Genomic DNA, 72089 nt, shown 5'->3' with positions numbered 1-72089 from the left:
GCTTAACTTCTGGGTTGCTGTTTGTCCCTTTGAAAAATTAGGGATAAAATCCAATAAGAATTATACTTGAGAGTGAGGAGCAGGGGTATATGAATACATTAAATTAAATGATCATCAAGCCCAATTTTTGGCAGACTGAGGAGGGCCAGAGGAAATGTAACTACAAGAGTTCTAATATGCTCTGTGCTGAACCAACATAGAAGGATGATTTTATATTCATAGTAGCACTTTTTTGTGGTCACAGAGGACTAGGAACAAAACAGGTGCTCATCATTTGGGGAATGGCTAAGTAAACAGTGGCACATGGATATAATGGAATGTTCCTGCATTTCCAGAAATGATGAAGAATTCAGAGAAGCATGAGAAGGTTTATATAAACTGTTGTACCAGAAGTGAGCGAGACACACCACAGAGTATAAGTTTTAAGTGGAGAATTTATTAGCCGGCGGCCATTGGGGTACGGCACCACAAATCAATGGCAAATGTGTTGGGGTGACGGCTTGGCTTATATAGGATATGGGGGTACAGGGTGGGGGGGGGAAAACAGGAACAAAGGTCCTGGCTGATCAAAAGATTCAGTCAGGTTATCGTACTCGTGGGATAATCTCATTTACATTCCTTGGTGGAGTCACAGAGCCCCAGGGATATCTGCTAGACAGGGTCTGCCAGGTTATCCTTCAGTGGGATGGTCCTATCTACTGACATTCCTTGGTGGAGTCATGGAGTCCCAGGGGGTTTGCTAAATGCCAAAGATATCTGAGTCCATTCTTTCTGGGGGTGCTTGTCAGTAGCTAGGGGTTTCTCAGGGGTTCCTAATTTTCCTTGTATTACAAAACAAATGAAGAATGAAATAAGCAGAACCAGAAAGCAATATATACTACAATGACTACAACAAGGTAAATAGACAGAAAAACACCAACAAAAACTAAAGCAAATGCTGCTTAATGACGATGCTAAGATTGTCAAGGAAGAAATGAGAAAATGTACCTCTCTTCCTTCTTTCGAGGGTGTGGGGGGTACTATGGGTTTGGAACATTACACATACAGTCAGATTCATTAGTTGGTTTTGCTGAAGTGTTTTTTATTCTCTTCCTTTTTTATTCTTTGTTACAAGGGATGGTCCACTGGATATGAAGTAGGCAGGGATATATTTGAAAACAAAGGTGATGTTAAAAACAAAGACAACAATAAATTTTTTTTAATTTTATAAAGTGTGATTTTGAATACATTTCAAGAAATTTCTTGAAATGATTTAAAGCATTCTAAGATCACAAGACTATAGACTGAAGACTTTGTTGTTTTCATAGATTTGGTCATACTGAATTGGTCAAGAATAGAAGACTACTCAGTACCATCACTTCTATTTAAAATGTGCACAAACCTATGATCTCCCATGACAAAGTCTTCCAGGTTAATTTAATGTCAATCTAGCCTGGTTGTCAGACCAGCCCAGAAAAAAGACAACATCCTTTAAGGGATGCAGTTTGATGTATACCAGCTATGACAGTTAGAACACTAAAAAAGAGAAAGAAGGAAGAGGGAGCAACACCCTGCCAAAACTCCCAACGAATTGTGGGGATTAGTGGAGAAAAAGAGGTCTGCAAATTAAAATTCATGAAGAAATACAATTTAAGAGCCATGAATAACAAGCCTGCAATTATGCAGGATCAGGATTTTTTCCCCCTTTCATCATTATAGAAAGAAGCAAAGTCATTATCATGACGTTAATGTGGGCTTGCCATGTGCTTTTCTTTTGTTATTGGATGCTTGGACAGACCTATTTAGGGTTCTGAGTTACCCAGGGGGAATGGTAATAGTGGGGAGTAATGGTAGCCAGGGTGCAGAGAGCCTACAAAGGATGTGGCAGTATGGATGCAGAGGAAAATAGCTGGGTGGGTGTGTTCTTGCATTACAAACAGCTGAGTCCAGCCTGAACCTTAATGACCCTTTATTAACAGTTACACCTTCTATTTCCAGTAGAAAAGGCCACTATTTGCATGCCGGCCCCCTTCGTTGATCTAATGGACCCTCCAATTCATTTTTAAAAGAGTAAAAGCAGATCAAGTACAGGGATTAAGCTGGGCAGAATCAAATTATCTGGGAAAAGAAATGAGCGGTATTTTTGTGTGTGATAATAATAGCTAGTGCTTATATGGTGCTTCAGAATTTGCAATGCACTTTACAAATATCATCTCATTTGGTCTTCATGACCACTCTGTTTTGTTCTTACTGGGTCATTTCAGTCATGTCTGAATCTTTGGGAGCCCATTTGGGGTTTTCTTGGCAATAATACTAGAATGGTTTGCCATTTTCTTCTCCAGCTCATTTTACAAATGAGGAAATTGAGGCTAACAGGGTGAAGTGATCTGCCCAGGGTCACACAGCTAGTCAGTGTCTGAGGCCAGACTTGAGCTTCTCCAGCTCATTTTACAGATGAGGAAACTGAGGCAAACAGGGTAAAGTGATCTGCCCAGGGTCACACAGCTAGTCAGTGTCTGAGGCCAGATCTGAACTCAGGAAGATGAGTCTTGCTATTTTCTTCTCCAGCTCATTTTACAAATGAGGAAATTGAGGCTAACAGGGTGAAGTGATCTGCCCAGGGTCACACAGCTAGTCAGTGTCTGAGGCCAGACTTGAGCTTCTCCAGCTCATTTTACAGATGAGGAAACTGAGGCAAACAGGGTAAAATGATCTGCCCAGGGTCACACAGCTAGTCAGTGTCTGAGGCCAGATCTGAACTCAGGAAGATGAGTCTTCCTGACTCCAGCCTTGGCACTCTATCTACTGCACCAGCTAACTGCCCTCACAACCCTGTTGGGCAGGTGCTATTATGATCTTCATTTTATAGATGAGTAAACTGAGACCAACCAACAGAGGTTAAGTAATTTGCCCAGGGTCATGTATCTCGTAGGTATCTGAGGCCAGATTTGAACTAGGGTCTTTCTGACTTCAAGTCCAGCACTCTATAGCCTGAGCCCTCTTGCTGTCTGTGTAGTAGTGTCTAGTAATTCCCTAACTGTACATACTTGTGTGCCATCAATAAAGTATAGTAGAAAGAACGCTGGTGATGGAAAGAGACTGCCTCTGCTACTAACTACCCCTGTGACCTGAGAGGAGTCATTGACCCTTCTGAGAATCAGCTAACTGAAGCTGCCTTCCAGCTGTGATCCCAATGACTATATCAAGAATAGGCAGAAACATAGAATTTCAGCTCTGAATGGACCTCAAAACCCCCCTATCTCAGGGGTTCTTGACTTTTCTCTATCATAGCCCACTTTGGTAATCTGGGAATACCTGTGGACTTCTCAGAATCATATTTTTAAACAACTGAAAGAAATGCTAAATTTCAGTTAGAGGTAAATGAAAATAAAGGTGTAATTTTTTTTCCCATCTAAGTTCATGGATGTCCCTCCCATAGATCCTTTTTTTAAAAAAAAAAATTCACTTTTAATTAATTATGGGACATCAAAAATTAGCTAAGTGTTTATGTCTTTAAGAGTGTGAAGTAATTCTAGTTCAACCCCTCTACAATACCCACAAGAATAAAAAAAAGAGAGAAAAAAAAATAACACCTAGCCTCCCTAAGCCTTAGTTGTCGTATATCTAAAACATCCTGGGGTTTCAATTAGAGAATGAGGTGATTTCTTTAGGTCCCTTTCAGCTCCAACACTGTGATTCTTTTTGTCATTTCATAGCTGAGACTGGCCATTTAGGCCAGCATCCATGTAAATGAATCTCTCACAGAGTTTTTGCAAATGGCTCTCTCTTCCCTCTCCTTCTACCTCAGAGACACTGTCTCAACTTAGCTTAAAGTGTGACAGACTGAGAAGAGATGGCATTCCGGAGCTTATTTGAAGGGCTTTAATTCAATTTCTTCTGAGAGATTTAAAAATGCCCTTCCCAGCTGTTCAGCCCTTACTTTTCTCTTCTTTAGGGAAGGAAACCAAATTCATCTAATTCCTCTATTGATGAGATAAAAGGCCAATATGTGGCTCAGGACCCAACTGAAAAAGAAAAATGGCAAACTCCTCTGGGAGGAAAGGATCCCATATGCACACACACCTGCTATTTCAATTATTATTATGGTTCACCATTTGCAAAGGGTGTGATCTGAATGTTGCATAATATTTGTTGAAACACATGGTCCCTTCCCTCAGGGGCCTTCCATTTTCTCTGTCTTTCCATTCCCCACACTGCTCTCCAAGGATATCTTGGAGATAATTTGATGTGACATCTTGGCCTTCCCTCTAAGCTACTTCTTTAACCTTTTACAAGGCACATGAAAAAGATAAATCAGCCTCCCCCCTACCTTCTCATAAGCAGTGAGGCTGTATTTTTGTCTTTGTATAACTCCAGTGACTAGCCCAACACCTCAAATGTTTTCCAGACCTGTGAAATCACAGGTCTTGCACACAACAGGAACTTAAATTGAAATGATTATCAAATGATTTACTAAAATTGCTAAGTTTCAATGCCTGAGCCATTGAGAAATCAAGTAACTTGTCTAGTGTCACATGGGCATGATGGACCACAGTCAAGACCTGATTCTTGATTTTCCTGGCTCTCTGGACACTTTTCTATCCGCTGAACCGATCCTTTAAGACTGTAAGTGAGAGTTCAAGTACTGACTTGAAAGGATAGGAGGCGTTTCCTCACCTAGAATCCTTTGCGCCAATGAAATCACAGGACTGGTTTAAAAAAAAAAAGTTTAGTTACCAAACAAAACATTTTGGTGACATCACAATACCTGACACACTTGTTGTTGTTCAGTCGTGTCCAACTCTTCGTGACCCTGTGGACCACATCATGCCAATAATAACCATGGGGTTTTCTTGGCAAACATACTAAAGGGTTTTGCCATTTCCTTCTCCAGTAGATTAAGGCAGAGATTAAATGATTTGCCCAAGGTCTCACAGCTAATAAGTGCCTGAGACTGCATTTGAACACAGGTCATCCTGAATCCAGGCCTAGTGCTCTATCCACTGAGCCACCTAGTTGTCTTGCTTGGCACATAGCAGGTGCTTAATAAAATGCAATTTGACTGACAGTTTAAACTACAAAAGTGACCTCTAGATGTATGAACACAGGCATATTATCAGCTGATATCATTAATTGGTTCTGACTGGCCAGCTCCTCCATGGAGTTTTCCTTGACCCCTTTTCCTCATGGAAATGTTTTCTCTTTCCTAAAATTTCTCATAGAGTTTCGCCCAGCTCTCTCTTGCTGCTATCATATTCTCCTCTATGCATATATTTGTAATCCTGGCACGTCTGGGCATACCCAGCTTGCCTAATATAGAAGTGAGATGAGGGGCCTTTGAAGCATGTTCAGATTGTCTAATGTGGAGACCTCTGCATCCCCTACCACGTGGGTGAGGGTAACCTCCTTTGATTGGCTGTCTGTGTTTTTAAAACTGCTAAAACTAAGATGGGCCCTTTTCCCACCACTCTCTTTCCGCAGATCTCTTTCTACTGTCCTCTTTTGGAGTACTTTTATCTGAAGAGTACAAACAAAGATCCAGTTCAGCCAGAGTATGGGTGCCATTAACTGAACCAGTGAAAGGGAAAGGACTTTACTTTCTCTGCTTATCTCTTTCCAAGAAATGGGCCTGGGGTGTCTGTTTCTATTCTGTGTTGTTGTTCTCTGTTTTAGGTGCTGACCATAAGAATCGGACTTCAAGCTATGTTGGTCTAGGAGCCAGGAATCCTGGTGGGATGGTGCAGTCAGCCAATCCAGCAAAAAAGCTCGGAGAAGTGAGGCTGCCTAGGATTCCAACTGGAGGTTGGGTTTTTTGGACATGAAACTAAGACTGTGCTCTATAGGAACCTAGCTAAACTATGAACCTAATCCCCTTCCTCTCCCCAAAGATTAAGGTGATGAGAGGGTGGTGCTTGGGGAATTATGCTTCCCATGTGTTGGGGGGAGTAAGTTTGTCTATTTGTGATTACACCTGTTAAAATGGATATTTTTGTGTAAAAGTCAATCTGATTGTTAGTGGCTAAATGGAACTGGGGTACAGGAGGATACCACCTGTCTGCGTGGGGGCTAGAGCCATTGGGCAGAGAGCCTAGCCACCCCTCAATCCCTTTAAGTATATCAGAGAACCTTGGGGGAGTGGTGAATTGTAACACACCTAACTTTAAGTGGTGGTGATGATCAGGGTGACTTTGCTACATATTAGATTCCACACCCTGGCTTCCCCCTTCCTTGAGAGCAAGAGCTATGTTATTTTTCATCTCTGTATACACCTAGTGCCTAACACAGGAGCCCCACACAGAGGAGATGCAACATTAAGAGATGGTTAATGAACAGCTAGAAAAGGAAGTATTAATAACAAAGAGCCAAGATAGCTTCATCAAGAATGGGTCATGACAGTCTAACCCCATTCCATTTTTAGACAGGATTACTAAACTTGTGGACAAGGGAATTGCTGTGGATGTAATTTACCTAAATTTTAGCAAAACTTAAGATAAAGCATCTCATGATATTCTAGTGGATAATGTGGAGAAATATGGACACAATTATAATATGATTAAAAGGATTAATAACTTGTCAAAAGTCTGACCTCAAAGATGAGTTATTCATGGATCAATGTCACTGTGTCAGGAAGAATTCAGTGGAGCGAACCAGAGATCTCTGCCTGGCCCTGTTTTATTTAACAATTTTTTTCTATGACTTGGATAAAGGCCACAATGGCATGCTCATGAAATTTCCAGATGATATTGATCTGAGAGGGTTGGCTAACACACTGGATGACAGAACCCCAAAAGATTTTGATAGGCTAAAGCCGGGGTTAGCAAACTATGCCCCAAGGGCCAAATCTAACCTGCTCCCTGTTTTTGTATAGATCCTGGGTTTGATTTTTAAAAAGATTCTTAGCTCCCAGGCAGTAGAAAAACAGGTCAAGGACTGGATTTATCCCTCAAGGAGGCATAATCTGCTAACCTCTGAGCTAAAGCATCGGGCTGAAGCTAATAAAATGAAATTCAATAGGAATAACATATTCTTTACATATGCACTCTCCATCTGTATTCATTCATTCAATAAGCATTTATCCCCTAGTCATGCATTTTCTTTGCCTGTGTGCCCTTCCCCACCGGTGGTATGTTGGCAAGTTAACCCTACGTGTACATGGCAGGGGTCTCACGTTATTTGCTGTGCTTTTAGAGTTTACATCTTTTATTTTTAACTAATGTATCCCTTTAGTTAGGCTGTCTGGTAAAAGTAAACACATTAAAGGCATAAGCTATGGCTTTGTTAAAGAATGCCTCAAATTTGGGGTAACATTTCTGAGGGTCTGCCCAGGAAGATATGTTCCAGGCTGTTTCACAAGTCTTTCTCATTTCATAAAAAGTAATACTTGGATAGGAAAACGAAAAAACTAGAAAAGGAATTGTCCAGTCCCATCACAGATTTCAACTATAATATTTTTTTCAAATACTCATCAGCATCTTTGACATTAAATTCACATCCTTATTATCTGGTGGGTCAAAAGTGAAAATTTTTAATGGAGTGATTACGTACAACTGAAAACAAAATATCAAAATGGAATGCTTGTCTGGCCAACCTCTCTAACATTGAATATATCTTTATTCGTGCTCCTAAATACTTAGGGCAAGGAGTAGGCATGCTTTTTCCTCCTCACCAGGGATATGCTAATAAATATTTAATAACCACGCATGACAGCATTTTAAAGCTTAATTTGCATTATAACCATTATCTCCTTCAGTTTCTTAAACCAAGACCATCAACAAAACAATAAATCAAGTCCTGATCTGTGGTGTTTGCTGACTTCCAAGGTGTAAAGGCTCTCAATGACAGTTTAACAACTGACTCCTGTGCAAGCTGGCTCCAACACACCCCCACTTCTGGCTGACATTCCTAACCTTTTCCCCTGCAACTGAGAGGCAGCTTGGCATAGTGACTAGTAGTGGGTTCAAGTCCCCCATCAGCTATATGCTGGCTGGGTGACCCTAGCTGGGCTAGTCACTTAATTTCTCACTGTTCTAGGCCAATGGTGCCAAACTCAAATAGAAAGGGAGGCCACATATTGACTTAGACAACCACAAATTAACATTATCTATGTCGTATTGTATTTTTATTTGTTTTCTTAAACACTTTCCAATTACATTTTAATCTGTTCCACTTTTGTAGTCACTTGGGGAGCTTAACATCTCTGCTCTAGGCTACTTTCAAAAACCACAAATTATAGTGAAGTTGCCAACTTGCATTAGAGGAAGGAATTTCCTTATTTGGAATTATCCTATATCCTATGTCACTATAATAACAGGTCCAGTCTTTGTCCTCCTACCATTGTCATTCAGCTTCTCCACTAATAGACCCCACTATCAAGATCTTGGTAACTGTTACCTACCGGCCCCTTGCTTATTCTCAATCCTTTCTAAAAGAATTCGGTACCTGGCTCATAGGCTTCCTCTCTTTTCCACACACTGTCCTGTTAATTTCTCATTGTTCAGTCATTTTAGTCGTGTCCCATTTTTCGTGAACCCATCTGGAGTTTTCTTGGCAAAGATTCTGGAGTGGTTTGTCATTTCCTTCTCCAGCTCATTATACAGATGAGGAAACTGAGAAGATTAAGTGACTCACCCAGGGTCACACAGCTAATAAGTGTCTGAGGTCATATTTGAACTCAGGAAGATGAGTCTTCCTGACTCCAGGCCCAGCATTCTATCTGCTACACCACCTAGCTGTCCTTGTCCTTATAATTAGAGACTTCAATTCATATAGTTATATCTCCTTAAATACTTTTGCTTCCGAGTTCATCAAACTTCTTGACTGTCATGATTCACTTCATACATACATGGAGATGGCCATACCCTTGAACTCTTCCATAAGTGTCTCATCTCTGCTATCCAGTACTTTGATATTTTTCTAACTATATTGTAGATAATTTCTTGGGGCAGCTAGATGGCGCAGTGGATAGAGTGCTTGGCCTGGAATGAGGAAGACCTGAGTTTAAATCCAGTCTTAAATACTTGGCTGTGTGACCTTGGGCAAGTCACTTAACCCTATTTGCCTCAGTTCCTCATCTGTAAAATGAGCTGGAGAAGGAAATGGCAAACCACTGCAGTATCTTTGCCAAGAAAACCCCAAATGGATTCATGAAGAGTCAGATATGACAGAAACGACTGAACGATAACAATCTCCTGTTCTACCAAACCTCCTAGAGCCTCACCCCTCCTAAACCAATTCTCTAACCCTACCCTAACCTCCAGTCATTCCATCCTTCCTGGCTTTCTCAGGCCATCACACCTTCCATGACCTCACTTTCCATGAGAATACTATAGTCAGCCAATTCAACTGTCCTCTACCCTTTCCATCTGTCTTGCCTCTGAAAACTCATATATGTGTTCCACTTGTGTGTCCCCAGTGTGTAACATAGTGATTTGCATATAATAAGCTTTTAATAAATGCTTTTTCATTCATTTCCTAAAGAAGCACTTACAATACCTTTTTTCTTTCAGATGAGGCTGGTGCTGGAGTCTTACGCAAACCTAGCTTGCCACCTTCAGGCCACAAAAGGATTTACAGAGAACACTCTGCCCAAGATAAAAAATACATTCAACAGATTTTCCACTAATGTGGAAATCACAATTTATTGATGACCCCAGTAGGTCCCTTTGTTCATGTAGTTCCTTGCACCCGGAATACCATTCCCCACCATCAGAGATACCATCCAGTTTTTAAAGGTTCAGTTCACGTGCTCTTTCCTTCATGAACGTCTTTGTTGTCTTGCCCATTAGATTATGAGCTTCTTGAGGTCCAGGATTGTCTTTTGCCTCTTTTTGTATCCTCACAAAGTACAGTGCCTGGTACACAATAAAGATTCACTGACTCACTGATGGATCACCCCCAAACAGAAATGACCTCTCTTTTCTCTGATTCTTTTATTGCTTTACACCACGTGCCCTCATGACATAGTGCCTTGTGTTGTAATTACTGGTGTTCTTTTTCCCCCTCCTCTATATCAAGGTTCTATAGGATGAAGAATGCTTTTTATAAATCTTTGGATTCTCTACTGTCCCTGCAGAGCAAAAGCTTAACAAACATTTGCTGAAGGAAATGAACAAATATAGCAAGATCATCAGGGAAATTTCATGGAGAGGAAGATCTACTTCACTGACAGATCAGTGAAATTCCACATATATATATTCAAAAGTAAACAAGGAAGGCCTCCAGCACATTGGGTGGACCCCTTTGTGGGAAATATAGGAGGGTATGGATAAGAGTTGCACAGGCTGGAAAGGTTTGAATGAGCTGCTATCTGCATCATTAGCTAGAACAGCCAGACCAAAGAAGTCATAGATACATCAGAATATTTGATATCCTGATGCCACACCCCTCCCCCAGTAATCCTAGTGCCTACCCTCTTAAGATTACTTCCAATTTTTCATATATGCATCTATATATATGCATATATGTATCATCTATAACTACATACATGTAGGTATACATACATATGTGTGTATAATATATAATGTATATATATATGTATGTGTATGTATATGTGTGTATGTATATCTTGATTGTACACAGTTGTTTGCTCCCATTAGACTGTGAGGTCCTTGAAAATAAGGCCTATTTTTTTTATTTTCTTTGTATCCCCAGCTCTTAACATGGTGCCTGACACATAGTAGGCATTTAATAAATGTTTTTATCCTATATATATCTAGTTTGTACATAGTTGTCTACACGTTGTCTCTCCCATTAGACTGTCAGCTCCTTGAGAGCAGGGACTGCTTCTTGCCTTTCTTCGTATCCTATTCTTTGTAGTGCCTGGAACAGAGTAGGCACTAAATAAATGCTTGCTGACTGAATGACTGCTCTATAGCTGACTAACTGTTAAGTCAGTCATCAGATGTCATTGACAACAATAGCTACAAATATTTTACCCTCTGTGATCCTCTTGGGGATCCCCCCAGGTTCAAAGACTGCACTTAGAAACTAACACAATCCATTAGTATTTTTAAATGATTCCTTGGACCAAGTTCTCCAGTGCTAACTCTGGACCACTAAGGTATATGAAGGAGAATGGGCGTATAGATTATTTCATTTCAGGTCTGAAATTACTGTTCTCTCCAAGCATTATGATACAAGCACAGTTGTTACTCCTGTTGATCATTTTTCTTCTTTAATTTCTAACCTGTTTCTTTTTTGTTTAAAGGAACATATAAAGGACTACATTAACTACATACTCACTTGAGGGGGAAAAAAAGAGTATATCACGCTATTATCTTCATTCCCGTTTGTTCTTCCCATTAGAACTCTCTCTCTCAAAGGTTACAGTAACCTCCTAACTGCTAACTTTGATGTCATTTTCCCAATCTCCATCCTGACTTTTCGGCAGCTTTTGACACTGCTGACCGCCACTTCTTTCTAGTCTCTCCTTCCCTTGTTTCAATTACACAGCTCCATCATAATCTTCCACCTGCCTCTCTGACTCTTCTCAATCTCCTTTGCAGAATCATTATCCCCCAATGAATGAATGAATGAAAAACATTTATTAAGTGCTTACTGCATGCCAGGCACTTACTAAACACTGAGGTTACAAATACAAAAAGTTAAATAGTTCCTATCCTCAAGGAGCTCACATTTTAACAAGGGAAGCCAACACATAAATGGTAATGGTGGCCACAAAAGGCAATTTTAGTCTCAAGAGTCACAGGAATGGTGGGTTGATCCACAGGGTAGTCCAGTGGTGCTCAAACTTTTTGGTCTCAGGATTCGTTATGCTCTTAAAAATTATTGAGGACCCCAGAGATCTTTTGTTTATTTAGGTAATATCTGTCAATATTTACTCCTCTTAGAACTTAGCCTACTCCATGAGAGGTTTCGATCTCAATAAATGCTTATATTTGAGGAAAAAATAGAAAAGAAATTCAAACAGAGAGTTTTAAAATATTTATGGATTCATTAAAAATAACAATAATAAATCTATTATATGTTAACATAAAATAGCTATATTTCTCCCCCCCAAAAAAAAAATAAGAAGAAAGTCATTATTTTACATATTTTTGCAGATCCCTTTAATGTGAGGCATACTAGAATTCAACTAGATTCTTATATTTGCTTCTGCATTCAGTCTGTTGTGATTTGTTGTTTTGGTTCAAGAATATGAAGAAAATCCAGTTTCGCACAGATACGTAGTTGGAAAAGGGAGGTCAAATAACATCTTAGTATTATTATGAAAATAGTTTTGACCTTGAAGAGCTTCTGAAAGGCTCTCAGGGATCCCCACAGGTTCAAAGACCGCACTTAGAAAACCAATGGTATAATCATTTGACAGACCCTTTCCATAAGCAATGGCAATATTAATTTGATTGCTATGCCCAAAGCACGAAGTGCAAGAGAGTGAGGAGAAGAGGGATTCAGATAGCAAGATGGCCTGAGTGGACAAATGGATGGAATGTGAAGGTAAAACATGATCTGGTCTTGGATCTAGATAGAGTGGGTAAGATGAGTTTGAACTCATTCAATCACCAGAACGGGGCCCTGGGTAAGGTTTCCAAAAAGAATGGATTAACTTCCCAGGGCATCCCCCAAGGGGTCTATTCTGGGTTCTCTTCTCTTCTTTTCTTCACATTCTTTCTGTTGATGATCTCATTTGTACCCATGCATTCAATTATTATCTCTATGTAGATGACTCCAATCTAAAATACAGCCCTAATTTTTTGCCAGAATTTCAGTCCCACATCACCAAATGCCTCCTGTGTAACTTCAACGGACTGCCTAACAGCACCTCTAACTGAACATGTCCAAAGCAAACTTTATCATTCCTCAACAAACCTTCCTTTTCTCAAAGCTTCCTTATCTTTGTTGAAGGCACATAATTCAGTTTCATAAACTTGGGAGTCATCTTAACACCCACTTTGGGCTCAGTCTCCCAACCTCCATTTGAATTGGCAAGGTTGGGTCCTCAGAAGGTAGCTGACTACTGTTCCCTCAGGGTTCTAGGACTAATCCTGAGGGGTTGGGATTTTCTAGTACTGTTGCATGTGTACCCCTATTGATTATTAATTATCTAGCCAGAATTAATTAACTTGTAAAAGTAGGCATCTTCTAAAGTGTTATAATAAGAAAAGGTGGTACACAACATCCCTCCACACTGGGGGCATATTGTCCCCCTTTCAGACAAGGTCCCTAGGAAGAATGAACTCAAGCTTAGAGAGAGCATATTACACAGGGATAACTCACAGCCCCTGGATACTGGAAGTCTTTCTGTTTATTCAGGGAGTCCTCATGAAGTCTCCCTTAGGTGTAATAACTCTGCTAGGTTCCCAGGGTTGGTATCAGTGTGCCTTTCATTAGTGTCTCTCTCTAGATTTTCCTTCAAGTGTCTCAACTCCTGATTCAGATTCTGCCATCAGCCACCAGCGTTCTGGGGACACCGATTTCCCTTTTTTGTGAGTACTATTTGAATACTATAGCTAATTTTCTTTTAATATCAAATAGATTAATATTTTAATATTTATCATTAATATCAAATAGAATGATTAGAGGATAAAACAAATTGACAGAGTCAAAAGGATGGTACAGGCTACAAAGCAGAAGGGGAAGTGAAGTGGAATATGGTTGCAGAGATGTTGAAACTAAGGAAAGGAAGTTGAGTGGAGACTCAAGTTACTATTTTGAAAATTTATAATATAGCTATAAGTGCAGAGGTTGAGGTGGAACTCCCCTAAAGAAGTTTTAATTTTTTTTTTCAAAATCTGAACCAGTAAGGAGAACAAGGGGAAGTGTGCAGCGATTATATCAATGTGTGACATTTGTATTTCTGTTACAACCAGAGATGATTATCAGTGTTCCAAAAGTACACTGATCTTCTTGAAGAAGAAGATAGAAGGACTTTAGGAACCTCTCTCCATGCTCCAAGTTGTCAGGGACAATGAAGTCTTCCAAAGAAAATAGGAGTGAAAAATCAAAGAGACAAAAAGAGATCTGAGGAGGACAGATGTGACTCCTAGAGAGAGACTGGAGATTGGAAGAGTATTATCCAGAAGGGAAAGGAAAAGGAAAAAGAAAGGGACCACTATAAATTTAGAGCCTACAAATAAATCCGAAGCTCTCCCTGAAGAGGAAGCTGTATGCTCTGAGAAAGAAGCAGCTTCTTGTCTTTTAAAGAACCATGTAGTACGCAGTTCCCAAAATGTTGTTCAGGAACCCTCAGTGGACCCCAAGACCCTTTCAAGTCAAAACTGTTAAGAGCATAATGGGATCACAAGACAAAAAAAAAAAAGAACCACTGATATGGTAGAGCCACAGAAGACATCAGGTAAGAAATCATCCAGCAAAGAGGAGTAATAGTGATTCCCTACTGTGGGGTACTGAGGCAACTATTTGTCTACTGGAAAACAACAATCAATAACAATTATCTTCCTAGGATAAGTAACTGAGACATATACCAGAGAACTTCTCAAGACTCGTCAAAATGGACAACTACCTACTTCTGTGTGGACATAAATGATGCTGCCAAAAGGAACCTAAGAAACATTGTCGGAGATTATGAAGCCTTGAGCAAGAAACCGAAGACTATAAGGTCCCAGGTTGTGTTTCCTACACTGTCGTCCATTGAAGACAAAGGATGCAGAAAAGAAAACAAATTTGGGAAGTGAACATGCTGGCTAAGAAGGTGCTGTCTCAGAATGTGATTTGAACTTCTGGACCACAATTTGAAAAATAGTATTGACAGATTCCTGGTCAGAGATGGAGAACGCCTAAAGAAAGCCTGTAGGAATTTGTGTGTGTGTGTGTGTGTGTATGTGTGTGTGTGTGTGTTGTGTATCTTGCAGATCTAATGAGAAAAGGTTTAAACATAGATGTTATGGATATAGATATAGATATATAGATACAGATATGCCCTAGGCTAAATACCACAATGAGTAGTTGTCATAATAGAAGAAAAGCTCTTAAGATGCCATTAACAGGAGACTGAGGAAGGGAGGAATTCCAGCCCTTGTGTTCTGCCTCTTTTTGTACTCTAGAGATCAAAAAACTAGACTGGGGGCAGCTAGGTGGCACGGTGAGTAGAGCACCAGCCCTGGAGTCAGGAGGACCTGAGTTCAAATCCAGCCTCAGACACCTGACACATGTACTAGCTGCGTGACCTTGGGCAAGTCACTTAACCCCAATTGCCCTGCCAAACAAAACGAAAAAAAAGCTAGACTAGAGCCTTAGTCCCCTGAGCTAATTAAATTCAAGGACAGTTTCAATACCTTTTAAGGAAAAACTAACTTAACCTTCATGGGACAGGGGGTTTTAGGGTGTTGCTTCCACTACAAATGGAGCATCCTAGGGATTTGTGGTTCAGTCTCTATTATTTAATATTTTTCTTTTTTCTTTTTTTTGGCAGGGCAATTGGGGTTAAGTGACTTGCCCAAGGTCACACAGCTAGTACATGTGTCAAGTGTCTGAGGCTGGATTTGAACTCAGGTCCTCCTGACTCCAGGGCCAGTGCTCTACCGACTGCACCACCTAGCTGCCCCTATTTAATATTTTTCTTAATGACTGGAGTAAAATTATATGGGCAGCTAGGTGGCATGGTGGATAGAGCGCCAAGCCTGGAGTCAGGAAGACCTGTATTCAAATCTGACCTCAAATGCTTACTAGATCTGTTTGCCTCAGTTTCATCATCTGTAAAATGATCTAGAGAAGGAAATGGCAAACCACTGCAGTATCTTTGCCAAAAAAACCCAAATGGAGTCATGAAGAGTGGAACATGACTGAAATAACTGAATAAAAATAAAATTATAGATGGCATGCTCATCAAATTTGCTTATGACACTAAGCTGGGAGGCTTAGTTAATACACTTGATGACAAAGTCAGGATCTAAAGAATTGCTAGAGATTTGGCCTAAAACTAAAGACATGAATTTCAATAAGGTGTCTTAATGTTTGGGTCCAAAAAATCAATGTCACAAGTATAAGAGGGGGAGGTATGGTTAAGAAGCAGTTCATCTAAAAAGGATCTAGGGGTCTTAGTGGACTGAAAACTCAATATGAGTAAGCAGTGTGATGTAGAAAACAAACAAAGTTAAACAAACAAATGCATCTTGGGATGCATTTGTAACCCTAGTTCCATAGCTCATCGGTATGGGATTCACTCGTCATTGGTGGAGTGGAGTCTCCTGCTCTATGTGAGGGCAGAAAAGTGTTGGAGAGAATGGGAGGGCTTTGGTCTTCTTGGAGTTCTCTTCGAGTTTCAATCCCAGCAGTAATTTTGGACAGTTTTATCTTCCACCTTCAAGAAAGAAAAAGGAAGAAACCAACCCCAGTTCAGGTTGCTGAAGGAAAAGACTGTGGGAAGACATGAGAGGAGCTGGCAGCCTCCATTAGGTGCCTGTCCCTAACTGGCTACACTAGAAATTCTGGGGAGTTTCCCCTTGGGTGAAATCTAGAACTCTTTTGTTCAAGCTGAGTTTCCTCATTCCCAGTAGGAGACTTCTTTTATTCTGTATCGTCTGGTAATATATTCTCCTAGGTATACCTTCTCTGATTTCTGTTTTGTTAGACAAATAGACAAAGTATTTTGCAAGAGATAGGAGAATATTTTATGGGACCTTTTCAATCTAATGTACACCTGAGTTCCCTTCCTTTCACCCTCTGAGTCCACCCTTATAATATATAATAATTTTCAAGTTACACATTATTGTAGCCGTTGCATACATTGTTCTCCTGGTTTTGCTCACTTTACCCTGCACCAAGAGAAGCGCTTCCAGGTTTCTGAGTCCATCTGTTTCATCATTGCTTACAGCGCAATAATATTCCATTATATTCAGAGTGGTAGTGGATAAAGAACTAGCCTTTGACACATAGTGGTTGTAACCTAGTACAGAGCATGCACTTAACAAATGCTTTTTGAAACATTTATTGATAAACTGGGGGAGAACAAGTCAGGATGATGAAGAGCCTTGAGCCTATGTCATATATGGATTGGTTGAAGGTACTAGTGATGTTTAGCTTGGAGAAGAGTAGCCTAGGGGTGGGGGGAGGGGCAGGGGTTCAAGTGGTTCAGCAGGTATGATAATTGTGTTTAAGTATTTGCAGGACTACTGTGTGAAAAACAGATGAGACTTGTTCTATTTGGCAGAATAGGGCAAAGTCAGATGGAAATTACAAAGGGTCAAATTTAGGCTTGATGTCAAAAAAAACCTCTTATCACTTAAAGCTGTTCAAAAGTGCCTTGGAAATGGGCACTTTCTTCCTCCTCGGAGGTCTTCAAGCAGACACTAGATGGTGACTCATCAAATACGTTATAATGAGAATTTCTTGTGGGTATGAATTGAACTAGATGGTCCACTGATATCCTTTCTAATTTTCAAATTCTGTGATTTTTTTTCTGCTTCTTCATCCACCCTCAGTTCTGTGCCTGCCCCTTCTACTTCTTTGGGCTTCTTGGTTGCTCTGACCTCAGAGAGAGAGAGGCATCAGAGTTTGTAATGTGGCAGTCACAGTAAACAAGTCAATCTTCTTCATAGGATGTCAACATTAGAAGGGAATTCCAAGATCATCTATTCCAACTCGTACCTGAGCAGGAATCTTGCTTGTAATTCTAGAGGGCACAGCTTCCAAAAGGGAACTGCCTGACTTCACAGGCAAAGAGACCTTTGAGGGATAATAAACAGGACTGTGTACAGGACTGGTAGCAAAAGCAAATCCTTATATTTAAGTCCAAGAGGCAGAGGAAGCTGTCAAAGGTCCTAGGAATAAGTCTGGAGCAGAAAGTAGGAAGCCCATTTCTGTTGTTTGTTTTACCATTGTTGCTAGAACTAGAAAAGGCATCAAGGAAGTTGTGTCTTTCTGTGGCAGAAGCTCGTATACGGCCTAAGGAATTCCCATGCTCACAGCAGTCTAGAAATCTCATTTGGTATCTAATCTTTGAGTTTGTGCACTTTCCTTTGGTTCTGCCCTGATGGGTGTGATTCCCAGGCAATTGTATTGTGTGTTGTCTAAGGAAAATAGAACCCCTAGTTGATTCAATAGAGAGAGCACTGGGCCTGAAGTTAAGAAGACCTAAGTTCAAATCTAGCCTCAGAGCCTTACTAGCTGAGTGACCTTGGGCAAGTCACTTGCCCTCAATTTCCTCAACTATAAAATGGACATAATGATAGTACCTACCTCAGGGTTGTTGTGAGGATCAAATCTATTAATATTTGTGAAGCACATGGCATGCGGTTTGTGCAATATAATCGCTAGCTCTTACTGTTACTCCACTTTTCCCCCTTTGGCTTGGGCACTGACTCCTACCCATCCTCATCCATACCTCTGCTAGAAGGAATCCAGAATCCTCACGGAACCCTAAATTTGTTTTTCTCAAGTTTGCACAGTAACCCCAAAGACAACAGGAGATGGAATAAAACATGCAGGTATTCCCAACTTCAAATTATGTATTTATTTTCTGTTATTTTCCTTTTATGTGTTTTTGTCTATCACTAGGATTTGTAAGGGCACTGAGACAGGAAATAAATGCACCATCTTTCTATTTTGAACAGAGCTAAGCTCCTGTCCATTATTAATGATTCTGTGTTTTATATTCCCATAGTCTAATTACAGTACATTACATTGTTCATACTTTTAAAAATGAATCATACTTATGCTGAGCTCTTCTGTTTTCATTATTAATATACAGATTTAATTCTAGACTTTCTCATTATGCAATTCACATGCAGGAAAAGAACGATGTAGGGTTTAATAGATAAACCTTACAAAATAATATATTAAGTTCCAAAATAATCCCTGAGTTTTAAATCTACTCACTATTGCCTCCTGAAATGTATCTTTTTTAGATGATACTGACCAGGTTCTACATAATTATTATCTGGGTCACCAATGCCCTTACCTGAACCTCTACAATGAAGTGCTTTGTTTCTTGGTCTTTCCAAGTCTTGACCTCCCCGAGTTACTGAAAAAAAAAGTTGCTACTCATAAGAGACAGGATGGAAATTGCCTCTGACAGGAAAAGCTTGGGATGCCATTATCTACCTTGTCATTATCGTTCCTAATCTTTCATTGCTGCAAAGCTAGGGGGACAGCTTTTGTGCTGTATTACAGAGCCAGAATCCCAAAAGGCTTCATCAGGCTAGAAGTTAAAAAAATTTGTTAGAGATGAATATGAAGTCTTATACTCAGGGTCAGAAAATGAGATTCACAAGCACAACCGGGGTGGGGTGGGGGAAGAAAGGCAGCAGTCTGTCTGAAAAATATCCAGGGATTTCAGTGGACTTCGAGCTCAACAGGAGTCAACAATTAGTGGAGCAGATGTGATCTCAGGAGTTGCATGTAGAGAGGCATGATGTCCTGGGGTAACACATCCCTAATCAGGTAGCCCTTCCACCTCTCAGGTTCTCAGTAACGCCCCCCTCCCTTCTCTTCCCTTTTTTCCCTCCCTTCCCTTCCCTTCCCCTCCTCTCTTTAACGAGTATCTTTAATTTGAGTAATCTCTAATGATTACAGAAAATCACAGGCTCCTACTGCTTTTAATGGGGAAAGAATTTTAATAATAGCTAGTTAGCATTTACACAGGCTTTAGAGGCAGCTCGGTGGCTCCGTGAATAGAGACAGCACTGGGCTGGGAGTCAGGAGAACCAGAGTTAAAATGCCACGTGAGGTGTTTACTAGCTTTGAGATGCCGGGCAAGTCACTTAAGCTCTGTTTGCCTCAATGCACTAGAGAAGGAAATGGCAAACTGCTCCAGTATCTTTGCCCAAAAAAAACCCCCCATGGACCGTATTGGTGTGATACGGTCCATGGGGTCATGGAGAGTTGAACACAACTGAATGACAAGCAAATATGGGCTTTAAGGTTGGCAAAGCATGTTAATGTGTTATCTCATGTGATCCTCTGAACAATCCTGGGAGACAGCTGCAATTATCATTTCCATTTGGCAGATGAGGAAACAAAAGTTGAACGTGGTTGAATGGTTTGTCCAGGATCACACAGCGATCTTTGAACTCGGGTCTTCCTGTCTCCAGGTACAACATTCTACCCACTTTGCCATCTAGACCAAATCTTAGGGAGTAGGAGACACTAGTTGAGTAGGAAATGATATCATAAAGGTATGAGATGTTACCTATACGGGCTGTACGATATCACATAGGCATGAGCTATAACCCATCTAGAATGTCCGTCTAGAAATAGCAGTTACTATTTCTGCGCACATAAGGCTAAAAAGACCTAAAAGAGGGACAATTAGTAGACTTTATCAATTGTATCACATGATCAGGCAGCCATTATTTACTTAGCCTGGCATCAAGCCAGGCTGAAAAGTCAGCCCATCGTAGCAGGCCAGTTTTTCCTGCTGCCGGGTTTCTGAGGATTACATATCTAAGCCACATCCCTTGAAACTGTGATTCAGAGCCGAGATGGTACGAGAGTGGACTAACCTCTTTGTAACTCTAAATCCCCTGATCCTGTGTGTTGGCGTTATCTGCTGTGTCGATACAATGGACGGAGAAATGAAAGAGGGAAAGAGGACTAGGTGGCTGTGTGACTTTGAGTCTTCTAACTTATGCCCCCTTTTCTCCTCAGACCTCACAAAATACTTTGATGCACTCGTGCATTATTTTGCCTAGCAAGGGTCTGAAGTTTGACTTTTATTAGACATATGATCATAGGCAAATCACTTTGCCTCAGTATTCTCATCTATAAAATGGGCTTAACATTTGCACTAGGGTCTTTGTAAACCTTAAAGTGCTATTTAAATATGAGCTATTATCACATTCTAGTGGGCACCTCTGGCTTATAACCCAGGGCTATAGGGAGGCTATATCTGACCCCCAAGGTTTTAGGGTACTCTGAGGGGTTTGAGGCTTTCCTTTCTCCAATGCTGTCCACTCCAGTCCCTACCAAAGTGTTTCCCTCATTGTTGGGTTCCACTGATTGCTCTAGTTCCATTGAACAAATTAACATCAATAACCTTTAACAAATGGACATTTATTTTAAAGATGCAGCAAGAATAAAATATAAGTATTTATCCTAATACCTCAGGGGCAAACTGTCCCCTACATTATCTCCATCTCTTCAAAGAGTAGTTTAAGTCCAGATGCAGCATGAATACCCAGTGAGTCCTGATCTCAGCTGCTGGTGGTCTGGGTCCAGGTCACTGCCAGTGTCGCCTCTTGCTCTATTGCTACACTGGCTGCAAACCCTGACTTTAGAATGCTGGGAAAGCTAACAGCACACACTTAACTTTTCAAAACTCCTAAGAGTGGAGGTTCTAATCCCTTTACCGGGAACAGAAAAGATTCAGAGATCAAGGACCAGGGCCCATTTCACAGGGTCACCTCAGAGATGTGAAGACTCCAAGGTCTCTCCCTTTATAGCATTCACTGTTTCTCATCCGACTCTGTATTTGTGGGAGTCAGATCACCTGAGCACAATCAAACAGGATGAGGCAAAGAGAGTGAGTGGAAGCTGACTCAGGCCTTTTTAAGATGCCCCCAATTCTAGCTACATAGCCAATCCTCCTCACCATGGGGTTAGCAGACCTGAAATAATGGTAATTTTTAAAATAGCTAACGTTTATTAAGTGCCTAATATGTGCCGGGCATTTTATGATTATTATCTCACTCGATCCTCACAACAATCCTGCCCAGGTAGGTGCTATTATTATCCCCTGTTTTATAGATGAGGAAACTGAGGCACCTAGAGGTTAAGTGCCTCGTTTAGGGTCACAGACTAGTGTCTGAGGCTGCATTTGAATGTAGATCTCCCCGCCTCCGGGTCCAGGGCTCCGTCCTCTTCTCCATTTAGCTATTACATAATGAGAGATGACATCTGAGGCACCCCGAGTATTCGCCAGACTCCTGGCACAATATCTGTCTCATACTCCTACCGGGGGTATAAATTCTCTGAGGGCGGGCACTGATCTTTATTTATCCAGACCTCGTACTGGTCCTCCCAAGCCCCAGGGTGCCTAACATCCTACCATCTAAGATCACAATCTTCTGTTCTGCATTTTAAACCTTCCACAACCTGGCTCCAACCAAGCTTTCTCCGGCCTCTTTCTACATCACTCCCGTTCACACACTTTACCATTCTGTCAAACTAGCCTTCCAAAGGTTCTTCACTCCTGATCATCTCTTTGCCTTTGCACAATTTATTCCCCCTTCCTCCTCGCCTACATCTTGGAGAAAGTGAGGCGGGTGACTTTGCCCAGCCCTCCCTCACTTAAATCCAATTCACTCGCGTGTCAGGGCATCACCTCCCTGAAGTCCTCCCTGGTCCTCCTGGAGAACGTTCTTAGGACCAACATCTTTTGGAATTCCTTTCTTCCTACGTGGCCTTCCCTGAAACCCTCGCAGGCTAGCTCCTCCCCAGGGACAATGAATTACATCATATTCACTTCGTTAATACCGTTTTCTTCCAGACGGTATGTAAGCTCCTGGAGGGCAGGGGTTCTTTCATTTTTGCCTACCTACTGTGAGTAACTGTGCTCGCGACACTACGGAATACTGTGATTTCCTTGCCTTCCACTGATGCAGATGATAACCCCTTTATTACTAGTATAATATTTGGGAGATGAGTGAAGCACAGCGCAGCTCCAGAAAAGAGTGCGCAAAGTCGAGACAACCATGCCAAAGAACACCCAGGAGAGCGCGCGCCACTGCACGGTAGCCTTCCTTGCCTGCGCCGGCAGCACGAAGGAGGAACTGCGCGGTGCACAAGGCGCTAAAGAACGTCCTCCGGGCAGCTCTCCTGTGCCTCGCACTGCGCACGCGGCACTAAGAAGGAAGTGGGCTGTGCACGAGGAACGCCTAGGACGGATGGCGGGTGCAGCCCGGGACGCGGCGGTTACTAGCGCAGCCTACTAACCCCAATTCCAAAGAGGAGAGTCCTGCCCCGCCTTTCCACTGCTGGTTTAGAGAGGCGGGTCTGGTGCAGACCCATTTTGACCTCTTGTCAAATCCAGAGCTCCTCCCCCGTACGTCCAAAAGCACGCACAGAAATAAATACGCGATTGTCATCAAAATGCGCCCTTCCCTACTCGTCATTTTCTCCCGGACCAGTAGGTGTCACCCTGAACTACCCAGGGCCAGGTCTGTGTTAGCGTCCGAGGTTACCGGTGGATATGCGCTATGGCTGCTGACAGGGGAGCGGTCGGGAGCCCACCAAGAAGATCTGCCCCCAGCAGCAGTCATCAGAGACAGAGGTGCGTCTCTAGGAAGGAACGAAAGGGCGAAGAGAGGGAGGGAGTCCAAAGATTGGCAGGCCGCGGGGTGCTAGAGCGATGGCCGGGGAAAACTACAAATCCCAGCAGGCAAAGCGAAACGCGCCGCAGATCGTTCCGAGCAGGCGCGAAGCAGATCTGCTCGTGGGGCGTGCTGTGTGTAACGGGCGGCTCGCGGAGATCGTCTGCGATTCTTTTATCGAGAACTGGAACGCTGCCTGACTTGGGCCTGTGTGTCCTTTGGCCCAGGGTGCTTTTAGATCGTAGATCAAGAAAGTCATTAGGCCAGTCCCCTCATTTTACAGATAGGTAAACTGAGGATCAGAAAGCGGATGTGACTTATCCATGTTTAAAGAGTCAGTAACTGGGCCAAGAGTGAAAAAAGAGGCCTCCTGACCCCAAGCCCGGTGGTTTTCGCATTATGCATGTGCACTTTGTCACATTGAGGGTCTGCCTCCTGACCCTCAGTGAGACGCTGTTGTCATGATGTTTCATCACTTAGCCCTTTGGACCATGAATCAGAATCACCCGAGCCTCCTCTACTGATCCATCACTTTATCATCTGGGTGTAGGTGACTTTGTGATCTGCATGTCAATATTCTCTGAGTCATCATCCGCTTTTCCAGGGCCAAGCCTTCGATAAGCCACTGGCCGTGTTGTCAAATATCTTGGGTCATACTTTGACCAAGTCCTGAATGTGTTGAGTTCCGAGGTCCTCGGTATTTTCGTTGATTTAAAACCTGAAAGGGACCTCAGAGGCCGTGTAGCCCAACCCCCTCATTTTGCAGATGAGAAAACCGAGGTCCAGAGAGGTTAAGTGATTTGACAAGGGTCACACAGGTAGTCTCAGTGGAAGGACCTCACCTTGGGTCCTTTGAATCCAAAGTCAGCGCTTTAAAGGCTGAGCCGTCAATGTCAGTATTTAGGAATTTTGAGTGGGCTACTGATTCCCCACCAAAAAATAATAGATGATGTGAGAGGTAGTCAGGGTGTGATGGATAGAGGTTCAACCTTTGTTCAAGTGCTGTCTCTGACTAGGGCTTTGTGATCCTGGATAAGTCACTTAGTGTCCCCAGGCAATTCTAAGGTAGCAGCAGGTGCTAATCTGTATTGATAGAAGGAGTTTTCTTTCTAGCAGTTCCCTATACCAGCAATATCACAAGTCAACAACCAAAAATAAGTACTATAAATAGATAGATACCTACTCTTTGCCTGTCCCTGTTTCTGGAGAATCAAGCCACCATGTAAAGCCCAGGTCTGACTATGTCACACCTTTCCTTCTTCCTTCCTGCCCCCTTCCCACGCTCAAATAAACTCTTGTAGCTCCCTATCACCTCCAGGATTAAATATAAAATCCTCAATTTGTCATTAAGTGCCATTTATAACCTCCCCCCCTTTCCAATCTTTCTTCATGTTATACCTACCCCCACTCCTACCCCAACTCTGTGATCCAAGACTCTGGCATCCTTGCTATTCTTGGACCAAGATACTACATCTCCCAACTCTGGGCATTTTATTGGCTTTCCCCCCATGCCTGGAATGCTCTCCCTCCTTATTTCCACCTCCTGGCTTTTCTCAAGTGCCAGCTGAAATCCCACCTTCTACAAAAAGTCTTACCTACCTTAATTCCAGTCCCTTCTCTGTGTTGAGTATTTCCAATTTATCCTGAATATAACTTGTTTGTATCTAGTTTTTTGCAAGATTGTGAACTCCTTCAGGGCAGAGATTGTCTTTTGCCATTCTTTGTAGCCCCAGTGCTTAGCCCAGTGCCTGGTACATAGTAGGCACTTAATAAATGTTTATTTGCTAACCGACTACAGATTACTTTGCAAGCCTTTGAATTGCAGAATCGAATTTTTTTCTCACTTCAACAGGGATAAGATGCAGATTCCAGATGAAAAGAAAAGTACCTATTGTGACCTGCCTATTAAACAACAAAGAAGAAAACTTGTTCAGGCTGTGAAGGACAATCCATTTCTTATTGTGACTGGAAGGACAGGAAGTGGTAAAACTACCCAACTCCCTAAATATCTTTATGAAGCAGGTAAATGTACTCTGGAACTTGTGATACATTTGATGAATAATACTAACAGGGATTATAGTGACTTCCCACCACACTTCCCACATCTCTTCCAAACACTACCTCAGGGCCCCAGCTCCATCCTCACTCTCAGCAGATGACTTCTGGTCCTTTACTGAGAATTTAGGGGTCCGGTCACTGACAAGAACTCCCAATAATCATCTCCTTGATTCTTCTAATCCTCTTAGTAATCTCACCCATCCTCTTATCTTCTCTTGTCTTAGAGAAAGAGGTAACACACTCTTTCTAAAGCCAACCCCCATGATCACCTATACCAGTGATCTCAGCTCTTCCATGATTTTGCTTCATCATTTATTTCTTATGAAACTTCAATCTCTTCTACTTTATTATGTCTTTCGCCTCAACTGACAGATATGCTCAAGACTCCTCATCCTAAAAAAAACTCCTGATGTTATCATCCTGTCTCTTACCTCACTTTAACTGACAAATTCCTATGTGGAATAGTTGATTCTTACCACTTCTGTTTCTCTGCTACCTATTTACTCCCTTGCAAACTGGCTTCCATGTTAATAATTGGTTGATTGATGAACTTGCTGGCTACTTCTCTGTTTCTTTTGCTGGCTTTCCATTTTCTTTCTGCCCCTTAAACACAGTTGCTTTCTAAGGTTTTCTCTTATGTTCTCGTTTCTTCTCTTTCTGTACTCTCCCTTGAAGATATATTTCATTCATCTCTACAACTTCAGTAATCACCTGTATGCTAATGACCCCTAACCTTCATAGGGCTCCAATCCTGGTCCTATTTCCTCCTTCTCCTTGACCTAGCTCTGCAGCCTTCGACACTGTTGATCACTGTCTCCTCCTCGATGCTCTTTTCTCTCTAGCTTTTCAGGACACCACTCTCTCCTGGTTTTCCTTCTACCTGTGCACGTTCTCTGTCTCCTTTGATGGACACTCCACCAGATCATGCCCTCTAACTGTGGGTGTCCCTTGGGGTTTTGTCTTGGACTCTCTTCTCTTCTCCCTCTATACTTCTTCATTTGGTGATGTCATCAGCTCCGATGGATTTAATTGCCACCTCTATGCTGATGATTCTCAAATCTACCTTTCCTGCCCCAGTTTCTTTGCTGACTTCCAAACTCACATCTCCAGACTCACATATTTCAGACATCTTAAACTGGTTGTCCAGTAAACATCGTAAGCTCAATATGTCTTTGTCTTCCCCTAAACCCTCCCTAACTGCTACCTTTCCTATTACTGTAGAGGGCAGCACCACCCTCTCACAGCCTCGGAGTCATCCCGTATTCCTTATTATCTTTCACCTCCTATATCCCAGCTGTTGTCAAGCCCTGCTTGACTTCACCTCTGCAACATCTCTCCAATACTGCTCCTTCTCTTCCCTGACACTGCCACCACTGTAGTGCAAGCCCTCACCACCTCACACCTTGATTATTGTATAGTCTGCTGGTGGGTCTGCCAGCCACAGGTCTCTTCCTACTCCAGTCAGCCACTAAAATGATTTTCCCAAAATACATGTCTGACCTTATCACCCTCCTACTCATTCAACATCAGTGGTTTCCTATTGCCTCCAAGTACAAATACAAAATGCTCTATTTGGCATTCAAAGCCCTCCATAACTTAGCCCACTTCTACCTTTCCAGCATTCTTACACCTTACTCCCTAACATGTAGCCTTTGATCCAGTGGCCTCCTGGTTGTTCCACAAACAAGAGACTCCATTTCTTGGCTCTGGGCATTCTCTCTAGCTGGTCTCTCATGCCTGGAATGCTCTCTCCCTCTTCTGCTCTTGACTACTGACCTTTAAATCTTGACTGCTTGACTACCTTTCTTTAAGTCCCAACTAAAATCCTGCTTTCTACGGGAAGCCTTCCCCAGCACTTCTTAATTCTACTGCCTTCCCTCTGTTAATTATTTCCTGTTTCCTGTGTATATAGCTTGCTTTGTGTGTATTCATTTACATATTGTCTGCCCCATTAGATTGTAATCTTCTTGAGGGCAGGGCCTATCTTTTGCCTCCTTTTGTATCCCCAGTGCTCAGCACAATGCCTGCATTTAATAAATGTTTATTGATTGATGCTAGCTAATTCCTACATGTAATTATATATAATATAATATAGTTCCAGGGTCTTACCATACATGTCAAATTCAACATGCTTGAAACTGGATTCAGCTTCTCACCCCCAAATCTGTCTGAATTCTTAAATTCTCCATTCCTCTTAATGATTAATTAACAGTTATCTCAGTCTGGTATCTCAAGTCATTTTTGATTCTTCCTTCTTCCATACTTCATGTGACCAATCAGTTGCCAAATCCTACCATTTCTTTCACTCCTCTATCTCTCATATCTGGCTCTTGCTCTCCACTCCCCACTGTAGCCAGCCTAGTTCAGTACTTCTTGTCTTTTTGCCTAGGCCATTATAATAGCCTCTTAATTCCTCAACTCAAAAACCTACTGAATAAAGCATAAACTTGTGGTCCCAGGCTCTTCATAGCTGATTTCTACCCTCTCTGCCCAGCCTTATCACATACTACTCCTTTTGCTTATTCACCGTTTCCATTAAAACATACTACTCCCAACCGTTGTTCTCATCCCGTTGCCTTTGTTCATGCTGTGTCTCAAGTCTGGAATAGATTGCCCAAACCCTTTCTCTCCTTTCAAGGTCCAGCTCCTATGCATTTCCCAAGACCACCTTTTCCCCACTCCCACCACTATTTGAAAGTGATCTCTCTCCATGAACAGCACTTTACCTGGCCTCCTCCTTTGCACTTATTTCTTTACCTTGTATCAAAGCGATTTGTGTACTTGCCCATCCACTCATTAGGCTGTAAACCTCCTGAGACTTCTCAGCTCAATCTTTGTTTCCCCAGTGCTATTCACATAGTAGGCACTGAAATAATTGCATCTTGAATTAAAACCACCTAATTTTGTCCCCAACACAATTTTTGAATGCAAAATATGAGCATACTGTTTTTATTTAATGAGAGCCTAGAGCCATACAGATTGAACTTTGCTTACCTGCATGTTTTATACCACATGAGAGATAAGTACATTTTGCCATAGCTTAGAGTTACCTTTCTTCAAATCAAGAAGCGTATGTGCCAGGTACTATGCTAAATGCTAGAGATACAAAAACAAGCAAAAACATGGTCCCGGCTCTCAAAGTTCCCCCATTCTAATGGGAGAGACGACATATAGGTAACTATGTATATAAAAAATACATATGGAACAAACCTGGGAATTGTCAGAGGGAAGGTACTTGTGTATTGGGTAAGGTTGGGAATGGCTTCTTGCATAGGTAGGAATTTGAGCTGAGGCTTGAAGGAAGGCAGCAAAGCCAAGAGTCAGAGATGAGGAAGGAGGGCATTCTGAGATGAGGAACAACCAAGGAAAAGGTGAAGAGCAAGGAGACAGACTTTTGTGTTTGAGGAATGACAAGGCCAATGTTAATGGATCATAGGATATGTGGAGGGGAGTCATTTCTTGCTACTTTTAGTCACATAAATGGTTAAACTAATAAACTAATAAAATAAATAATAAAATAAATCTGAGATAGTTATTATTAGCAACAATAACCATTTTTTGGCCATAGAACAGGATTGTCTAGTATGGTCACTCCTGGACACGTGGTAAGCTGGTCACCCATCTATGAGGACTTTATACTGATGATAGGAAATCAGGAAATACTAGCCTCTATTTCATAGTGATCTTCTGTGTTGACATCTCCTGATTCCCCTTAATTCTAGTGTTGATTCTTAATTCTTCTGTTGATTATCTCCAGCTTATCCTGAGTGTAGCTTGTTTGTACATATCTATTTGCAAGTTGTCCTCCCCTATTAGACTTCAAGCCCCTTGAGAACAGAGACCATTCTTTATATTTTTTTTTGTAACCCCAGTGATTAGCATAGTGCCTGGCATGTAGTAGGTGCTTAATGTTTATTGACTGACATTCGTACAATTTGATTCCTTCTTTAGAGCATTCTCAGATACATAGACCTTGCTAGCATCAACACCACCATTATCTGATGCTTTTAGTGACATATATGAGGAAACTGATGACAGGGCTGATAAAGGGCAAGGTAGCTTTGTCATAATTACCAATTTAAGCATTTCTTTTATCTTAGAAAGCTTGCTTGACAACTTCATATCCCCAGGGTTTAGAAACTCTTGGCTTGCTCTCTAAACAATCTAAAATGGAAATTAAAAGATTCAAAGAAAAATTTAAAAGTGTCCACTTTCAGTAAAAGTATCCACATTCAGTAATCCGTATTGCCACCTTAAATGCATTTTTAAAATTCCAATATGTAACACTAAGTTGCAGCATCGTCCTTTAAAAACAGCACAGTTTTTCCTTTTACAAAAATTAGCAATTGTATGATTTTGGTTTTTTATCTTATTTTTGTTAGGGTTTTCAAAACATGGTACAATTGGTGTGACTCAGCCACGCAAAGTAGCTGCCATATCAGTTGCTCAAAGAGTTGCTGAAGAAATGAACTGCTCTTTGGGAAGCTTGGTTGGATACCAGGTTCGCTTCGATGATTGTAGCTCTCAGGTATGAATGCATCCGTGGTTCCCTATTATCTACCGAGTAAAGCTCAAACTCCTTAGCTACCATTCAAGACTCTCTACATCTGGCACAATGGAGGCCTTTGGTCTCTCCCTTTTCTTCTAAACCATGTTTCTCAGTATTTTTTTGTTATTCTCAATTATGTCCACCTTTACACGAAAGCCACCAAGTACTAAAGTATTAAAAGTGATTTAATTTAGACAGTCTTAGCAAGATATTCATAGATGTTCTGCACCTCCTTATCCTCTGCAACAAATATTGGTGCATAAGCAGCAAATATCATGGGAGTCTTTTTGCAGCTGCTTATCTAGAGTTCAACGTAAGGAGATAACCAAGCACACAAAGAAATGAGGTTTCTTATTGGTTTGGGATGCGCAAAAAACTAGCTCTGCTCTGCCAACTCTCAAAGAAACCTGTGAGCTGCCCTTTTATTTAGTGACAACTCACTTTTATCTTCTGATTTCATTTATATAAATTCCTTGAGGTCAAGGACTGTTATTTTCCTTATGTCTGGCATGCCTGGCACATTGTAGGAGCTTAAGAAATGCTGGTGGATTGATAGTGAGAATGTCAAGACTTATATAATTCCTTTTTTTTTTTTAAAGAAATCCCAGGTAACAATTCTTGTTTTTGCTCTCTGAATTCTCCAGTCTAAAATTTGTAGCTATAAGATTCCTTGAGGTAGAGGTTGTGCTTGTATTCTTAAAGCCAAATAAGTGAGCTTTTTCATATTTCTTTTTCCTCTCTTGACTGGAAAGACAACAGTTATGTTAACAAAGTCACATCAGCTGATTCCACTTTTATGCAAGGCAGGTAATGAAGAGTCTAAAGTGGTTTTCTCTTTAGTGTTTAGACCTGGGATTAGTTGTAACAGCCCATGGGGTGTTGAGATTTCTCTTAATTTTATTTGAGATAGCTAGATAGCACATGATTATACGTGTGAGAGATATATGTAAAAGGACTTCTCACCCTGATAGCTACAGGGAGTTTTCCTCCTGTTATAGCTTCTAGAGATTTCCTTCTCTCTTCTCCTTTTCCTCACTGTAGATCCCACTGCTGCCTGGCATCTCACCCAGGCTAAACTCTGACTTTTTACTTTGTTTCACTGCTACTGCTACTCCCTATGGAGTTGGAGTTATGTGACAGGAGAGTGGGGGAGGGGGTAAATAAATTCCTCACTGCTTCTCTGTGACACCCCAAACTCCCTTCATCCTTCTAACTGTCATTCTGCCTCCTCCTCCCTAAAACTGTGCCTGGTTCCTTAGTCATTTTCAACACCATCCCAGGTCTCCGTGTCTTTTACTACTCCCTCTAGTACCTCACCTCCTGAATCCTTGAAAATCCTACTTTTTTTCTTGATAGTCACTGATCTTATTATAATCCTATATTACTCTGTTTTGAAATTGGGTTTTTTTAAATTCTCAGATTTATTATTTATTTTTTTTGGGAGGGGGGAAGGCAAGGCAGTTGGGGTTAAGTGACTTGCCCAAGGTTACACAGCTAGTGAGTATGTCAAGTATCTGAGGCCGGATTTGAACTCAGGTCCTTCTGACTCCAGGGCCAGTGCTCTATTATTATTTATTTTTAACATTTTTTTAAAATCGCAAATTCTCTCCCTCCAGGCCCTCTCCCACCCATTGAGAAGGCAAGCAGTATGATATCAATTATACATGTGAAATTATGCAAAATATATTTCCATATTAGCCATGTTGCAAAAAAAAAAGCAAAAAAAAATAAAGAAAATTATACTTCCTCAAAAATTTGTGGAACTGAGTGTTGTAAACTAAAAATAAAAAAGAAATTAAGAAAAAAAGAAAATTATACTTCATTTTGCCCCCCGAGTTTATCAGTTCTCTCTCTGGAGGTGGGTAGCATTTTTCATCATGAGTCCTTCAGAATTGTCTTGGATCATTGTGTTGATTAGAGCTGTTAAGTCTTTCACAGCTGATCATCGTTACAATATTGTTACTGAGTACAGTATTCTGGTTCTGCTCATTTCACTTTGCTTCTGTTCATATAGGTCTTCCCAGGTTTTTTCTGAATCTATCCCTTTCATCATTTCTTATAGCACAGTAGTATTCCATCACAATCATATACCACAACTTATTCAGCCATTTCCCAGTTGACAAGCATCCCCTCAATTTCCAATTCTTTGCCACCACAAAAAGATCTCATTTTGAAATTGTTTTGACCGATTAACTTTAATTTCATTTCTGTGGCAGCAACTATTGGAATGAAAAATTTGGAGGTGCTAGAAGTATTGTTTAATGTTCATTTAAAATGTCTGTGGCACTATAACTTGCCGTATTATGCTGTTTAACCCTCAGGATACAGCAATCAAATACATGACTGATGGGTGTTTACTAAGACATATGATGGTTGACCCAGACCTTACCAAATTCAGTGTCATCATTTTGGACGAAGCCCATGAAAGAACTCTAACAACAGTAGGTATTATTATTAGGTATCTTATTACCAAATACCATGAGATTTGTGTTTAGTTTTGAGGAAATGATATGTTTTTCTTCATTGACTTTTTATCCTTATATGAATTATTTCCTAATATTTATAGAATTCAGTGTCCTTCTTTGGATTATTCATTCTCTCTGTTTTTACTGGTTACTGGTAGGAATATGTTTGAAGTAAATTGTCTTTTTAGGTACATACATATGTTTCATTTAATGGTAACTTTTCTCTTAGGACATCTTATTTGGCTTGCTGAAGAAATTGTTTCAGGAGAAGTCTCCTAACAGGAAGGAACATCTGAAGGTGGTGGTGATGTCGGCTACAATAGAGTTGGTTGGACTGTCAGCCTTCTTTGGAAATTGCCCAGTAGTTGACATTCCTGGAAAGATTTTTCCAGTCAAAGAGATATTCTGCAACTTGATTGGTCCAAAAGACAAAGAAAACTCTTCATATGTTAATGCGGTACTACTGAGAATACTTATTTCTGTTTTGAAACCACATTTCTGGTTAGTTGAGTAACCTAGGTGTTCAGCTGCACCCTTTGCTACTTTTGTGGAGATTCCTCATTTTGATGATACTTTTCAAGTGTCATCTCATTTTCTGTAGCTCATATCTCATTTATTCATTAATTCAACAAGTCTTTATTAAGGACCTGCTACATACCAGGCTCTGTGCTATATGCTGGCAATACAAAGACAAAACCAAAATATTACTGAGTCTTAGGAAGCTTATATTCTGCTGAGGGTAAACAACATGAACACAGATAAATAAATACAAAATATATCCAAATAAATACAAAGTCCTTTCTTGAGGTAAGGTAAGGACTAGAATAGGCCTGATTGGGAGGTGGAAGCTGACCTGAGTTTAGAAGGAAACTAGAGATTCTAAGAGTCAGAGGTGAGGAAGAGATATATTCCAATCATGAATAGCCCATGCAAAGGCACAGAGATAGGCATTTAAATGTTGTATATGGGCTACAGGGAATTGGTATGAAGGAGGGTAATGAATGATAAGCCTGGGCAGGCAGAATTGTCAAGGACTTTAAATGCCAAACAGGAGTTTGTGCTTTAACCTGGAGACAGTGGGGAACCCTGGGTGTTTCTTAAGCAGAGGAGTGACATGGTCACACATGGGCTTTAGGAAAACCAGCTGGGCATTTTGTTACCAGATACCATTTTTCTACTAGAAAAGCCCACAGGAGAAGTGGTTTTTTTTTTCTATTTTTTTCCTCCCTCTGTGGCTTCCTCCCACTTGCCTAATAGTACTTCACAGTAGGCATTCAATAAGTGTTTATTGAATAAGACCAGAGTTACCATAGATCAGGGGTACAGCCTTTTGCCTGAGTACAAGTTTTACAGAACAGATCCTTTTACTAAGGGGATTTGTTCTGTGAAGTTTAGATTCAGTCGAAGGGCCACACTTAAGGACCTAGAGGGCCACATGTGGCCTCAAGGCCACAGGTTCCCCACCCCTGCCATAGATCTAGATTTTCTTGTTAAGGAGGCAATGCATTAATGGAATTTTTCCACAAGGGCAAGCTAAATCCGAACTAATGAGGAAAAACGGATGAGAACAGTCTAATATAGCCTTCTATGTCAGGTCCCTTCACAGATAAAGTATTGTAAATGGGATGGCTTTACCTGGGATAAGTTTGATTTTTTTGTGGAGCAAAGGGATAATCTCTGATTGGCCTAGTTTGATGGGACTTCTCCTTCTTGTTTCTTTAGGTTGTAAAAGTGACTATAGAAATCCATTTGAATGAATCAGCTGGAGACATCTTGGTGTTTCTGACTGGTAAGGATTCCCCTTCACGTTCTCATTTCTCACTGCATGTAAGAGCAGTAGTGAGGTATATAGTGAGTCAGGAGATCTGGGGAGCTTTGCCATAGCCCTTGTCAGATGAGCTAAACTTAGTCTTTGCATGCCTGTATGTAAAGACTCAGTACAAACAACACTGCCACCTCTATGTATGGCAAGAGAATACGAAAATAACGTTAAGTACTTACTTTGAACTTCTACTGAAGGACACTATATAAGTGTACAGGGGTGGTGGAGCTATGATCAGTCTCTTTGTTCTGTCTTGTCCTAATCATTTGACACACTGAATTATCGTAGGCAGGCCTGAATGGCCATGGCATCCCAGAGCTCTCTCTCACCAGCAACTTTCTTCTTGCGGTGGTGGGGAGGTTACCTATTGTGACTCCTGGATGTGATGTGACAAATGTGTGGCTCATAGAATCACTTATGGCAGCTCTTTGGAGTTTAAAATTAGAACAGTTAAATTCCAAACTGGGGTGACTCTGGAGCATCCTATTAACAGGAATGAGTCATCTTATTGTCTCACCTCCTACTCCTGCCTTGTCGTAATGTCAGAAATGAGGCAAGCTAAGGATCTCTTCTTCTTAGGGAGCCTCCAACAGCCTGAGAGAGGCAGTTGCTCTTAGACTGACTTCTCTGTGCATTCAGTTCAATTCAGCAATCATTTATTAGATGCCTATGAAGCCTCATCCTGTTATAAATTGGCCCTTTTATCATCCTATTACCTTTCTCCAAGTAACAATAAATTATAATGTATGGGGCGAGTTGCGAGGGGGAGTGGGAGGAATAGTAACAGTAATGCAAAACAAAACAAAAGAATGTCAGTGAAACATTTAAAAATATGCAGAAGAAACAGACAGAGATTCAGAAGGGATCACAGACAAGCAGGGCAGAGTGGGTACTATTGTGTTTAAAATTATGATATACAGGGTGTCCCTAAAGTCTGGACACATAGGCAGAGATGCATACTTTGAAATATTTGGAATATTAACAGACCTTAGACCTCTTGACTTCTTTTTCTGGGGTATGCTAAAGGAGAAGGTGTACTCAATGAAAATCATAGATGCAACACACTTGATTGGATGCATAAAGAGTGAATGTGCTAAAATTGACGGCAATGTGGAGTTATTGCATCAAGTTCACTTGAATCTTGCAAAGCACATCAACTTTTGCATCACAAATGATGGAAATCATATTAAGGATGTTATTTGTTAATATTCTAATTAAATAAAATATTGTTGAAAATTTCATTCATTTCATTTCTTGAAAATATGCATTTTAGCCTATGTGTCGAGACTTTAGGAACACCCGTACTTTTTTAAAAAGCAGCATTTAAAAGAGATTCACACTTACACCTCAGTCTTAAAAGAGGGTCACATTTCATAATCACTCATTTACACTTACTTACACTTACTCATTCCTCACTCTTAAAAAAGGGTCACTTTTCATAATCTGTCCTCTTTTTCTGGTCTGCGTATGTGGAAATGTTTGTGTTTGTCAAGTTTGTAATAAAAAATAGGAGAAAAAACCCCAACACAGTCTGAGGGGGAAAAATTCAAAAGGTTTAGAGTTATGAACTTAATTTTTTATTTTTAATCCTTTGGAAACTTATTTCCTTTCACTTGAATTTTTAAAATTATGATTAATTACACATTCAAAGCAGTGAAGCAGTATAAGGCAGTGACACTCTAGTTTCATTTTTATCTTAATAATGCCACTTTACATCAGTTCATCACTTTATAGTGTTTGTGGTACTCTCACATTCTGTCACTGGATCCCCACAGGAACATTGTGAAATAGGCAAGGCAGGTATTATCATCTTCATTTTACTGATTAAAAAAATAAAGTTCATTGCATTTTAGGGGCTTATCTAACTTAAGCTAGTTATAGGTGTAGGTATAGCCAGGATTAAAACTCAGGTCTTCTCACCACTGGTCCACTAAGTATTCTTTCATAGTCCCTTGCTGCCTCTCCTCTCTCTTATGAGGATCTTTATTAACTTATTTTAGTAATTTTTAACTGTAAATTTAACAGTCTCAACCAAAACAAAATAAAGATGAAAGCCACAGTCTATATTTTTAAAGAATAATTTTTAAATTTTTTGTTAATATCTTTTGGGGATTTTTTTATTGTTAAATCGTTTTTCAGTTGTATCCAACACTCTGTGACCCCACTTGGGGTTGTCATTTTCTTCTCCAGCTCATTTTATAGATGAGGTACTGAGGCAAACAGGGTTAAGTGACTTGCCTAGGGTCACACAGCTAGTAAGTATCTGAGGCCAGAATTTTACGTCAGGAAGATGCGTCTATCCACGGCACCACCTAGCTGCCCCTGTCTTTTTATTTTCCATCAGCTTAATTTCTGAATAATATCCCCTCCCCATCTCTTCCTCAAAGTATGACAAAGAATAATAAACAAAGGGGGAAAAAGCATTTCAGCAAATTTAATCAGCACATCAACTCAGTCTGACAGGATCTGCAACATTATGCACCTGTCCCTCTACAGAGAAGGGAGATCTGTTTCTTTACTTCTTTCCTGGGACACACTTGATCCTTATAACTATACACTGCACTGTTTCACTTAAAAATAATACGTTTTCACAAAGCGATAGTTTATTTATTGTGTCCCCTTCTCACCTTAGCTGGATGCTTTTATAAAGTTTTGTTGTTGTTATACAGTCTGAATTTGAAAGAACCACAAAAATAATTGCTAACACTTTAAAGTTTGCTAAGCACTTTACAAGTATTACCTCCTTAGATCCTCCCAATAACTCTGGGTGTCAGGTGCCATTATTATCCTCATTTCACAGAAGACAAAACTGAGGCAAACTGAGGTTAAGTGACTTACCTAGCCAGGATCTCAGAACTGGTAAGCGTCTGAGGCCAGATTTGCACCGAGGTCTTCCTGACCCCAGGCCCAGTGCTCTGTCCATGGTGCCACCAGCTACAAAGAATCTGTAACTTTGTCAGAATAGGCAGCTCAGAGGAGTTGGCAGAGGCACCAAGAGTTTGAGGGATACACAGCCAGTAATTGTTCAAGGCAGAATCTGAAGCTTCTTGACACTGAGCTGAGTCCTTCCTCCTCTTTTCTACTCTTCCTGTATAGTCTGTGGACAGAGGCATGATAAGAACCAGGCTTGGGATTTCAACAGTGTAGGGTGCTCCCATGGAGGGAGTCCCTCTGCCGCCGATGAAGGCCAGCCTGTTCTGCACCACTTAGATGGCAAGAGAGGTGCCAGGGCCACACCACCAGTGTGTGACCTATCAGAGGTAGAGCTTGAACCCTGGTCTTCTGACTCTAAAGCCACCCATATCTACTTTGTAACACCACCCAAATATGTCATATATAGTACATTTAACACATATAATGACTGCGCTTTGATTCCCTTCGTATAGTCTTTCCATATTCACATTCAAATGAGTATTTAAAATTGACACTTTCTCAAGCTATTTCTAATCCACTTATAATTATATCCTGAAATTAGTTTTGCTCTTCAGGTGCTTATATGAATTTTTTTCTACCCATTTTAGGCCAGTCAGAAATTGAGAGAACTTGTGAATTACTTTTCCAGAAGGCAGAGTCTATTGATTACCAATATGATGTTCAAGACCACTCCATAGATGGTTTGCTGATATTGCCATTATATGGAGCAATGCCAACAGGTATTAATTTAAAACATGGTTTTTATCATAAAAGAATTTTGTCTGAAGTGATTTTTTTTTGCACTTGAGAGCCAGACAGAAGCTCTTTTACATTTATTTGATGGGAACAGAAGATATCTGTGATTAATTTTCCAGAAGCATTGGAAATCAGTTTTATTTACCTCTTATCCATGCCACATTGAGTTGTATCCTCAGTCATCACCAGAACAAAAGCCAGAGTGGGCTCCATGTGGAAGGAAAGCTATCATGTGGTGACGGTCACACCTTTGAGGCTGCGTGGAGTTTGGTTACAGGTGCTAAACATCCAGAGATGTCGCATTTCCGGTTATATCTGAGACCAGACTCAATGCATGGGTTCCTTTAGTCGGCTAAATGTATTTTTTTTTAACTGGACCTATTCCTTTATATGGAATTCCTGGGATAATTCTAGATTATTTGGTTGTGTTGGGGAAGTGTTGATGCATGTGGCCAGGGTTTAGGGATGTCGTTGCTTTATGTAGTTTTTGTAGCATCTGGCCTACGAAACCTACTTAGGACCTCAAGATTTTAGAGTTGGCAGAAACCTTCCAGACCGTCTAGTTCAGCCTCCTCCTTTGACAGAGGATGCAACTTGGGTCCAGGGAAATTAAGTGATTGGCCTAAGGTCACACAGCTTATAAATGACAGAAGTTGCTCTTTGAACCCAAGGCTCCTGACTCCCAGTCCAGTGGAGCCATTTTACCTTTGAATTTAACCAGGGTCATTTAAAATAGTTGACTTTAGATTTGATATACTCTCTCAGTTTATTTGAATTAAGTTATTGTTATCAAAACACTCCAAATTTAAAATGATATTCTGATGCCAGATGGCTAGACCAAATGCTGCTTCATGATCTTACAAGTAGCTCTCTGTCCTTCATCTTCTGAGCACTAGGAGCCCACATCTCTCTTTTTCAGTTTTTTGTCAACAGAATCTGGGGGCGTCTGTTTAGATGACCCCTTGTTTTCTACATACTGGACTCCTGGCTGCATTACATGTGTTTGCCTTATAGTTGACAATTGGAAATGAAGCTATTTAAGGCTCATTGGTGCTTTACTAGAGTCAGGTTCCATCAGGAGGAATAAATGGGGATTTATAGAAGAATTATATGAGCCAGTCAACATTGAAGGAAACAGACTCTTTTATTTGGCGTGTTAAAGAGAAGCCCACGTGGCTTCACTAGAGGTACCCCTGGGATGAAACCTAAGGACAACAAAGGAAGGGAATTAGAGCAATCCCCTGACCCTTTCCCCCAGGTCACTGGGGCCAGGATGGCCCATCAGCTTTTTCATGCAGGGGCTAGGACCAAAACTTCCAAAGTAGGACTGGAAATGGATAGGGAAGGGATGCAATTAGGAGGTGACACATAGGAGGAAGGAACGTGCCTAGGGAAGAAGAGCCTGTGGGACAGAGAAAGACTAGGCTAGGAAAAAACAAAAATAAAACGTTTTCTATGAGACTATCACAACCAGCAACAAGGAATTTCCTTACCTACCTCCCTATTAATTCATACAGGTCTTTCCATATTTCTCTGAAGCTTTCATATTCTTCATTGCTTATGGCACAAGAAAATTCCACTGTATTCATATGCCATAGTTTGTTCAGCTATCCTTATTCAAAAAGGTCCTTTCCATTTGTCTCTGGTCTCCTTTGGATAGAAACTAATGTTGCTGAATCCAGGGGTATAGACAGATTAGTGACTTTTGAGATGTAATTCCAAATTCCTTAGCACAATGATTGAACCATTTCACTGCTCCCTCAATAGCACACCCATGCGTCTGGCCTCTCACACCCCTCCAGTAATTGGTTTTTTTTCCTTTTCATTGTCATCTTCACCAACAAATGGGTGTGAGGTAGAATCTCAGAACTGTTTTGATTTGCATTTCTTTTATTAGTATTAATTTTGGATATTTTTATGTGGTCGTTGACTGCTTGTATTCTTCATTTAAGACTTGCTCGTTTATATCTTTTGACCACTTATTTATTGAGGGAATGGCTCTTCTTTTACAATGTTTCTTGCACCTCTCCTTTTCCATTCCCATTTCTATCATCTTAGTTGTCTTTATCATCTCACCCTTAAAACACTACAGTATCCCCTTACTTTTCCTCCTGCTTCTCTCCTCTCATCTTCTTCCAATCCATTTTATTTTTTAAATTATTTTTATCTTGATTCTGAACTTAAGAAACACCAAATAGAGTGGGCATTATACATTATCAAACAAAACAAATCCCCATGTTGGCAGTATCTGAAAAGATATGTATATTTTTCTTCTTAAATCTATCACTTCTCTCTCAAGAGGTGATGGGCTCTAGCACACTTCATCATCAGTCTTCTCAAACTGTGGTTAGTTATTGCATTGATCAGAATTCTCAAGTCTTTCAAAGTTGCACGTGTGTGTTTTAGGGAAATACAAAATTTCTTATTACTTTTATTAACTGTAGGTTAGCAAAAGTCTTTTCTCATATTCTTAAAAAATTTTGTAGTTTAAAAAAAACTTCTTAGATTACCTTTTCCTTTTCCCCCTCATCTTTTTCCTCTTTTCTTTATCTCACATGTGTTTTTTAAAATATTTAGTAGACTAGCCAATAATCTGTAGGTTCTCACATTTAGCTAGCAGTTTATTTTTATTTGAGAAGTATAGTTTTATTTTTTTTAATCGTATAGACTTTATTTTTGTTAAGAACAGCTTTTTGAAAATAAAACATCTGCCCTTGCTTTGCAATCTTCTAAATTTGTATACATATATACAGTCATTTGTGGTACCATTTGTTTTAAATATTTGTCTTTTTTACTTGGGTCTTGGTTGCTGTTCAATAACTTCTTTAAATGGAGAAGATTTTGAACAGTCTTTTTGTATGCCTGTTTCTTAAATATCCAGCCCTTTCCTTGATATACTAGATAGACATTTCATCTCTTAACTTGGCATATATCACAGTATAGTTTCTCCATTTGTCTTCTTTTTCCTTGAAAAGTTTGTGGTCCTAATCAATGTCCTTTGGTGTTTAATTTCTTTCTCCTTGCAGCATTTTTCCCCTTGTTATTGTAGTATTGGAGTTTAACTGTAAATTGAGTAAGAGAGTTGAATCTTGGGGTTTTTTTTCTTGTTAAAGTCCTTTAAATGCTCAATTCTGGAAAGTTTTCTTAAGTAATTTCTCATAATAAGAAGGATGAGATTAAGAAAAAGCCGTTAAATTTGGCATTTAAAAGGAAAGCAGTTTCATTTGAATGATAAGGTCAGAAGCCAGACTGCAGAGGTAGGAAAAGAATAAGTTTAACCTCAGAAAAGGAAGAAAGATGTAAGATCTTTCCTACATCTTTTGGCTAGCACTTTTGTTTGGAGTGGTAGGCCCTGTTTGGCCTTGTCCTGTGTTCTTGAGATGACCTCCACCTCCTGGAGTTGGGCCCTACCCCACCCCACCTTTAAGGTTCAAAACACTTGGAACAGGTGCAGTAGCCCCTGGGCACCTGAGCAGTTCTACAGTTAACCCTTCCATATCCCTGGGGTGAGGGGCGTGGCACTCCTCATTCTGGAAGATCCCTATAAAATATTTTGGCTCTCCCTTTGTACCAAAGAAGGTATCTGAATTTTTTCTTTTTCTTTTATGGGGTGTTTACACCCCATATTGTAAAATTTGGGTTAAGTATTTGGTCATAAGGCCCTGTGTCGTCTGCCTTCGCGTGTCTCTGCAGCTTCCACAAAACTCCCCCAAAATTTACATTTAATTTCTTAGCCAGTCTGTGATATATTGAAACCACGTTGGGGAAAGTCTTCATGTGGAAGGGATAACTGTAATCTTAGCATACTAGCTTCCCCTGCTGCTGCTGCTCATGCTCCTGGTCTCCTCTTAGGAGCCCCATCTAGGTTTCTGCCTATCCTAGGGCTTTCTCAGGGAAGCCGTCCCTCTTGCTGCCTAGAGGCAGACACACAGTTTTGCCCCATAGTGTTCCTTTGCCCAGTCTCTGGTTGCCCTGAGAGGCCCCTGGCTCATTTGCCTGCTATTCAGTCACTTATGGAACCAGAACTTATTTAAAATTTTCATCTTTTTGATTTGGGGCTTCACTGCTCTTCAGAGACTAATTTGAAATGTATATGTCTCTTCTTTTGCCTGCTTCTTAAATACACATACCTTACTTTGATACCACACACTAAACTTGCTGGCTGGCCTCCTTTTCGTATTGCCCAGGAGCTTCTGACTGACTTTTTGTGCAGTTCTGTGGTGGAAGAAGTTATTCAATGAAGTTTCTCGTTGCATTTCTTCATCATTACTTGGTGTGGTTTTTCTGGAGTAGGCATTGTGTGGGACAGCGACTTTTACCCAAAATTAAACTCAGAGGCTTCTGAAGATAGAAAGTAGAAAGGAATTTTATTACGATCTCGCAAGAAAGGGCGACTCACACCAAGAGTTCTCTCAGTGTCAGAGCATGCTAAACACAGATGATACAGATTTTTTTATAGGCTCTCCCTCCAACCCCTTCCTCTTGGCTCAAGTCGCAAGCCTTGAGGATACAATCTAGAACATGATAAATCTACCCCAGTGACAGCAATAAAGAACAAGCAGATGTGGTTATCTTTGACAAACAGATGACAAGTCTAACCTTCCCACCATTCTTATATCTGTGACAGATGACTAGTCTAACCTTCCCAGTCTAGCCTTCCAGCCATTTTTAGCATCTGGCCTTCTGGCCATATTTGCATCTATTCTTCTCTCTCACCCTTAGGTAAATGTGCAGATGTAAGCATCCATTGTCCCTGTTTTCATTCCCAGAGGATCCCATGGTCACTAACTTGTCTTCCCATGGTCACTGACTTGTCTTACAGAAAAGCTGAGATTTAGATTTTATGAAAGGTCTTCACTATCCCACTCAACATGAAGGAGTTTTAGGGAACCTGCTTCTGGTCAGGCGTACTACTCACCTTGCATACTACTCCAGTCTCCCCTTTGGGTCCAAAAGGTCTTCCTTACCTTCACATAGTACAATCTCTGCTTTCTTCAAAGCTCAACTCAAACACCAGCTCCTGTCTGAGACCTTTCCTGATCCTCAGATCAGAGTGCCACCCTAATCTCCCCAAATGACCTAGTATTTATCACGTTCCTGTTTTGTGTGTACTTGGTATGTACATGTGGACTCCCTTAATCAAGTGTAAACTCTTTGAGGGAAGAGGCTGTTTCTTTCTTTTTCTTTGTACCTGTGGAGCCTAGCACAGAGCCTAGCAAAGAGTACATGCTCAATAAATGCTTGTTGATTGATCAGATGACCTAGGAATACATGTCACACAAGACCTCTAGAATTAGGACATCAGTGTTAAAAGCAGGATGCTTCCACTGGCTGTGCCCTTCTGCCCCACAATAATCTTCGCCCTAGCTCTCTGTGCTCTCTATCTTCCTCTGTACACACTTTCCAAAATCCTCCTCTGTTATTAACCCTTCCCTTTCACATTCCTTCTATCTTATGGTACTCACTGCAACCTAGCTTTCTCCTAAAGATGACACCTATCTCTTGGAACCCTCTCCAAGATGAGCTTCTACTTGTGTCATACTCACTGAAAAACAGCACCAGGAGGAGGCATGGAATGCTCCTTGCTCTCCACTGTCATTTTCAGACCCTCTTCCCACCATTATGACACAGCAGCCACCACTAATTTAAAGTTTGCCACATTCTATCCAGATCCTTATTCCAATCATCTGTGGACCTCCAGGTCTCTCCTTCCCAATAAGTTCAATACCTACCTCATAGTCTTCTTCTGTGCCCCACACCTCCCCATCCCAACCCCCCCAAACAACTTGGCATCTAAGATCCTTAACATCTTCAACTCCCATGACCTTTGTCATCATTTTTTCTCCACCACATACCCATATGCAGGTATTGATCATACCTTGGAGCCTATCTCCAGCTAAATAACTCCAACACAACTGAATTTGTCTCAGGTGCTAGAATTCCTAGTTACAGCTCCAGAATTCAGTCATTCTCCAGTTGTTGGATATGGAAGTTGTTTCCAAGTTTTTGTTCTTACAAATAGAGCAGCTCTGAATATTTTTATGGAGATGAATCTTTTTCCTGTTGACACTTTGTTTCTTTGGGATTTTATCAAATGAATATTGTATTTATTAAGTACCAATGTGACAAGCGCTATATTAGATTTGATTAGATTAGAATTGAAACAATCCGCGCTCTCAAGGAATGTACATTCTAATGGGGAAGATTTTAGGATAATTCTTTAAACAAATCTCTTCTGGTTTCTCCTTTTTAAAAAAAAAAAAAGCATAACCAAGGAGTATGATGATTATGCACCACCACAAGGAGATAGCCAGAAACCTGACTTGTGAAACATGTCAGAGCAGTTTTGAAGCGTTTTAGGTGGTTCTAATGGCATTAATGGGGAATGAAGGAGAGAATCACAACAGTTTTGTTCACAATTAGTGGAGTTTGAAAAGGCAGCCAGTCAACAAGGATTTATTAAGCACTTAGTATGAATGAAATAGATTAAAAATAGACTACACTATTTAAAATAAAAAATAAACCAGAAACAAGCATTTTTACTTTGTGCAGATTGTTAGCTAACCTGTGAGATGTATTTACTGTTATAATTGAGAGAAAGACCTTCACTTTATTTTTCTTTCCATTTCAGTTTTAGGATTACTTTTAGTTCAAAAAATTGAATGATTATGTGCTTAACAGAACAAACAAATAAACAAGCATATGTTTACAGCCTCATACTTTCTGCATGAATTTCATCATGTCAAATATCAATAACAGTTTATTAATGACTATGTCCTTTTTCATTCTCTTTTTTGTTTCTTTACCTCTGTATTTGTTGATACCTTTTTCTTTGTATGTTATCATAATATGTGTTCTCTTTTTCTGATTCTACTATTTGACTTTCATGTTACTTAAAAAATTTCTTTATTTTTTCACTGTATCACTTATAGTAGTCCATTGTGTTGATAATAAAAATAAACTCATTTGTATAGCATTTTACGGTTGCTTTGCTTCATAGTTAACCATGTGAAGTAACTAGGACAAGTTATGGTACTGGGCTTCCACAGTTTAGGGGAATTTGCACCTCCACAGAGTTTTCACTTTAATGCAGAGAAAAGCTTTTTAGCAGATACTTAAGCTAACTGCATAGCAGCATAATCACAGAATGGACTGCCGTTTGTGGTAGGGAGTTCTCTGTTATTGAAAATAGTTAAGCAGAAGTTGGCTGGCTTATCATTTGTCAAGAATTTCTGTATTGGGATGGAGACTGGATTAGTGGTCATACTACCTATGTGACCCTGGGCAATTAACTTGAAAACCTCAATGGACTTCAGCTTCCTCATCTAGAAAATGACCAGGTTGGACTGAATGATCTATAAGGTGCCTGACAGCTATAAATCTATGATCCTATGATTCCTCATGTCCCCTCCAAGCCTAAAATGATATAGCTAATGGAAAAAAGGTTTAAAAATCTATTTTTATCCTTTCGGCTTTAAAAAAAAATTAACTCTTTCAGAGAAATTTTTTAAAAGTTGTCTTTGAATCTTTTTTAAAGGCTCTCTGCAGTTAATATCTTTTTATAAATTTGCTTTCTAAAACTTTCTGGATTTCAACATACATTTTAGAGTGTTATAATAATTCTTCACTCCAGAATTCAACAATAAAGTGTATCTTGGAGAATGTTTTTTTTCTATTATGCTTTGAATTGAAATTCATTAATAAGCTTAAGACAGTTATACCTATGTAATTATTTTCTAGTACAGAATATCTGTGTGTAGAGCTTAAATTTAATTTGAATGCATATATTCACCTGTATGAATGTTAGACTACATACCATATTTGTGTGTATATATACACATACACACACACACACATTTAGAATGTAAACTCCTGCTAGGAGCCAAGATAGCAGCTGGAAAGCAGGGACTTGCTTAAGCTCCATGCCCAGGTCCCTCCAAACACCTATAAAAAATGTCTCTAGAGCTGCAGAACCCACGAAATAGCAAAGGGAAGCAGGGCTCCAGTCCAGGATGGTCACTGGGAAGGGTGTATCGCATGGAGCTGGGAGCAGAGCAGAGCCCAGCGTGGGCCGTGCCAGGACCAACCAGACTGGGAGCTGGGTGGAACAGGCTGTAGCACCCTGAATCAGTGAGCTGTGGCAGTTACCAGACTTTTCAACCCACAAACGCCAAAGATAACAGAAAAGGCTAGTGGGAAAAGCTGCTGGGACAGAGTGAAAAGAATTCACTGTCAGCAGCTCTGAGGCTGCTTCCAGAGCTACAGCTGCAATTGCTTCCAGCCCCAGGCCCACCTGGTGGGAGGAATTAAGTGGCGGATCAGAGCAGGAGGGCAGGCTTTGCCCTGCCTGGATCTGGTCTGCAATCCTGGTTGGTGGTTCTTGGGGGAGAAGGAGCACTGGTGTGGCAGAGCTTGCTGTGTAGAAGTAGCTCTGAAAATAGCAGCACAGCCCCTCAAGCTTGGGACAAAGTACTCTCTACTCTACAAGCAGTCATACCCCAACCAAAAGCTCAAGGGTCTAGTAGTTGGCTAGGAACATGAACAGGTGGCAAAAAAGCTCTCAGATTCAGACTCAGACTTTGTAATCTTTTTTTGGTGACAAGACCAAAACATACAGCCAGAAGAAGTCAACAAAGTGAAAGAGCCTACATCAAAAGCCTCCAAGAAAAATATGAGTTGGTCTCAGCCCATGAAAGAACTTAAAAAGGATTTGGAAAAGCAAGTAAAAGAAGTAGAGGAAAAATTGGGAAGAGAAATGAAAGCAATGTGAGAAAACCATGCAAAACAAGTCAATGACTTGCTAAAGGAGACCCAAAAATATATTGAAGAAAATAACACATTAAAAAATAGACTAACTCAAATGGCAAAAGAGCTCCAAAAAGCCAGTGAGGAGAAGAATGCCTTGAAAGGCAGAGTTAACCAAATGGAAAAGGAGGTCCAAAAGACCACTGAAGAAAATACTACCTTAAAAATTAGATTGGAGCAAGTGGAAGCTAATGACTTTATGAGAAATCAAGATATTATAAAACAGAACCAAAGGAATGAAGAAAATGGAAGACGATGTGAAAATATCTTATTGGAAAAACCACTGCCCTGGAGAATAGATCCAGGAGAGATAATTTAAAAATTATTGGACTACCTGAAAGCCATGATTAAAAAAAGAGCCTAGATATCATCTTTCAAGAAATTATCAAGGAGAACTGCCCTGATATTCTAGAGCCAGAGGATAAAATAGAAATTGAAAGAATCCACCAATCGCTTCCTGAAAAAGATCCCAAAAAGAAAACTCCTAGGAATATTGTTGCCAAATTCCAGAGTTCCCAGATCAAGGAGAAAATACTGCAAGCAGCCAGAAAGAAACAATTTGAGTATTATGGAAACACAATCAGGATAACAGATCTAGCAGCTTCTATATTAAGGGATTGAAGGGCTTGGAATATGATACTCTGGAGGTCAATGGAGCTAAGATTAAAACCAAGAATCACCCACCCAGCAAAACTGAGTATCATGCTCCAAGGCAAAATATGGATTTTCAATAAAATAGAGGACTTTCAAGCTTTCTCAGTGAAAAGACCAGAGCTGAATAGAAAATTTGACTTTCAAACACAAGAATCAAGAGAAGCATGTAAAGGTAAACAAGAAAAAGAAATCATAAGGGACTTACTGAAGTTGAACTGTTTTGTTTACATTCCTACATGGAAAGATGATGTGTATGATTCATGAGACCTCAGTATTAGGGTAGCCAAATACATACACACACACACACACATACACACACACACACACAGAGGGCACAGGGTGAGTTGAATATGAAGGGATGATATCTAAAAAAATAAAATCAAATTAAGGGATGAGAGAGGAATATATATAGAGAGGGAGAAAGGCAGAGATAGAATGGGGTAAGTTATCTCGCATAAAAGTGGCAAGACAAAGCAGTTCATTGGAAGGGAAGAGGGGGCAGGTGAGGGGGAATGAGTGAATCTTGCTCTCATCGGATTTGACTTGAGGAGGGAATGATATATACACTCAATTGGGTATCTTACCCCATAGGAAAGAAGGGGGAAGGGGATAAAAAAGTGGGGACAGTAGAAGGGAGGGTAGATGGGGGAGGAGGTAATCAAAAGCAAACACTTTTGAAAAGGAACAGGGTCAAGGGAGAAAATTGAATAAAGGGGGACAGGATAGGAGGGAGCAAAATATAGTTAGTCTTTCACAACATGATTATTATGGAAGGGTTTTGCATAATGAGACACATGTGGCCTATGTTGAATTGCTTGCCTTCTTAGGGAGGGTGGGTGGGGAGGGAAGAAGGGAGAGATTTTGGAACTCAAAGTTTTAAAAGCAGATGTTCAAAAAAAAAAAGGCATTTTTGCGCATGCAACTGGGAAATAAGATATACAGGCTATGGGGCATAGAAATCTATCTTGCCCTACAAGAAAGTAAGGGAAAAGAGGATGAGGGGGAGTGGGGTGACAGAAGGGAGGGCAGACTGGGGAACGGGGCAATCAGAATATATGCCATCTTGGAGTGGAGGGGAGGGTAGAAATGGGGAGGAAATTTGTAATTCAAAATCATGTGGAAATCAATGCTGAAAACTAAAAATATTAAATAAATAAATATATCTAGAGAATGTCAACTTGAGAGTAAGGACTGTTTCATTCTTTGTATCTCCAACACCTAGCCAAGTGCCTGATTTTTTGTAGGTGCTTAGTAAATGTTTATTGATTCATTGTTAATACAAATTTTATTTTGACCCTGATTTTAGAACAACAAAGAAGAATATTTTTGCCACCACCGCCCGGCATTAGAAAATGTGTAGTGTCTACAAATATTTCTGCCACATCTTTAACAATAGACGGAATCAGGTATAGTTCTTGGCCACTTTCTTAGGTTTCAGGAACCTCTTCTCTTAAGTGAGTTATTTTGTCTCTCTGTTCCTCCTTTCTCATGTAGATTTTCTTTTTTTTTCTTTTTTTCCCCTAAATTCAATTTTATTTTTAGTTCCAATTTTTTTTTTCTCCTTCTCCTTCCCCTTTCCCCCAGCCACTGAGGAAGCAGGAAAAACAAAACCCTTTATAAATATGTATGCTCATGCAAAACAGTTTCTGCTTTAGCCATCTCTGGTAGATTTTCAATGTTGTAATTTATGTTGTTGGTTATCAACCTCTTTTTATCTACTCTTATAAACAGGAAATGATGAGAGATCAGAAACTTATCAATTTACCTTTAACCATTCGAAGCACACAACTTCCTTTTCCTAGTTGTAGACTGTCCATGATAATATTTGTGTTTCAGTAAATAAGAAATCCAAAGCCAAGCCGTTAATTCCATGCACCCATCATCAGACATATTTTTTCAGAATTTATAATTCTTTTAATGCAACAGATATTTGTTATCCCTTACTCCCTAGCAGCTATATAGTCACCAAGGTAATGTTTGTCCTAAGTGTTCATCTGAAAGAAGCTTCATCCTGTAATCAGTCACAGCTTTTGTGACGCCATTGGCACATAGTAGGCATGATACATAGCATTCTGTGCATGCTGTATAATATGTCTTACATGGCACATATGTTTTGCATGGTACGTAGCTTTTCTTGCATAGTGCATAGCATTCCTTGAATGATACATAGTATGTCTTGAATGGTACATGGTTTTCCTTACACAGTGCATGATATGCTTTGCATTTTACATAATAAATGTTTGTTGTATTGAATTGAATTATAAAGTACTGGACCCTAATTGCTATGTTACTGGGATTTTAAAAATTTGTGCTTAAATATTTTTATTGCCAACAAAGTATTTTTGGCTAACATTCTAGAAAAACATAAAATTCTTGAGAAGTGAAGCCCCAAACCAATAACCTCAGACAGCTGAGTTAGGCCCCTTGAGGGTTTTTTCCGGTGATAACAACTTTTGTCCAGAACCAAGTTTTTCTACCTTTGAAGAAGTAGACTCAAAAAAATAGTTATTGTGTATGTTCCAGCAGAAAGAAATGACCTCTGATACACCTGAAAGGCCCTTATATTTGTTTCTCATCTCTCACTTTTGTTTTTTCTTCCCTTTATCTTTCCTTGTAAAATTAATTTACTCAAAAGGAATAGAAAAGGGGAGTGGCGCTTGATTCTGAGAAATTGGCAATCACCTCCTTTCCCCCAAATCTTTTTCTTTTCCAGGGAGGGCGAGAGTCATGTTATAGAGATGAAAAAAAATAGATCATTACTTTCTTTTACTGCTATCCTAACTTGTTTCTCATAATCAACTTTGTCATCTCCAACATTTAATATTCTGTTTTAGAGAAGCAATGCGAACTGGAGACTGAGTGAGAGTTAGATTCAGAGCCTAAAAGAATAGCTCGGAGCCAAGTTTTAAAATGAGATAAAGTATGTAGTGGGCAGTGACAATAAAGTACATAGTGAAGAAATTCAGATCTCTTTGTGAGCATAAGAAAGAATAATAATGATTACACCAAAGCCATGGTCTAATCATTAAGTGATACACAAGAAGCAAAATTTTTGTGAGTAACTAAAGAGAAAGGAGGAACCTAAAGTGTTTGGAAACTGCTTATTTCCTCTCATTTCCCCCGAGAATTAACTTACTTCTGTTTCCTTCAGATATGTGGTAGATGGTGGCTTTGTGAAGCAGTTAAATCATAACCCCCGATTGGGGTTGGATATGCTAGAGGTGGTTCCTATTTCAAAGTAAGTTTCTCTGGACTGCTGTCATTCAAAAAACATTTGGTAGGAAAGGTTCTTGGAGTTGGGAGGGGAAGGCATAAGAATGAGATGGTCATATTGTTGGGAAACCTACAAAAAGAGTCTTTGAAAAAAAATTTTTTTAATTTAATTTTTTAAAATTTCACTTGATTTTGAAAGGAGTGAGGCAATGCAACGAACCGGTCGGGCTGGCAGAACTTCCTCTGGGACTTGCTTTCGAATCTACAATCAGGATTTCTGGGACCAGTGTATGCCTGACTATATGATCCCTGAGATTAAAAGAACTAGTTTAACCTCAGTGATTTTGACCCTGAAGTGCCTTGCCATTCATGATGTCATAAGGTATGGAAACAGTTTAGACAAAGATAGGGTCAAGATGCCTTTGAGAAGTGTTGTCCTTTTACATTTACACATGTTGGGTCATTGCTCTCTGTTCTTTCTAAGGTTTTCTGTTCTTTCTAAAGTTCTGGTCTAACAAAATAAAAAGTAGTTAATTCCCGATTCCTAGATGACTTTAGAAGATGTTGAGGCTGATCTCTTGCCACAGTTTGAACCTTTACAAGGATGCATCTGGTGCCCATGTTTGTTTTGAGCACTAGGTGTCTGCAGTTTGGTTTTAGTGGCATTTACAGTAGAAAGTCCTAAATCACATATTCTTGGGATGTTGGAGTTGGAAAGGACCTTTGAAATCATTTAGTCCAGAGGTGGAGCAATGGAAATCAAAGAAAAAATTACAGTGAATCATTTTTCCAGCTCAGATCAACATGAAGAGGCAAAGAAGTCTTCAGAGAGTGAGGATGAGATGTGGGCAGGAACAGAACCTTCCAGCTCAGGGAGAGACTGTGCACCGGGACAAGAAGAGGTCTCAAATGCAGTATAAAGAAACCTCAAATTGTGTAGGGTGCAGAAAGAATGGCCAGTTGACAGTTCTGTTACTTTCTGCCCAGTTCCAGGTGGATTCAAAGTATATTGATATCCAGACCTGGGATAAATTAAGGTGAGGACCTGTGCCTAAGGGTGGTGTTCCAGGATGAGGAGCAGTAGTGGGCTCCAGATTGCATACTGACCAAGGAGCAAGTTCAGAAGCAAGCAGCAGCTGTGAAGCCCAGACCCCCCGAATGGCTTGCAGCCCAGTCTGAAGCCTACAGAGGAATAACCAGGGCAGGAATTTCAGACCAAAGGGAAACCTACAGTTCTGTCACACCAGCAAAGCATTTCAGTTGGCTACTAGTAGCTGAGTCCAGGAGCACCTGAAGCTCCAAATAGGGCATACCTACAGGCTTGGTGTTCAGACCCAAACCCAGGTTACAGATTTGCAGTTTAGACCAAGGAGACCCAAGATCAGACTTTGCCTTAGATCAGACTACTTTAGGAGCACTGAAAGCTTGCAGATCTCCAGCCTGAAATGTCCCTAAGATCCTGGAATAATTCAATAATATATTCAATAGTAATTCAAAACATTCAATACCTTAAGAAAGTAGCAACTAACCGAGACATTCCCTAAAATAAGTGTGCAGAGGATGGCTCTAACATAAAGTCTGTGGTCACAAAGCAGACTTAATAAGAATGAGCAAACAAAAAAGAATCTCACCATAAAAAGCTATTATGGTGACAAATACTTCAGGACACAAATCCAGATGAAAAGAATGATTCCAAAACATCTGCAAGCAAAGCAACAAAGCAAAACATAGCTTGGCCCCAAATTAAATTAGAATTCCTGGAAGAGATGAAGCAAGATTTTTTTAAAAGAGTTAAATATTCTTTTATAAATGAAATGAGAGCACTAAAGGAAAAAAATGGAAAGGAAATGAGTGCTATGGAAGAAAGAATTGTTAAGGGAATTAACATGTTGGCACAAGAGGTACAAAACCTTGCCCAGGCTATCAACTCCTGAATGAACCAAATAGAAAATAATGACCCCATGAGACAAATATTAAAGAAAGTCAAATGACTAAAAATATAGAAGAAAATATAAGGTATCTAATAGTAACCACTGATTTGGAAAACAGAACAAGTTTAAGAATCATTAGACTACCTGAAAACCATGACCAAAAAAAGGAGCCTAGGCATCATATTTCAAGAAATCATAAAAGGAAATGGCCTACATCTTTTAGAACCAGAGGGCAGAGTAGAAATAGAAAAAAATCTACTTCCCAAAAGAAACCCCAAAATGAAAACTCCCTGGAACATCATAGTCAAAATCTAGAAATAGAAGGAATTCAAGTATTGAGGAGCCATGGTCAGGATCACACATGATTTAGCAGCCACCACTTTAATGGAGTGGAGAACTTGGAATATAATATTCCAGAGAACAAAGGATATCAGCTTACAACCAACAATAACTTACCCAGAAAAACTAAGTATAATTCTAGAGGGGGAAGAAATAAATCTTTAATGAAATAGAGGACTTCTAAGCATTCCTTATGAAGAGACCAGAGCTAGGTAGAAACTTTGAAGTACAAACACTGGCATCAAGAGACGGAAAAAAGCAAACATGATGAGACAATTATAAGGAACTAAACAAGGATAAACTGTTTACATGCTAATATAGGAAAATGATGCATTTGTCTCCTCTGAACTCGCTCATCATCAAGGAACATAAAGGAAGTCTAAATAGACATAGGACATGTGAGTGGTTCTGTTATGCCTTGATAATCATAAAAGAAGAATGGAAGGGGAGGAGAAGAGGAATAAACTAGGTGGGGAAAGAGAACAGAAGGTTAGAGAAAATTATCTCACGTAATGAGAGTACATAAGTAGAAATATATACAAGCAAGGAGGAAAGGATGTTAACTAAATGGATCATAGGAAGGAAGAATGCATACACACAGACTTGGATACAGAAATATAATCCACTAAAGAGGGGAACAGAAGGGAAAGGAGAGAAGGAAAAGGGGAAAACAAGACGGAAAGTAAATCAAGGGAGGGATTAGTCATAAGCAAAATAAATTATAAGGAAATACAAAAATATTTATAGCAGCTCTTTGTGTAGTAGCAAAGCTTCAGAAGCTTGGGGGGAGGGAATGTCTAATTAGTGAAGGGTAAAAAAAGTTATGGTATATAAATGTAATGGAGTACTGTTGTGCTCTTAAAAAAATGATGCAGTGAATGGCTTCAGAGAAACCTGAGAAAAGTAGTATGAACTGATGCAGAGTGAAGTGAACAGAACCAGGATAACAATTTATTATGACAACAATATTGTGAAAATAATTTTGAAAGACTTAGGAACTTTGATCAGCCCAGTGACTAACCATGATTCCAGACGACTCATGCTGAAACATGCCGCCCACCTCCTAAAAGAGAAGTGAAGGACTCAGCAAGCCAAATGAGATGTATTTTTTTGGATATGGCCAATGTGTAAATTTATTTTGCTTCACCATTCATATTTGTAACAGAAGTTTTCTTTTTCTCTCTTTTTTTCAGTGGGGGAAAGAGATGGGAGAGAGAGAAGGCAGATTTTTACTGACTGAAAAAAAAAGTCCATTTAGTCGAGCTGCTTCATTTGATAGAGGAGGAACCTGAAGCTCAGAGAGTTGAAATGACTTGTCCAAAGTCACATCACTAATAAATGGCAAAACTGAAACTCAGCCTGGAAGTCATGTTAACATGATATAATTGAGCATTTATTTAAGGGCTGGGTGATATAGGAGACCAAAAAATGTGGCATGGTTTTCATGGAGCTTACATTCTTGTTCATAAGAAAAGGCAAATATTTGAAAGAGTATTGTGGTGCTAATTGTGTGGAACAGACAAGAATAGAGAGGCAGGCTGCAGTAGTCATGGAGGATATCCAATCTTCTGGAAATCTAATTCTGCTCGTATTGAGCATTGGAAGCATTTTTTTTTTTTGCTTTACCGGAAATTTGATCCCTCAGTAGGTCAAGGGAGCAGCAAGGTGAACTACTCTTCTGAACTTAATTCTCACCAACAAGGAACAACTGGTTGGTAATATAGCAATAACAAAAACCCTGGTGGGGGAAAAGTGACCATGCCATTGTGGAGTCTGTCTTAGTAAGGGAAAGAACACATCAAATATGTGCCCTTGACCTGAAGCAAAATTCTAATAATGGTTTATAAAAATGATAGTTAAGATTTGATGACTAGAAATATAACCCACCTGGTAAAGGGGTCTGGAAATCACGTCATGTCGAGAGCACTTGGAGGAATTAGACATGGTTAGCCTGAACCAGAGAATACAAAGGGGAGATATAAAAGCTGTCTTCCATTGTTTGAAGGGATGCTCTGTAGAAGGAGAAAATGTGTACTGTCTTGTTCTAAGGCCAGAAAAACTTAGACTAATGGTGAAGGATAAGATTTTAACAGCTGGAGTGGTGAACTGATAGAACGCTTTGCCTTTCTGGGTAATGAGATCTCTGTTACAAATGAAAGGATGAATATAAAAAAAACATTTTTTAGCAAAGCATAGTATGTGCTGAGCACAGGAGATACAAATACAAAAGCAGAGATAGTCCCTGCTCTCAAGGAGCAATCTGATGGGGGAGACAACATATATAAGAGACCTCAGCTACGGGTCACATGGAAAGGTCCCATGGTCCTCTGGGTACAGCAGCAAAGCAGATGGTAATGCATCTTCTTTGATGTCATTTCCACTGATCACATATTCATTTCTGATGTGGAACCATTAGACAGTGCTAAGGACTCTGGTGGTGAGAATTTTCTTTTCCCAGTATATTATAGCTTCAGTTGCTGAGGAGATGGGGCTGCAGCACCTGTCAGAGCGATTGCCAGGTCTCATCTCCACAGGGGTTGCTTCCTGAGGTGCTGGCTGCAGGGGCTGGGCTAGAAGGGTGCTGCCATTGATGGGATTCTTGGGTTTACCTACCTGTTGGCAGCGGTTGGTCAGTTGTGGGTGTTGGTGGTGGTGAAGCAGGTTGGCCTTCTCTCCAGTTTATTCCCCTCAGTGTGGCTGTGCGCCATGCGGCCCGAGGTGGAACTAGACCAGTAAGTAGTCTTGAGGAGTACTGCTATTTCCAGGGCTCTTGGGTTTCAAGCCAGGGGCTATCTCCATCAGGGCCTGAGGGGAAGTGGTGATTGAGTTAGTGACCTCGATCTGACTTGCCTAGCTTCTTCTGTCTCCTGTCTTCTCCTCAGAGTGCTTTGCCCACTCCATAGGTGGAAGCTTATTTAGCATTAGTGGGGATGGCTGCCACCGCTGGGGCCTGGAATGTCTCCGTAGCAGAAATAGTAGTTGCCTGCCTCAACTCTCTCTCCCCTTCAATCCTCCATTCAGCCACCAAAGCGATTTTACTAAAGCACGGGTCTGACCACATCACTCTCCTATCCAGTAAATTCAAACAGCTTCCTGTCAGCCCCAGGATCAAATACAAAATGTTCTGTTTGTCACTGAGAGCCCTTCATAGGTTAGCCCCTTCCTACCTTAGCAGTCATCTTCTATCTTACTCTGCACCATGTAATCTTCAATCCAGTGACACTGGCCTCCTGGCTGTTCCCCAAACAAGACTGTCCATCTCTCCGCTGTGGGCATTATCTCTCTCTGTCTGTTCTCCCTGAGCTTCCTTTAAGGCCCGGCTAAAATCCCGTCTTCCACAGGAAGCCTTTTCCAATCCCTCTTCGAGTGCTTTCCCTCTGTTAATTATTTCCCACTTATCCTGTATATAGTTTGCTTTGTACATATTTGTTTGCACATTTTCTTCTCTTTTAAATCATAAGCTCCTTGAGAGCAGGGACTGTCTTTTGCCTGTTTTTGTATCCCCAATGCTTTGCACAGTGCCTGGAACATAGTAGGAACTTAATAAATGTTTACTGATTGATTGACCATTCCCAGGCATCGCTAAGCCAGGTCAATGATGCAGAGGGGCTGGGCCCCAAAGCAGGGCCAGTGGTCTGGGGCACTGCTATTCCCATGTCTCTTGGGCCTGCTATTACTGGAAGTATTAAAAGAGAGACTGGCTGATCATCTGTAAAGAGTGCCATCTAGCAAATTCTTGCATTAGATAGGAAGTTGAACTGATGGCTTCTAAGGTCCTTTTCACTTTTATAAGTCTGTAACTACAAAAGCAGGAGGAGTTCAGTAAGTCTATAAAAGTTTTCTGAAAGAAGCAGAGCTTACGGTGGGCTTTTGAAGTGTAAGATTTGAATAGGTGGAGAAAGGGACACAGGAAAGTGAGAGTCAGGAATTAGATTTTTCTGAAGATACTATTTCTCCTAACCCTAAATTCTCAAAAGAAATTGACTTGTGAAACTGAGTGACGTTGGATCATTGCAAGCATGTCACCTCTTTTTGCATCTCTTTTACATACCTAGGTTTCCCTATTTGGAACGGCCCGATGAGAAACTTATTTTAGAGGCTCTTAAACACCTCTATCAATGTGATGCTATTGATAGGTAAGAAATAAATTTTATTTCCTTATCATGGTTTTAACTGGGTTCTCTTAATTTGTTCTCTTATCTCAACCCTTCTTGACTTCACTGCCCCTAACCCTTCCTACCTCCACACTGTGGCTTCCAGCCCCCTCAATTCTCACACCCACCCACTCTACTCTTTGCCTCACCTTCACTGTATTGGTCCTGTGGTTAACCAGTTCACTGTCCTCCTAGTCTTTACTTAAATCTCTTTATTGCTAACAAGTCACTGTTGACTGACGATATAGAACATTCTTAAGAATTTAAGTTACAAACCAATGGCCCCCAGTTAAACAACAAGCATTTATTAAGAGTTTACTATGTACTAAATGCTGGAGAATCATAAAAAGGGCAAAAACGTTGACATTGGAACAGAAAAGGCACAGAAGCAACCTGGAAGCACCCTATTAGTAGAACCAAAGCTTTGCTTTACCTCTTTTTCTTTCCCTTAAGGGGCCTGGGGTATGTTAGAAAGACAAAGCTAGAGTATAGTTTTCTTACCAGAAGTGCTTTCTAGACTTAGGAACTCTGATAACATAATGACCAACCACATTCCAGAAAACTCGGGATGAAACCTCTCCTGACAGAGAAGTGCAAAGGAAGGCCCTTTTTTTGGGGGGGGGGGGTGCGGGGAGCTGAGCAGGTGGGACTTGGCCAGCCTGGGAAATTGCTTTGCTTGATTGTAACGATTTTGTTTTTCTTGCTTTCTGAATGGGGAGATGGGGAGGGAGGGGTGGGAAGGAGAGAATGCATACCAGAAGGTAAAATAAAATCAGATTTTTAAAAAAGTACTTTCTGCTCACATATGGATATCTAGCTTTGTACACAGGACTGCCTAAATAAAGGTATGCTAGTTGAAGTTTCCTCTAGCTAGGTAATTTGTTAGTTATCTTCAGCTCGACATATATCGGTAGAAAAAGAATGACTTTTCTCTTGTTTGTCCTTATTTATCTTACAAATATGACTTACCCTACAACAGAATAATGTGAGGACTTTTTCCTTCTACTAAGGAGTGGCCATGTGACAAAACTGGGTTTATCAATGGCAGAGTTTCCCCTCTCTCCAAATCTGACCCGTGCCATCCTAAAAGCCGCTTCTTTGGATTGTGAAGATCTCCTGCTTCCAATAGCAGCAATGCTGTCTGTAGAAAGTGTCTTCATTAGGCCTGGTAAGAAACTAACTGCTCCACTCCTATGTTAACTTTGGAAAGAAGTGTCCTTAACCTCCGTTGTTAAGAATAGAATGAAAGGGAGTAGTTCTAGGAAAGTCTTCAACAATTTTTTTTTCCATTTAGTTTTTTTTTTACATTAGTACATATTTAGGGAATAAAACAAGTATTTCCATAAAATAGTACTATAAAAAAGATGATTGATTGTACATGAAACAGCAAATCTACTAAGCACGACTTGCTATTCCTTTCAAATGTGCAATAAAATTATCACGGAAATTTCTTTTTTTCTACCCTCCCCCACCAACAATTTTAACATTTTTGAGGTGACTGTATTTTGCATGTTTATTGGGCGGAGTATATTTGTAAACCTTTATTGTTTGGAAGTCAGAAAAGGTTGCATAGTGAATAATTTGGAGTCAGTAGCACCTAAATTCAAATCCTACTTCCGACAGTTATTAATTATGAGATATTAGGCACATCTCTTCAACTCCATGTTCCTCAGGCAGTTCCCCAGGAATTAACTGGCTACTGAGTCATAGATGGGTTGCTGTCTTGATGGGAGGAGTCCCCCATCCCTTCTCATGCTAACAAATCACATACTCAATGCATACTTTTTGGAAAAGCTAATCCAAATAGCACTTGGCTCTTAAGGTGTGACAATATTCAGCGTGCTGAAAGATCTAACTTTCCTTTGTGAACCTTTTTTTTTGTACCTCCTAGGATACAAATGTCAATCTGTAAGCATTATATTTAATATTAAGGAGGAAGGGGGGAGCCGTACATTTTATGCATGAGGAACCATTTGAGCTAAATGACAAGGTGCTTTTGGTGACCAGTGAGTAGTCTAGTTTGTCTAAAATGTAAAGTATGCAGAAGGGAGTAGCATAAGATAAGATGAGAAATGTAGATTTGTACCTGGTTGCCTTGAGGGCCAGGCTGATGGGTTTGAATTTTTATGGTAAGCACTAGGGAGTCACTGAAGATTTTTGAGCAGTGGACTGACATTACCAGATATGTTTCAGAGGTAGGGCTAGGGCATTGGCACTTTTTCTCCGAGGTTCTGATCTCTAATTTCTAATCTTGAGTCTGGTCCCCAAGCACTAAATAAAGCCGCTGCACAGCGCAGTGCTGTTTTTCTTTTCTTTTCAGCTAAGTGGATAAAGAATGCCTATTATGGTGTGGAGGTGGATAGACAACCCATAGTGCTAGTCCCTCAACCCATACGTCTTAGACACTGCAGATTGACAAACTGGGCCCAGAATCAAATAAGACTATAAACTAGGTCTAGAATCATGTCAAAGGTTTGTAGTATCCTGCTATTTGAAAGCCCCACACACTTCTCTCTAAATCATTAGCCCAGGTTTTTAAAAACATGAATATGTGCTAGTCACATGGTAAGGTCATGAGATAACCAGTGGAAAAAGCCTGCACATTCCATCAGTATCTTTGTGATATCAAGAGAGCAAAGGAAAGGCCCCCAGAACATTGGGTAAGTGAGTGAGCCTCTGTAGTGAACTCAGGGCAGAACATGGACAGCCATCAAACAGGGCAGCCGGGTAGAAGGAAATTCTGTATCAGAGAAATCCACTGGAGTATTGGAATATTCCTCCAGGGATGCTGTATGGCCAATGTAATGTGAAGTACTGAGTTATTGCTAAGGTACCACCTTTCAGTGCTTGAAAATCTGTCTGAAAATGCCTTCCTGCATCTGCCTGCTAACTTGTCTTTTTCATTTTGTTACTGTTGCTGCTGCTTCTCTTTTTTTAGTATCATCATCACTTCCCCTGACTCTGCCCCAGCACATAACACAGTAGCACCCTCTTTTATAACCTGTTGGGTCTTACTGCTCATGTGACCTTGGGCAAATCACTTAACCTCTTCTGGGGGCCTTGGTTTCCTCATCCGTTGTACTAAATGGCGTATGAGTCTTCTTCCCAGGCCACATCTGCGCTCCTGTGATCCTGTGATAAGGACACTCAAGCAGAACAAGCTAGGACCCTGTCTGAAGATGAGCCAATGCTTCATTCTTCACCCATTGCCCACCAGCCCTTTTTTTGATACACAGGAGGCATGCTTCACCATCACTCCCTCCCAAGTCTCTAATTACTCAGTCTCAGAAATTCCAATTATCTCATCTCAGGTAAATACTTAAGAACATGTGTTCTCCCATGTAACACCTGCTGCATGGTTGTAGTTGTTTTTTTAAACTAGAGATCAGGCAGCTATTTCTCCTGAATTGTCCACAGATAACAAGAACCAATAGTGTTTTGAAATGCTTCAAGAAAAGATGAAAAAGTTTTATTCATCTCTCAATCTTGGAGCAAGTAAATAGTGTCATCAGGAAGAGAAAACCAGGGTTACTGAATGAAAAGGGAAGAAGTTGGGAGATGGGGAGAGGGGGTCCATAGGTCTAATCCTGAGATTAAAATTCCTCACATGTGCTCTTATCTGCTCTAGCCACCGGAGAGTACTAGGCACAACATGCATGCTGCCTGCATTTTGTGTGGGCCCTGAATAATCCTAAAACAGAGCTTCAGTTTAATGGTCCACTGAGCATCTAAATGCCCACAGAGTATACAGACAGTGCCATATCAGGCAGATCACTGAGGTGAAGGGCTGCCAGCTCTTGTTATCCTTTGGCCGCAGGATCTTTGGAATGTTTCTGGCTGAAAGACTTTTATTTGCTTTTCCTGCTAAAGGAAGTTAGTATAGAAGACCTTTGCCTTATTGTGGTGTATCAGTGATGTATTAACTCCATTTTGCTGAATCGGCAGGCTGGAGAGCTGAGCCCTTTAGCTCTTTAGACAATAAGTGATCACTTTGGGGAACTTGTAGATACTCTGCCTTCAGGGTACCACCTTCTCCCAGATTTCCTTTTTGATGCCAGTTCTTGATGTGGCTTTTGCTGACATATGTCAATTTTGTATTCACCTGTTAAGAGATTTTTGTCACTCTCCATGAGCTTCTGTTTAACAGTGGCACTTCCCCTCCACCCCAGCTCCTCTAACAGATGACTTGTGCCTCCCCCAGCCAGGTTCAGAGAGGCCCACCACAAGTTGGGCCACCAGGTCAGTAATTTTTCTTTGCTAAGGCTATTTGTGAAGAATCTGCTATTGCATGGAGAGATTCTATCTTCATGGGTGGAGGGATTCCCCACTCCCATCAATTCTGGAATCTTTACAGATAAACCACAAGACATACTTTAGTTTCCCCTCCCCTTCTCTTGCTTCCCACCTCCCTTTTCTAATGTAGAGCTCTTCATGTGGTACAACGAAATAGTGCCAATTGGCATTTAAAAATGCTTGAGTTAAAGATACTTAAGAAAGAATATTTCTAAGAGATCAAAAGCAAATAAAGTTTCCATATTTATGACTTTGTAGTAGATGAATGAAATCAGTGGCTTCTTATTTATGCTTTAAAGTTGTAATAAGGCATTTAAATTAGGTCCACACTGATAACTTTCTTTGGCCCTCTGCTGAACATTATCTACCCATTTTTACCTTCTGTTAGATTATCCAAGCTTATGTAGATTAATTAAGTGATAAAACAACATTTCCCTCTCTTTCTTGTTCCTGTTTGCTACTGTTTTTGTTCTGTTTTGTGGCCTAGAAATCGTTGACACAGTTCTTAGATCCTGGAAGTTCTTATTTGATATTTTCACTGCAGTAGCTGAGGGCTGCAGAGGCTTATTTTATTTTTTCAAATATAGAGGAAAAGGCTGAGCTACAGGATTTCTAAATCATGAAGGAGACTTGCCTTTGATGTCAATTATGCTAATAAGCAAGAGAGATAATGGGGCAGAATGACCTTGGTCATCCAAGATTATAACCTAGGAGTGCTCAGAGATCCTTTGCCATTCCTGTAGAGCTAAATATCAAGCTATGACCCTAAGAGGTATGCGTGGCCTTTCCTTTCTGTAGCGGGGTTTAGAAGATTGACACACCTTTCTCTTCTGTTCTGACCCAGGTCTTTGCAATCCTGAGTCTGGTCTTCAGAAACTAAATAAAGCTGCTGTGTAATGCAGTCCTGTTTTTTTTTTCTTTTCTCTTCTCTTTGTTTCTTTTCTTTCCTTTCCCCTTTCTCCTTCTCCTTCTCCCTCCTTCTCTGCCTGTCTTCCTTCCTTCCTTCCTTCCTTCCTTCCTTCCTTCCTTCCTTCCTTCCTTCCTTCAACAGTACTTGCTGAGATCTTATCCCCCAGTGTTTCAGAATCTATTATCCATTAATATACTTTTTTTTCAAGTACTATTTATAGCCTCACTTTAATCTGTAAAACCCTGTCTGAGTTGTGCCTTAGTGATTGAAGACTAGCGATGTGAATTTACATTTTCCTGATGGTCAAAATGAGGTGGTATGCTTAGACTAACTATCCTCAAATTGGAAAATTGTGGTCCAGGCTGAGAAATAAAATGACCCTTTTAAAGCTTGGTGCCCTGCGCCTGTTCTCTGCCTTGCAGCAATCAGCTGCTTATTCAGTAAGGACTCATGCAGATATTAAGTTGAGGAAGCAAAGAAAGGTGCGGAGGCGGTTAGGAATGGTTACATTCTTTTTAGCTGGAAAACGTGACTCGGTCAAGGACATTTATAACCAAAATGATGTCAAGTGAATTCTTAGAACCAGATGGGCCTTACGTCTCCCACCTAAAGCTAGCCACTGTGCATTCCTTTGTGAGAGCTTTGGAAAACAAAGGGTAGTTTTCACATGTGATCCTGCAACCTGGATGGCCTGTTCCTTTGTCTCTGTTAAATGTTCGCATTGCTAAAACATTCTCTGCAAAGCCTTTTCCACTATCGATTGTGATAGAACTGACTGATGACTGAAGAATTCAGCAGTTACATCCCAGTCCTGTTGCCTGCCACTGCAGCTGCTCTAATTCACCAGCATCTACTTATTTTCACTAGCTAGGACTGCAAACAAAATGACTGGGGAGAGGGGGTATTTTTTTTAACTGAAGAAAATTGCAAGTACAGCAGTATGAAAAGTGATGAAAAAGGGACGACTCACCTGTTATTCAGCAAGAATACAGAAGAGTATTATAAGGACAAGGTGAAGCGCTGCAACATACTGCATTATGCCGAATGCTTGGATCTCTTCCCACTCCTATTTTGCTGTACCCACCCTCCCCCCTCACGGAGATGTCCAGGTCCCCTTCCACTAAAATATCTCCCTGGCTTCTTGAAATTCTATCTATTAGATTTACTTGGATTAATAAACAGAACCCCCTGGGAGGGCTATCAATTGTTTATACCCTAGTAAGGTTGTCTCTAAAACAAGGCAAATTGTCTTCTCCTCTGTCTTTTTGAAACATTTGTGTGCAGTTAAAATGAATATTGTGGATACCCTTGAAGGGGGAACCTAGGCCAAAAGATGTAGCCAGAGTGCTGGGTTTGAAATTGAAGGTTGTAGGAACTAGGTAATGTTTAAGATGCTGTACTTGTATGCTGGTTCTAGATGAGTCTCAGGCCTTTTTTTTTTTTTTAAAGCACCAGCTGCTGTTGTTTCCTTCCTCTAGAGCTGCTTCCCTGAGTCACTGCCAGGTATCAGCAGCCAAGGCCTTCCCAAAGCCCAAAATGGGAAGGCTCAAACCTTAGTGTGGATTAGTCTAATCAGATGGCTTTGCTCCTTACACTTGGTTGAGATGCATGCATGAGAGAATGAGAGTTTTGTGATTAAGGGAGAAAGCATCACAAGAGCATTCTGATTAGTGGGGCTTTTAGGAGAATACAAATCTAGGAGGGCTGCTGCAGTAGCAGACTTTATATTGTCAGAATATAACTCAGCTTCTGGGTGGGATAGGGGAGAGGAGTGAGTTAGGAGGCTAGAGAAGACTGGGGGAAGGGGGGTACGGTATGTGGCCAAAGGTGGGGGCTAAAGGCAAACAGCCTACTTTGAAATTTTGTCTATATCTGCTTTTGTTCCGCATGCTTGCTTCCCCTTTCATCCCTGATGATGATGTAGAAGCCAGGCATAGCTGTTGTTAACTTGTCACATCTCTTTGCCTTGCCCTGCGTAAGAGGTGAAATAGTAATGGAGCGGGGGTGAAACAACCTATAAGCTATCTCAAGATGAGCTGGCTCCTGGAACAGTTGCGCTAATACAAAAGTGGAATGAAAGCAAAAGCCTTTCCAAAAGAGTAAGATTTGTTTCTTTACCGCATTTTAAGTCCTGGTCATAGGTTTTCAGTCAGTTTGGTTATGCAGGAGCTCTCACCCCACTTAGCCTTTCTCTAGGTGAAGCAGAGAAACAGGAGGAGGCAGAGCTGAGACATCAGGAGCTGTCGTCCCAAGCTGGAGGATTCAATGACTTTGCAACTCTAGCAATAATCTTTGAACAGTGCAAATCAAGGTATGTGAAAAGAAGACATAAAAGTACCATGGCAAAATGTTCATTCTTGGGATTTGCATTTACACATGCTTTTGGTATTTGTGGATTCTTAACATTTTACATAGTGAGGTATTAGGTTGTCTGAGATAACAAAATGCTGAAGGTACTGTGTATATGAAATATCCCATCCATAGTCTGAAACTGCCCCATTTATATATTGTTGGGGTTTTTTTTAAGTCTGAAGGTGTTTTTAATTGACATAGTTTGTTAAGCTCTGAAACAAGTTTTTCTCTCCATAAGCAAGTCTCACCCGCCATCCCATCGACCTGTAGGCCAATCCTATAGATGACTGGTTTCCATCTCTACATGTATAGCACAGATAGCCTTTCAGTAGAGCCCTGATCTGACTCCTTGTCATGGCATGGAGCTGATGCTGTACACAAGCCATGGGAGGTTCTGCCAAACCTGGGAATGAATAAGGAGTCTATAATCTAAGAGCCAGCAACTCAGCTAAATTTGGAGAGGCAGGTTAGCCACAGGGTAATGGACTTTTCAGACAGAACAACTTTCAAAGACCATTTTTTAAATCGTAGAGGGTTGTCATGTGCCTCAGGGAAGGTGGTACACAAATGAAAACTCAGATCCTTGAAGTATTGAAGCAGTAAGAAGGTGATCTGTTGCCTTTCACTTAGAGGCAACCTTTCATCATGCCGATATTCTCATTCCCAGCCCATCTCCATCTGCATGGTGTCAGAAACATTGGATCCATTGGAGGTGCTTACAGTCGGCATTCCGTGTGGAAGGTCAGCTTCGAGAGATAATCAGGAAACTGAAACAGGTAACCACTGCGATGCTTTCCTCCAGGCTCTGTGTATTTCATGCTGTTGGAATAGCAGAAATTTACAATTCCTTTCAATTATTTCCACCTCTCAGTGCTATTCGGTAGCAAGATTGTTTGCCCTTTGTTAACTCCTTCAGAAGATCCATGGGCGATAAATCTCAATTTGACAAATATTTATTCAGTACCTGCTGCATGACACTGTGCTCAGTGCTGGTGATACAGTTATTATGAAATAAGCCTGGCATTCAATGAGATTATAATCTAATGGCAAATGGACATAAGTTCCCAGCTAACAGTGATACAAAAGAGTATAAGTACGAAGGAGAGATTGAGGCAAAATACGATGAGAATTTTGAGGAGGAAGCAATGATTTTCACACGAGAAGTGAGATTAAGTGGGAAGTATCAAGGAAGATGTTCACGTTGAGTCTTAAAGAAAGAGAGCCAGCCAGAAATGGGATGGTGGGAGGCATTTCAATCATGGAGAATTGCCTGAGCAAAGTCATAGCAATGGGAGAGGCCAGGACGGGAATGGGAGATAGCAAGGAGTACAATTTCGCTGAGATAGAGAAAACAGGAAGGGGAGTAGCGTAAGAAGATCAGAGCCAGACTATGGAGAGCCATTAATGACAAAATATATACTTGATTAAATAGGCAGTGGGGAGCCACTGCTGGTTTGGCAGCTAGGTGGCATAGTGTTGGCAGAGTGCTTGGAAACAGGAAAACCTGAATTCAGATTTTGCCTGTAATACTTACTTAGCTAAGTGGCCCTGGGCAAATCACTTCACCTCCCAGCCTCAGCTTCAACATCTGTAAAATGGAGGTCAAAATATCACCCACCTCACAGAGTTGTTGTGAGGATCAGTGAGATAATGGATTTAAAGAGGTTTGCAAGCCATAGAACTACATAAATGCTAGCAATCAACATTACTATTTGAGTAAGGGAGTGATATGATCAGAATGTAGAAAATTACTCAGGCAGCAGTGTGGAGGATAGATAGACTAGAACTAGAGAAATAGACTAGAAACATGAAAACCAGTAAGAAGCTGTTAAAGTAGTCTTAAGGGAAAAAAAAAAGAAAAACCATGAAGGTGGTAGCAAAGGAAAGAGAGAGAATGGTCCAGATACAAGAGATATGGTAAAGATAAAATCAACAGGACTTAGCAATTGGTTAGATGTGTGGAATGAGGGTGAAGGAGGAGTCAAAGATGACTCTAAGGTTGAAAGTCTATTACTGGGAGGGTGATGGATGATATCATGAATAGAAATAGAGAAGTAGGATATGAGGAAGGTTTCAAGAGGAAGAGAATAAATTCTATTGTAGACAGAGTGAGTATGAGGTGCCAGCGTGATGTTCAGGTAAAGAGATCAATCAGGCAGTTGCAAATATCAGACTGGAACTTTGAGAAAAATTTGTACATAGAGATTTGGTTGTCATTTATATTATAGGTAGAAGAGTTAGATTTACCAAGGATGAGGGCTGCCTCTTCTTCTGAGACTTGAGGAAAGGTGAAAGGATGAGTGAGGACACTGAAATCTTAGAGGAGCAGGACTGGGAAGCTGAGAACATTTACACTAAAGCCAAAGAGAAACAAAGATTGTTTGCTGAGTGTGATGAAGGTGAGCTGGGGCCTTGAAGTCGGAGGACAAGATAGGAAACAACCGTTGTGGAAGATATGGGTCAGTGAGAACTGAATACAAAGATTGTGCTATATCACATGGAGGTCCCATTTGGGATTAGAGAGTTTATATTTCTGTGATTTCTTCTAGCTGCACTCAGGCACTTAGGAGTGGAGAAGGAAGATGGCAGGAGTTACCCAAAATTGAGGATTAACAGGGCAGAAGTAGCAGAGGGTTGAGGGAGCAAATAATTCAGGGTTGGAGAGCAGTATTGAAGTAGTTGACCATAAGGTCAAGAATGGGTGTGGAGGAAACTGAGACCAGAGCAGGGATGGAAAGACTGGAGAATATGATGATATTGGATAACATGTATGGGAAGGAGGAGAGGGGGAGAAAAGGAATAACAAGAGTATGACAAGAGAGGAGATCTAGGAAGTGAAAAGGTTTTGCATGATGGTGCAGTCCAAGACCACCTCAGTGTAGATGAAGGAAAATGAGTGTGGCAGTTAGTAGCTTTAACAAATTCAAGAAGTCATGAGGACAGTGTGTTAGAAGGGTCTTCATCATAGAGGTTGGCATCTCTGGGGATGATGTGGGAGAAAGATAGGCAAGGAAGACCAAGCCATATGCTAAAACAGTGGGAAAAGGTGGGATAAAGAAATAACTTTTTAAAAAGTTTTCAAGGTAAATATTACTTCTAGTTGTTATAAAAGATCAACCTTTTTACTGATATTTTTTATACAGCAACCTGATTTCCCAAGAGAAAGTTTTGATGGTCCTAGACAAGAAATCTTACGAAGATGTTTGTGCACTGGATATTTCACCAACGTAGCACGAAGGTGAGCAGTGAGCTTAGATGTGGTTAAAAGGAAGCTACAACAGTGAGGGCAGTGGTGAATAAGGTTCAGCATTCGATACAACCTCCAAAGTAATGGTGATGGCCTCTTTTATAATTTTCATGGCTGTTGAGACTGTATCAGAAAAGAATAGATTAATTGGTCCATCTTTTGATTTTCTATCTGTGGATCACTACTTCCTACTATGTAAATATTCCCATTATAGAAAGAAGCTCTTGTATTGGTGTTTTTTTACTTAGAATATGCTTCATAGTAATTTTTATGGTTATTTCTCACAAAGTCCTGCCTGGTTAGGTATATTGCTAGTGCTATATTCGTTTTACAGATAAGAAAATTGAGACAGAAAGATTGTTACAGTAAGTAAATGGCCTTGCCAGAATCAGTCACTGAATGGACACAGTCATTGAACAGCTACAAGGTATTCTTGCCCTCTCGCATGTTCTCACACTATCTTTCTGCCTAAAGTTCCCTTCTCTACCTCATCCCCATTTTGATCAATTGAAATATTACCTTTTCTTCAAGCCCCAGCTCAAATACCACCTATTCAATGAAGTCTTCCCTGATTCTCTTCCACTTAGCAGTAATCTTACCCTTGTCTGAATCCATAGCAGTTTGCCCGTGCTTTTCTGTATTGTTTGCATTTCTTATCTTCCATCTGAAGACCTCTCTCACATCTTCCCCTTTTCCCCTTCCCTTAAGTCTTCTTCAGATTAAAAATACACAGTACTTTTGACTGATCCTTCTCATGTACTATGCTCTTTGGACCTCTGGCCATTCTGTTTGTCCTCTTGTGGGCATCCTTCAGGCAGTCTACATCCCTCCTAAAATGCAACACTCAGAGTTGGGGATGATCTGCTCAGCACAAAGCACCATCACCTCTTCTGGATGCCACATGCCATCATGTTAGCTTTTTTGGCAGCCACATCACGGTGTTGGCTCACTGAGCCTGTTCACCTCAAAACCCTCAGTCTTTTTCCTACGAGCTGTTATAAAGATGTGTCTTTCCTATTCCTTACTTAATATAGTTTATTTTTTTTTAAACCTGGGTGCAGAATTTTACTTACAGTCTCATTAAATGACATTCTGTTAGGTTCAGACTTTTGATATCTTCATGCTTTCAACTAATGTGTTAATCATTCCCCAGGCTTCATGTTACCTACATATTTGGTAAGCATCTCATCCTATTTGTCTTCAAATCATGAATGTGAATGTTGAACAGAACAGGATTGTAGATAAAACCCAGTGGCATACCCCTCGATATCTTCTTTCAGATTGCCATTGCTCCATTAATCAACATAGTTTACTTCCAGTCATTCTACCATTTTCAATCTATGATTCTCTCCACATTTTTTCATCTTGTCTACAAGATTTTTGTGAGAATTTATCAAACGTCTTGTATTTACAGCATTTCTCTGATTTGCCAGTCTAATACTTGGTCAAAAAAAAGGAAATGAGGTTAATCTGGTAATTGACACCTAGTAATCACTGCTTCCCTTATAAACCACATACTGGAGAATTTCGCCAAGTACAGAAATCAAAGTCACTATTCTGTATACTTTGTGCAGTCCACCTTCATCTTTAGAACATTTGCCTGATTGTGGAGGGCTTTAAAAGCTAAGCTTAGGATAACAATTGAGAAGAGATGTCATGTTAACCTAGAAGTGAGAATTTTTGCATAGGAATTTTAAAATAAGGAAATTGTGTTTTCATCAGTATCAGACTTCTGGATAGCAAAGATCAGATATACCTTTTAAAAGAATAAGCATTACTTATTGATTGAATTGCTCATACCTGATGTTCATTTAAAGCAAAGTGAACTATTATAATAAAAGAGAAATGTTATCTTTAACCTCTTTTATCTATACTTAGAGAATGTTGCTAATTACAGGACTCAATGTATTGCTTGTTTTATTGTGTTACATTGATATCTCATAATCATGATGTAAAGTGTACAGTAAAACAATTTGTATTTGCTTATAGGTCTGTAGGAAGAACATTTTGCACAATGGATGGGCATGGAACCCCAATACACATCCATCCTTCTTCAGCGGTAAATTATATCTTAAATCTCTGCAATAAGCAGAATAATTACTTTGCTAATGGGGCTATGTCTCTTTTACTCTTTGCTTTAAGAAACAAATTTGGCATCTAAATTATTTTATTACTTAGTATTATAAAGGCCTGTGTAGTATGTGTCTATGAAGAAAAAGTCCTAATGTAACCTCTTCATAGAATGAATTCAGAAGAACTGTGGATCTTAAATATTTAATTGCAAACATAGGGTGATCTCATGCTCTAGTACCCTAGGTTGTTGAGCAGAAAATCAGGAAAATTATGTCTCCCTCAATAAATAATTTTGTTTAGCTCTATAATCAGGAACCCAAACTCGAGTGGATCATTTTCCATGATGTTTTAGTTACTTCCAAAATGTACGTGAAGACTGTGTGCCCAATTCGCTATGAATGGGTTAAAGACTTGTTACCCAAGTTATATCAATTTGATGTGTATGAATTGAGCAGTATGGCCCGACATGAAGTGACAGAGGAAGAAATAAAGAAGTGGGAAAACAAGGAAGATCTAAAGCAACAGAAGGGTGAGTAAAACAGAAAGTCTGGCAGCTTTTATGATATAAAAATATTGTGATAGAACTTTGGCTTTAGAATTTTTCCCTCAGGGACAAAGGGATACAATAAATCCCGACTTGGCTAGTCTTCTCTCTTACCAACTTTCTCCATCCAAGCAAGCATGCATTTTTATTGCAGTGCCGTGCTCTGTTCTAAACACAGGAGTTGGAGTAGAATCTGGATTATTGAGTGAGACTCCAAAGAAGAGAGTTGTTCTGTCTCATAATATTCAAGAATACAGAGAAGAACCAGTCACCAAGTATTTTGTCCCAGTACCTGGCCCTGCGTACTGTTTAGAAACACGAATTAAACTTAACAGTTGAATCCCGAAGCTCCTGGTCCCCATGTTTTTTGTTACCTAATCTTAGACCACACTGTTTCTCTTGCATGAGAAATTTTGTTTTTCTGTTTCTTTTCATTTTACTAAGAAAATTCAGTGTACTTTTCTTCTTTAAAACCTTCAGTCTCAAGTCCAAGAATATCACTTTAATGTATTCATTTTTTCATTTTGTTTGCAGATAGAGCAATGAAGGAATCTCTAAAGAAAATGCAGAGAAGAAATGATGACAAATCCATTTTGGATGCACGTGCTCGATTCCTGGAGAGGAAGCATCAACGGGCCCAGAACATCACTGGCACATTGAAGGAAAATGACTAAGCGATGACCTCTTGATTCAGAAAGGACCAGAAGCAGTCAGGAAATGCACTGCTGCTTTCCTATTTACTTCAGACAGAACTGCCAAATACCCAGGGAAGCTGCTATTGAATTTATTAGCCTGGGAGCTAAAATAGCCTGTGCCAATGCACTCAGATGGAATTCTCACAGGGAAAATGAGTAGGTTGCTCTGATCAATGGCATTGATGTGTGAATGAGTACAGCATGAGACAAGAGATGATGTTCCCTTTTACTTTGCATTCTGCTGACCTTAAATTGGCATTGAACTCTGTTCCTCAATATTTTTAAATAACACATAAATTGATATTTTATTAGGTTGTAACCCATTTGTAATGAAACATTAAAGATTATTTTCTTAAAGTCTGCCTCTGATATATACTGGCTGTGTAACCCTGGGCAAATCACTGAACCTCCCAATGCTGTAGGCAATTCTTTAAAACTGAGTTGCAAAGTAGGTACACCTGCACTAATGAAGGGAGTTTTTTTCACTTGGGAGTTCTCTGTTCCAGTGAAAATATAGGTTCAAGCCCTATCCCTAACTCTTCCCAAAGCCACCATTAGAATTGTCTGTTATATCTGGCATGTTGTCATTATTTAAAGCATTGTTAATATTTGTTGAGAAAAGACTTAGATGGTCAATGAGCTTTTTAAAGTTATTTTTGCTAGGATTACATAAAGTACTCTTTTATATAAACATGTTGGGAAAAGTACCTATAGCCACTCACCAGAAAGAGATCATAGATGTAAGGACTTTTCTTCTATACCTATACATATGGTTAGTGTAGTACCAACTTAAAACTCAAAAGATAGTATAATGTATGTTTAAGATTTTTTCTACAAAGATTAAGACATTCAGATTTTTTGTAGATAACTGACATTTTCTGGAAAGTCATAGCATTATTTCTTTGTCCTCGGCTGCTGAGCTGAATGCTCTGGTTTTTAGGGTTAGAAACTTTTGAAACCTTTACCGAAGAAATCATAGGTGGACCAAAATAGGTTCCTTAAGCTTTCTAAAGCAGGGTAATCAGTGCTAGATGCACTCAGCATGTCCTACATTAGGTATTTGCTTGCTCTCAGACTATTTTATTGTTGAAGTAGGCATAAAGAAGATT

General features: G+C 40.3%; 1 protein-coding gene across 2 annotated transcripts; it reads left to right on the top strand.

The window, feature by feature from the left end:
* Positions 1–23059: 23059 nt before the first annotated feature.
* Positions 23060–71321, top strand: DHX40 (DEAH-box helicase 40). 2 transcript variants are annotated; one of them, XM_036758069.1, is made up of 18 exons: positions 23060–23167; positions 25060–25229; positions 29648–29793; positions 32136–32255; positions 32509–32736; positions 34002–34068; positions 37623–37754; positions 48536–48635; positions 50381–50467; positions 50642–50824; positions 56768–56848; positions 57877–58034; positions 64266–64380; positions 65089–65197; positions 67565–67659; positions 69658–69727; positions 70042–70270; positions 70820–71321. In XM_036758069.1, exons 1-18 carry the CDS (start codon positions 23094–23096, stop codon positions 70957–70959), a joined length of 2304 nt encoding a protein of 767 aa, XP_036613964.1. In that variant the 5' UTR covers positions 23060–23093; the 3' UTR covers positions 70960–71321. The 2 variants fall into 2 exon arrangements, with proteins under 2 accessions (XP_036613964.1, XP_036613965.1); XM_036758070.1 differs by lacking the exons at positions 69658–69727; positions 70042–70270; positions 70820–71321 and adding an exon at positions 68003–68718.
* The last annotated feature ends 768 nt before the right edge of the window (positions 71322–72089 follow it).

This window comes from Trichosurus vulpecula, chromosome 4 (genome assembly GCF_011100635.1).
Source record: "Trichosurus vulpecula isolate mTriVul1 chromosome 4, mTriVul1.pri, whole genome shotgun sequence".
Classification (NCBI taxonomy): domain Eukaryota; kingdom Metazoa; phylum Chordata; class Mammalia; order Diprotodontia; family Phalangeridae; genus Trichosurus; species Trichosurus vulpecula.
This window is presented reverse-complemented; position numbering and strand designations above follow the sequence as displayed.

Excerpts from the sequence above, each read along its gene's own strand:
- DHX40 (XM_036758069.1), top strand. The coding sequence starts at position 23,094 with ATGGCTGCTGACAGGGGAGCGGTCGGGAGCCCACCAAGAAGATCTGCC. Across the intron at positions 32,256-32,508 it reads ATGAAAGAACTCTAACAACA|GACATCTTATTTGGCTTGCT; the intron begins GTAGGTATTATT and ends CTTTTCTCTTAG. Across the intron at positions 34,069-37,622 it reads CATCTTGGTGTTTCTGACTG|GCCAGTCAGAAATTGAGAGA; the intron begins GTAAGGATTCCC and ends TACCCATTTTAG.